Source organism: Arvicanthis niloticus, chromosome 12, assembly GCF_011762505.2.
Source record: "Arvicanthis niloticus isolate mArvNil1 chromosome 12, mArvNil1.pat.X, whole genome shotgun sequence".
Taxonomy (NCBI): Eukaryota; Metazoa; Chordata; class Mammalia; order Rodentia; family Muridae; genus Arvicanthis; species Arvicanthis niloticus.
In genome coordinates, this window is record NC_047669.1 from 41506860 (window position 1) to 41578948 (window position 72089).

Sequence of the window (72089 nt, forward strand, 5' to 3'; positions counted from 1 at the left end):
CCATTCTAATGAATGTAAGGTAAAATCTCAGGGAGAGAGAAGGGAGATCAGCTTGAGGGGTGGAAATCTTTAGGATGTACCAAAGACCTGGGATGGGGAAAGTTCCCAAAGGGTCTAAGGAGGTAACTCTAGCTGAGATTCCTATCAGTGGGGTATATGGATCCTGAAGTGACCACTTCCTGTAGCCAACCAGGACTCCCAGTAGAAGGACAAGGACAGCAAGCCACTCACAAAGTCTTTGACCCAAAATATGTTCTGCTTACAAAATGTGCAGGGACAGAGATAGAGCAGAGACTGAGGGAATGGCCAACAAATGACTGCTCTAAATTGAGACCCATCTCATGGGCAAGAACCAATCCCTGAGTAAGGATATTTGGTTATGATTGCAGACAGGAACATAGCATAACTGTCCTCTGAGAGGCTTCACCCAGCAGCCAATGGAAAGAGATGCAGAGACTCACAACCAGACATTATGTGGAGCTTGAGGAATCTTACAGAAGAGTTGGAAGAGAGATTAAAGGACAAGAGCATGACAGGAACTCCACAGAAAGACCTACAGAGTCAACTAACCTGGACCCTTGGGAGTTCCCAGAGACTGAATCATCAACCAACAAGTGATCGCAGGCTGGACCTAGGCTCCCTGCACACATGTAGCAGCTGAGCAGCATGGTCTTCATGTGGGTCCCCCAAACAACTGGAGCAGGGGCTGTCCCTGAGCCTGCCTGCCTGCCTGCCTGCCTGCCTGCCTGCCTGCCTGCCTATCTGTTGATCCTGCACTCCTAAATGGGCAGCCTTGTCTACCCCCAGTGGGAGAGGATGTGTCTAGTTTCACAGTGACTAATGTGTGGGTGTGTGGGTGTGTGTGTGGGGGGGTGTGATGACACCCAAAGGGGAGCTCCCCCTTCTCAAAATAGAAGGGGAAGGGGAAATAGGTAAGACTTGCATGAGGGAGTACTAGGAGGAGAAGGGCTGTTATTGGGTAGTAAAGGGAATACATAAATAAATTTAATAAAAAGAAATAAAGAATGTCTTTGAAGAGCATATTCTGCCTTTTCCACTCCTGTCTTACTCTGCTTCCTGGTCTCCATGGTGTGTACTCCTCCTCTCCATCATTCCCTGTGTGCCATGAAGTGATGACACCTATTAAACTATGATGCTGAAGTTGCTCATGCCAGGAATTCTGCCACACCAAGAGAGCTAAATAAATAAATGCTGTGTCCTTTTAGATCTGAGTTTCAGAGAGCCAACACAAGGCCTCCCTTCAGTGTGTTAAGGATTGCTTTAGATCATGTGTTTGTGTTAAGTCATTCAGGGTAATACTTGTCATGTTAATTAGTAGTTTTCATTAAGTGAATGGCTATTATACAGCTTACTTACCAGGAATAAGGAAATAAGGTCAGAGACAAGGAAGTTTGTTTAGGATGAGGTGGGAGGTTAATAAGGAAACGGAAATAATAATGACATATGGGTGGCTCATTAGAAACCAAATTTTATGTCAGGAATTCCTTAATTTTATTCAAAAACCTTTTCCTCTTACCACAGAAGGACATAAACATTTGCACACTCAAGATGCCAGAGGCAGTTGGAGTGTAACACGACTCATCTTGAGAAGCAGCCATTCCAACTGCCCACTTTACTCTCAACATCTGCAGACACCCTTTCCAGATGTCATCCTGCAGAAAGCTCTGGGTCTCCAAACAACCAGTGACATCTGCCACGGCAATGTGGAAACAAAGCATTACTCCGGCCCCTTTTCAATCAGAGGAGCCATGGGTCCGGCTCCATGTTCTTCCTTCATTGAGCTCCTTCTGTCCTCCACTTTCTTGTAGGATCTCACGTTAGTCTCTAGGTAAGGTCTTTCATTTCTCTCCTTTCTCCCCTTGGGTCCCTGGAAGAGCATCAGAAAAGGGTAAAATGCACCAGACGCTGACCAGGTCTGGTCACATTTGTCCCAACAACGAGTCAGGAAAAAAGCTCTGATTTTGTAGCATGCATCCATGTCACATCTTGGTAAAGGTTTTAACCATAAAGAAGAGATTTTGCTGTAGTGTAATGTAGGAGCTACACAAGCAACGCAGTGTTTAGGAAGGACATTCAACCAGATCATCATTCTCTGGTAGGTTGGCTCATATGGGAGCAGTGGGACTGTTTACAGAACTTCACTGATTTATTGAACACACACTGTTGTTCTAGAATCAAAATATACAGCATTAAATAGAGTCTACCTTCTAGAGACTCCACCTATATGGAGTGAGACAAAGCATCAGTACATAAGTCTAAAAGGAAATGAAAAAGGATGGCTGGTGATGCAATGACAACTCCAATAGGGTTAAATGGCAATAGGGGACTGTTGGGAAGGGTTCTTTAATTTTGATATACAGGTAGTGCTTGCCTTTAGAGGAACTTTTGGAGCAAAACAATGACATTGATAACTGCCATATCTATGTATATTGATGTATTTGTGTAACAAACAGAAGAATTCCTCCCCCTCCCTTATTTGAACTAGAAAATGAAAAATCGTTGAGTGTCTGTGGAACTCATGCTTCACATGCTACGAGGGGCAGTCATGTGACTCCTCAGCCCTACTGGGACAAAGCTATGGAGGTGTCTGGTTCAACTGGTTGTCATCTTGGCTACTCTAGAGCATAAACCAATGAATTTGCTGTATTTCTATCCAACATGGCTCCTTCATTAAGATCAGAAAGACAAATAATGAAGCTGAGATAATAATTAAGAGAAAATTAAAAATCACACCAGCTGTGGGAATGTCCTGACAAATGGTTTTCATTAGACCCAGCACTTATATTCACATAATCAAAATGCATATTTAATAGTCATCAATGTCTCTGGTACTTACCAGATCGATATAAAAAGAAAAATTACCGTGATGATCTCTCCCAGATTAGCTTTTCTCCTACTGAGATTATCTGAAAAACACTCATCAATAATGATCTCACAGAGGCTGACATCTAGTGGGCCAATGGATGGAGGAGGGCTTCATAAAGATCCAAGCTAGGGGAGGAGCTATTGTTGGGTGATGGTTGCTAGAGAAGGAAGAGTTAGTTTTCTTCAGGGATGTGGTTGCTAAAGGAACTGCTGCTGATGTTCCAGAAGTAAATGGTCACACACACATGCACACACACATGCACACACACACCTACACACCCAACACCGAGATACACACACACACACACACACACACACAAACACATACCTCAGAGATGCACACACACCCACACCCACATGGAGACACACATACACACACCACACAGAGATGCATACACTCCCCCACATGGAGGCACACATACACACATACATACCCCACATAAATATACACACACATACCACAGAGATGCACACACACGTACACACACACACACACACACACACACACACACCTCAAGTAGCACTAAGTAGATTCGGTGAGTTTAACATAAAAGATGGAGAGAAAGAGCACAGAAAACTGAGAGCAAAAACTGATTGGGGATAGAAAAGGAGTTGGAAGTGAGCAAATGGGGGGGATTAATTTGATCAAATCACATTCTATGGATGTATGAAATTCTCAAACAATAAAAATGCTTTCAAAGTAAATCTAATGTGTAATGCAACTAATACCAGCCGATGACAATACAGCTTTATGGATCGGTCATAACCATTGAGCATATCCTTTACTTAAATAGATTTTAGGGTGTGTGCATGAGATGCCAATCAATATAGTTCAACTGAGTTTTAATACCAAAATAGAAGAATTTAACCAGGTATTTTGGCATATGCCTGAAATTTCAGCACTCTGGAGGCTGAGGAAGGAGAATCAAGTGTTTGAGTCCAGTCTGGGCTATGTAACACCCTCCAGGATAGCTGGACCATCACAGTAAGATACTATCTCAAAATAGAAAGGAAAAAGTGGTAGGACAAACAAAAGGAGGAGGAGCAGAAGAATGAGGAGGGGGAAGGAGAGGAGACAGAAGGGAAGGTGAGGGAAGGGGGGAAAGAAAGAAATCAATTATAATCTAACATCATTGGTGAAGAATAGGCCAAAAATGAAGGTTTTGGCTCTTTTCATGCTCAGATTTATAAAAATATTGAGTCTACATGTTATCACAATTTAGTCTTTAAGCAGAAGATACCAGAAGGCCTTTCCCAACCCTGAGCTCCACATCTGTGAATTCAACCAAAGAATTATCAAAAATATACAGGGAATTTTTTTCAGGAAAAATAGTTGTTACATTGTATTGTAACAACTTGATCTATAGCTTGTACATTGTGTTTAGCATTAAAAGTAATCTTGAAATAGATTACATGGAAATGTCTGTATTCCAATGTTTAATATATGTATTTAAATATTATTGGCAAATGCCACTACTTAATGTTGTTATCTTAAAACTGCTCCATGGATTATGAAGCAGAAAGATGTTTAAAAATATATGCATTCTAAAATTTTTCAATTTTAAGTGACAGTTTTCAATTTACTCTATAAAGAGTTAATATGACGATAGACATTTAATATTAAGTTATCACAAAAACACTGAGTAGTCTGTTCCAGTCACTTATCACATGCTATGAATGAAGAAGTAAGACTTTCCCTCCTCAAACCCAAAGAAGCTTAAATAATAACAGTCTGTCTGCCACATACCTTGGAAGGAGAGCGCTTGGTTTGAAGGCACAAGTGTTGTTCAAAGGATTCTGAAAACTCCTGCATTTTGGAATGTGCTCTTCTTTGTGATTCTGTTGGCTCCCTAAGTGATCCATCCGCTGAGCATTTTCTGTGATACCGCATGGGAAGATGGCTTCGAGATCCCTGGTCCTCGTGAGAATGTCTTCTGGGGTGGCAGTCAGATGATGTAACACTGGGAAACGCAGGAAACTAGGAATACAAAATTTTTTAAAGTTTACCTCATAAAGGATATATATATACTAACACAGAGACAGGACACATAAATTAACAACTAAAGGAATCATGTGTTTCAGGAAAATTTTATCTTCTTTGTCAGTTAGGGCTTCCTCCTGCCAAGAGGCAGCAGAATCAGTTGTTAAAATATCTTGCATCTCCAGATAACCATCACTGTGAAGGCCTCCAAGCCCTGAGTTGAATAAGTTTCTAAATCCTTTAAAAATTTTAGTGACACTACCATGATATATATATATATATATATATATATATATATATATATATATATATATATATATATATATCACTAGCATCAAAAGCAACGTAAACTTAGACAAAAACTTTAAAAACCTGCACATTCTCAATGTCTAACAAATACCGAGAACATATACAACCTTATCATGAGGGCTTCCAGACATGGAAATTATATAATGACATTAACGCTGAAGTCACAAAATAAACACAATTGGAAAATAAACAAAGGTCAGAGGTCAGAGAAGCCAGACTTCCTGGAAGAACCACGATGCTCTCTGGATCTTTCTCACACCCCAGCCCACTTTAGTGTAGGCCTTGTGCTGAAGGCACTTATCTCTGTGTTGCCAAATTCTTCACACTCTAGTCTATCTCGGTCACTGGGTCTTATCCAAGTTAGTTTCCCATGGGGCCTTCTGGAAACATTCCTTCTCCTCCCTTCCATCACCGTACATCTTTAGCATTCTTTGATCTTTCTGCCACAGCAACACAGACATTTTTGCTCACTATCCCTGGGTGAATGTGAGAGGTCCCGAAAGTTCTAGATTAGACCCTTTCTTTTCTTTCCCTTTTCATTTTATACTATCTCCCTACACATGTCTGGACATCAATTTCTAGCTATAATCCTGATTAATACCATTAACCATGATATTAGTCATTAATATCATTAACCACCTTCCATAAGGTGCCTACTCAATTCCTGTAGTGTTCCACAGACTCTCAAACTAATTCACATATATATAAATTGCTAATAATTACATCATTTATACAATTAATATATATTATATAATAATAAAAATATAATGTATAACAATACAATTATAATTAATAATCAATTAATATATATGACTGTATATTAACTGATATATATATATATATATATATATATATATGTATATATATGTTTATATTGTTCTACAAAACTGTGGAAGACTGTTATTTTGGACCAGGATTTCATATTGGCTCCCAACAGGTCAGGCAAAAATAAAAATGCACTCACCCATGCTAAATCTCCAAGTCACTGAACTAACAAGCCAGGTGAAATGAGACAGCTAGATTCCCTAAGCAGACTAGTTTCAAAGACCATGCTGATGATATAAGCTCTGGTGTGATTCTTACATAAAGATCGAGACCTAAAGCATCTTTTCATTAACCAAAAAGTCATTGTCCTACCATTTTGTCACTTTATCCCACCTTTTAAGAAAAGAAACTTGGGAATGATCCATCTGATTTGCTTTCCTTTGTTTCTGCTGGTTTTTTGTTCTCTCTCTGTCTTTAAAAACCAATGTCAGCCCACCAGAAAACACGTTACATTCTGTAGAATGCAGACATGGAACACAATGATAGATCCACTACCAATCTCTTTGTAATAGACGCATCAATCTAGATAATATTCATGCACCAGACTGCAGGAGCTAAGGGAGCCAGGAAAGACTACATTAGCGCCTGGTGTCAGAAGGTAAGAGGGAAGGACACATTGAAGAAGACAAGAAGAGTTGTCTGTACCTGTCCTCTTCCAGCTCGGAGCAATGTGAAGCCTGTAGTTAGGAGACAGAGGAGCTAAATCAAGGCCTTTAGACTCCAAACCAGGTATTAGGGCCACTACAGTGAAATCCAGTGCCTGAAGGCCCATAGCCCCTGTGCCCTAGACAATGCCTAGATTAAACCTCTGGAACCACATTAGACAGGCAGCCAAGACAGCACCACCTCTCCCTTAACCTTGAGCAACAGAGGAAGAAGACTGAACATTGTGGAGCAGGACATAAAAGTTTCCTCAAGATTTTGTAGTTCAGGACCAGGGCTTGCTACAGTGAAGCTCACACCAGATAGAAATCAAGGTTCTAGATTCAAGCCCAACCTTATATATTAAGCATCTATGTATCCCCTAGCATCTGATGGAGATCTGTCTACAGGACAGTCTGTACACAGACTTCAGATCTCTGTGGCTGTAGGACCCAGACTAAGCTACCCAGCTTAGCCTTTGTCTGGAAAGCCAAGGGACTCTATCAACAAAACTACTCACAACTTCCGACAGCACAACAGGGAACAAGAATGTATTTGCCAGGAGCATGAATGGCTTGAAGACAGGACTGCCCTAGAAGTCACTGTCAGACTAGTGACCCCCACAATCAGAAGCTCTGCAACAGTCCCAGTGCCATAGAGATGTCACCCAGCCATTACTATCTGTAGCTGGTTATAGCAATCTGAATCCATGTACCTAGCTCAGCAACTGGCAGTATATAGACAGCAGTGTGTATTGTGGACAGCCCTGGTCTTGTATTTTGATGCTAATTCTGCTTTCCCCGGGATAGGCTACAGATAAGGAGTGAATCAGTACACAGGTGACTTCTTGTGAACCTACTGCCCACCTTAATTTGTAAATAAAGGCTAGAGCCAGTGACTGGGTAGTAGAAGGGGAGGTGGAGTGGAAAAGTTTGGAGGATGAGGAGGAGAGGCAAGATGGCTGCAGATGTCCACCTGTCTCTAACAGTCTCAGGTAGTTATTCATATCAAGGTTAGGTAATTGGGATTAGGTAATTGGGATAACAGTTCTGATTGTGTGAGCATCTTGTGGATTGAATATTTGCTGATATATTAATCTATTTGGATAATCTTTAAACATCTAGAGTTTTGATTTACTGGAAGGCGGGTCCACCGGCAACTGAGTGGTTATGGCTGTGAAGGAACTAGCGGCTCCAGGGACGAGGAATGGCTGAGGAAGCACAACGGGTCGCTATCGGAGCAAACTAGAGAACAGCATGGAGGAAGCAGCTCCGAGCTCAGGTCCTGATGGAGAGCTTGCCAAGACAAATGGGTTGAGTAGGAACATGGCAACCAGGCCAGGAGCTAGCTGGACGCTCCTTTTTTCTAATACTCCCCGCAACAAGTGTGGCTCTTTGTCTTGCATGAGTGCTGCATGGTCTCAGTAGGCTTTGAGCCCGTGCTGAGGGTGTTAGCCAACATACTAGTTTCGGTGATCACACAACTGCTTTTTCCACTTCTTCTGAAAATCCAAACTGCATTAACATGGAGAGAATACTTCCCACTTAGGGAATATGAAGGCAGGCAAGTGCCAAGCTGTGGAATGAGAGCCTGAAGCTTGTTCTTTCATAATTGGGAACTGAGCAGATTCCCACAGTCAACTGCAGACAAGGATTATGGACAAACTCTCTGGATCTACCTCAGGCAAGGGAGAGGCCGTGGGAACAGAGCACCTTTTCTCCCCATTAAATTATTTGTTTATTAACTTTACATCCCAATTGCAGCACTCCATCTTCCCAGTCTCCCTGCCCCCACAAACACACACACAGATTCTTCCCTTATGCCCACTGCTTCCCTTCTCTGAGAAAGAGGAAGTTCATCCTGAGTACCAACCCACTCTGGTACCTCATTGTAGGCTCAAGTCACTATAGCACCAGGTACATCTTCTCCCACTGAGGCCAGACAAGACAGCCCGGTGAGGGGAATAGGACCAACCCACAGGCAGGCAACAGAGTCAGGGTAAGCCCCCTCTCCAGTTGTTGAGGGACCAGCATGAAGACTAAGTTGCACATCTGCTACATATGTACATAGCACCTTTTTAAAGTCCTGCTTCATCCGTGTTAAGCAGCATTCCAATTTAAGGTCTGGAACAAAATTGAGCATAGATTTCCCTCTAGTGTTGAAATATAGTATGACACCAACAGAGGGGCTTTAAAGAATTCACTAGTGTCACCTAGTGATGAAATTGCAGAAGGAACTCTAAGTTGTAGGAAAATATGCAGGCACAAACAAATGCCCAACTCTTCAATGTGCAGACAGCATAACACATCCATAGGCTCTGCCAGAGATCCATGGTCTCACCTAGCATTCAAAATATGGTGCCAGAAAATGATGGCATTAGACTATGTAGTAACTCTTAGTGGAAACCTCAAAGCAGCTGTTTCAGGAAACCCTTGAAACAACCTCAAGAAAACACAGGGAAATGAATTATCTAACAAAGACATTTCACAGAAACATGGGGGCAATCTTTAAAAATCAAACTAAAATCTTTGGGGTGGATAATACATCAAGCAAATCTTAAAACTCGACGACAGGATTCAAGAGCAGAATAGGGCCAAGGGAAGAAAGAATAAATGAAGCGAAGACAGACAACTTGAAAAATGCAGAGAAATTAAGAAGGAGTAACAGGGAGAGTGTAGGATCTGCTGTTTACCATGGACAGAGAAGTTATTTAGCTTGCCAGGGTTTGGTGAGAACCTGGGAGGATCAGAGGGAAAGCTTATCGGAGTTATAAAAGAAAATCCCTTAAACAAATCCCCCAAATCAGATACCAGGTCAAGATTCAACTCAAACCAGTGTGCTGTAACTTATAGTCAGTTCCCCCAAGCACACCACAGGAGTTAAAAATGAGTTTTTTCAAAGGTTAGAGATAAAACAGAAGACTCCAAAGTCAGAGCAAGTAAAGAAACAAATAACACATGACGTGTGCACCTCACTCCGTATTTCTCAACAGAAATGTTATATGGCTGGACAGAGTGGCATGGGATTTTCATGGTACTGAGGAAAAATCAAACCTGCCAACCAAAAACATCGGGCCTAGCACAGAACTTCTTTAGAAGTGATGGGGAGATAGAGACCTTCCTATAGGTATGGAACCTGGTTAGGTTCCTTAAGCTGAGCAAAACAGACACTAATGGGCAAGATGAAAGCACTAGAAGGCATAAAAATTACTCATAACATACACAATTCAGACCAGTGCTATAATACTGTAAACATGGTGTGAAACTCATGAGGATGTTTAGTGTGAAGGTTAAGGGACAAAGAAACTAAGGTAGTAAGCACACCAGTAAGCTAATGAGAACACCAATGTGCTAATAAGTACAGCAATATGCTAATACTTACACCAATCTGCTATACATATAGGTATAGGGAGACAGCATACAGATGTGAAAAGGGGCATCACAAGTGAAACTCTGGGAAAAGAGAGTGAATATGCAGAGGTCTTGCATTAGAACATATTTCTATTTTTGTCTCTTATCTTTACAATAATGGCAATTGCTACCTTTCATCATAATTTACTATAACTAACATTTTTTTGCTTTATGGATTGAGTTGCTGCTAAATTCTAGAACTAGAAATGAAGTCAAAATCTTCACCTGATTATGTCACCTTATTGCTCTTAAACAGGTCCATCATGGTTTATCTCCAGTGTCCCCACATTCAGTGAATGGCAGGACATTCACTTGGTTTCAGGACACTGACGAACTGCCTCAATACCCAGATGTGTGGTCAGTAGATTCCCCTTCTCACGTGTCTCTGAAGACCAACCAAGTCATCATTATCATCCTTCCTTAGCTCCCAGTATTGATCCCAGAGTGTCCCTAATGCACACTCCTGGGAGTGCACACCTTGGGTGTGCTCCCACGTTCTTCGATTTTCTTTTCCCAAAGCAAGCAGGATAGTGAAAGCAACAATGAACTCAGGGCTGTCATCTTCTCATTTGGCACCATCTCAGCTGAGTGACCTACATGTTCCTTAAGGAGAGTTCCAGCTCTCCTCTCTTGCCCAGGGCTATGCTATGGAGGGAGTCAGTCTTCCCTACAGTAATCTCATCCACAACCCTCCCTCTCCTCTTCCCTAAGGGCTGTAGAAATCACTGAGAAAAGCAAAGTGTGACGGCTCACACCGTTAATCCCAGCAGTTCGGAGGCACAGATGTGTGGATCTTTGGGAATTCTAGGCCAGCCAGGCCAAGGCCTTAACTTAATAAATAAAATAAAATAAAATAGAAGAATTACTAACATAAAGAAGCTCTCTATCATGCCAAACCCAGACAAAATTCAGCAAGTGAACCAGGAGAGAGATGTGTTCATACACTGCCTGCCTGACCAACTGTCTCAGGACATTCCTCACAAAACAACCAAACATACAAAAAAGCCACCAGAAAGTCCTGTAGAAAGGATGCCTTTCACACCTCATACACAAATCCATATTTGTGTAAAAGAATTTATATCTGCACAGCTGCAGCAACACCAATGAAATGTTTTCCAACAATGACACTTCCACCAAGTAGATAGTGACTGCTCCTTTGTGTTTTCAAGAATAAAGACCTTTGTAAGTAACCCGGCCATGTGAATTCCTCCCTTTTTGATAATAAAGCCTTACTCATCCTTGCCCTTGTTACCTGTGGCTTGCCACCATGTAGATTCCAGACTGCAATTAGTTTACTCACTGCTGACTGTAAAATTCCTTTGTTGTTGCAGTTTGCTTCCCACCCATTCTTTCAACTTTGACCTGGGTCATCATTTTCACTCTCAGAAGAACCAGCAATCTCCCATAAATTCTCAGCCACAGTGATTGGGTCAGATCTCAAACAGATGCTGTCGTAGGATCCCCCATGGCTCCTTTTCTATACTACACATCTCTCACCAGTGATCTGGCTAAGTGTGCTCAGTGTGTGTTTCTCCATTAGACCACTGGCTCTATAATATCAAGGGCTATGTTGACCTGGCCCCCTGACTTGTTCATTACGTGGGTTAGATGTATACTGAATGGGGATCCATCCCATCTGAAGACACCAAACCCAGACATTACTGCAGATGCCAAGAAGTACTTACTGACAGGAACCTGGTATAGCTGTCTCCTGAGAGGCTCTGGCATCCAATATAGATGTGGATGCTAGTAACCAACCACTGGGCTGAGCATGGGACCCCAATGGAGGAGTTAGGGGAACGACTGAAGGAGCTGAGGGGATTACAATCCCATAGGAAGAAAAACAGTATCAACAAACCAGAACCCACAAAGCTCCCAGGGACTAAACCACCAACCAAAGAGTACACATGGGGGGACCCATGGCTCCAGCTGGATATATAGCAGACGATTGCCTTAGCGGGCATCACTGGGAGGGGAGCCACTTAGTCCTGTGGAGGCTTGATGTAGGGGAATGCTAGGCAGAAGTGAGTAGACGGGTAGGGGAACATCCTCATAGAGGCAGGGGAAGGCGAGGGGATTGGGGACTTGTGGAGGGGAAACTGGGAAAGGGGATAACATTTGAAATGTAAGTAAATAAAATAACCAATAAAGATATATACTAAATGAGTGGATGAATGAAAAAATGAGAGAGCCAGAAGGCCAAGGAGTTTACTGTGAGATTGTGTTTTCTAAGAAAGCCAGAAGCCACCCAAATAAAGTTTCACCGATATAGAACATGAGCTGAACAAGGACAACAATAGATGCCTAAGAAATCTCAACCCTCCACAAAGAACTTCAGGCAACTAAAGAATGCTGAGAACAGGAGAGATGGCCTTTTCTAGAGATGAGCACACCAATTTATTATCCAATATCAAACAGTCATTCCTAAAAATATAAGTAACATTATAACATCTGAGAAAGTTGGCAAGTTTATATATATACATAATTAATGACAAAGAGGCCAAGATTTTGAAGAGAATTAGAAGGGGTATGTGGGAGGATTTGAAGGAAGGAAAGGAAAGCAATAAATGAGATATTATAACCTCAAAAAATAAAAAATAATAATTTTAAAATAAAAGAAAATGAAACTCCTAATGGCAAATATATTTATGTTACTCATAAAGATTGTATAAAATTATCAAAACATATATAAAATGGCAATAGTATCTTTTAGGTGAGTCTTGAAAAACACATTTAAACAACACAATCCTGATAAGAATAGAGGAACCAGCACCTTATACATAGGCCTGTCGATGCGTAGAACACTTCTTGAAAGCTTTGGAATATACAAATCTACAAACTTGAAGTACAGTTTGCTTAGCTCTAGCCAGTGGGCATTGTGCAGTGTGTGTTGTATTGCCCTGAGGTTCACCTATTGAAACTCCTAGTCACTCAGAAAGTGACTTATTTAGCAGCAGGGCCTTTACAGAAGCAATTTACTTAATGATACCTTTAGAAGACCTCTAGGTAGCCTGTGTACAGTAAACGTGGCTCTGGCAGGCCTGCCCCTTCTCCCTCTGCCATGGTAATAAAAAAACAAAAAACCATTAAATTACATTCCTAAAGCTATCTCCCAAGGTCCATTGCCTTACTTGGCCACTTCTTCCTCCCGAGGCTCACTGTCAAGGTCCAGCTATCAAAGTATTGAAGTCCAACAAACAAATCCCTATTTGACCACCTTAATTAACAATGCCCAATCCAAATTAACCAATCAACTCAAGTTAACATGGGGTTTCCCTCTTTTCTTTTATAAACTGCCATTTGCCTATGGGCCACTTTATCCAAAGACAGTCCTTTGCCCACCTTCCCTCCCAACAAATAGCTCTTCCCCCTTTCCATTGTTATCTCCCCCTTTGCTCTCATCCATTGAGAGTGGCACTCTCAGGAGGCGTGGGTTTGTTGAAGTAGGTGTGGCCTTATTAGAGGAAGTATGTCACTGTGGGGGCAGGCTTTGAGGTCTCCCATGCTCAAGCTACACCCTTGGCACACAGTCTCATTCTGCTGATCAAGATGTAGAACTGTAAAAAAAATCAAGTTTTTTTTTCCAGTCACGTAATTCCCAGAAATAATGACTCTGAGACTAATTATCTATTAATAAATGTGTAGGTCATACAGTTTCTGCTTCTTCTCTGACCTGCTCTTAACTTATTATCCCTTTCATTCCAAACCAAGTTCAGCTCTGTGGCTGGTTTTCTTCATCATTCAGGGACAAATCTCTCCATTTATTCTAACCTGAGTTCAGCTACCTGCTGGTTTATATCTGTCTTCCCAGCATTCCAGAGAGAAGCTCCCATGCTTCTTACTATTGCCCAGAATTCTCTCTATTCCTGCTGGATGTCCTACTTCCTATTGTCTGCCTCAGCTCATTGGCTATAAGCTTTTCTATTGACAGGTGATGTTTATAAGAAATTTTTTCTACATAGAACTCTGAGCTCCTTCTCCAACACCATGCCTGCCTTCATTCTCCATGCATCTTGCAATGATGATAATGGACTGAACCTCTGAAAGTGTAAGCCAGCCCCAGTTAAATGTTTTCTTTCATAAGAGTTGTTGTGGTCATGGTGTCTCTTCTCAGCAATGGAAACCAAACAATACACTCTTAATTTAGGGGAACAAAACAGTTTTAAAGCTGCTAAAATCCCTGAGGTAACTCTGTTAGTCTGTTTGCTGTGGTGTCAGATACAGTACCCCTTGCTGGGGAAAAGGTGGAGATCAGACAGTCTCAGTATTCTTTCATCAGGGTTTGATTAAGAGACAGACATAGTACAAACAGGGCATATCACTGTAGTCTGGCTGAATGTTATAAAATTTGACATTGCAATACAATGTCATCTTCAAATCTCATGCTTGCAATCTCATGATCAAATTACCAAAACAAAGAATTGGGGAAAAATGCCTCAATGTTTTAGGTAAGTTTAGAGTTTTGTCTTGGGTGTCATGATTGTTCTCAGCTGCATTCTCAGAACAGAACATGCAATGGAAAGAACAAGATATAAATATGACTCCATGAAGGTCAACTATTTATATTTACACAGTGCTGGGGACGTGGATGGAGTCACGGAAGATTTCTGTGAATGTGTGATGACTTGATTTACCTGAAGAGGCTCTGTCAGGAACACTTTATACCTGAACTTATACCAGACTGCTTTATACCTGGGGATGAGCCCCACACTTGAGTAGGAGCACTGTCACAAAAGGAGCTTCTTGCTGTGCTAAATAAGAAAGAGGTCTAAGGAGGGAAGAAAAACTAAAGTGTGGATATATAATGGGATTCCAGCAGGGTCATGGGACAGATGGGCAATAGCAATGCAACCTAGAGCATCTAAGGTTTGCTCTGTGCTGTGGGGTGTTTTCTTCCTTTTCCTTTCAGCATTCAGCAGGGTTTGTTTTACAATCTCAGATAATAGTTAAGTATTTATTTGGTACCTGGTGCTGTATCAAGTATTTCTGTTCATCAGTCACTGTACCATGTATGTGCCTTTGTGAGGAACAAACAACTACCACCAGTCCCATTTATGGGAATCTGAACAAAAAAATATTAAGGACCTTGTTCAGAGCCATGCTGCCAGTGGAAGCAGAAGGCATCACCAAGAGCACCTTCCAAACCCATCACCTTCTTCCCTGCATAGCATCTCCCCCACCATAGCGTCCCAGAAAGGACACTAAAAGCACTATTGTAAAAGCTTCACTATAGCCCTTCACTCCCTTGAATTACAGAATGGTTATTTATTAAAACTGAACATGAATATATTGTAAAATATGAGAAGCCATTCACTGCCAATCATAAAATATTATAGTAGCTTTTCTTTCTAGCTTTTTGAGATATACTTTTGGGGTCCAGTTCCAATCCACCCCTTTAGTGAACAACTACAGGAGAACCTCTACAGAAGTGAGTATGTAACCACCCTAGGATCATCATGGACAAAGATTAAAATTTTGAGAATTTACTACTTTAATTTGAAAATATGTCAAAAGAATATAAAAATAAAGAAATGTGATCTGAAGAAGTAAAAAGAGAACATGCTGGCTGTGGATGGGTAGAAACTGGTTTCTTCTCATCAAATAACTTCACCAGGACAGTCATACATGGTGTCTACCCTGGAGCATGAAGGAGCTTAAGATTCTTCAGTGATCAGGACACTCAGTCTGTTTTCCAGTGATATTCCGTGTAGTGCAAGTGCCCTTGCACAGGGCTCAGATGACAAAGAACAAAGTTTCAAGAATTGTAGTAAGCTGTGAAGATAAGTGGCCAATGGAATCCACTAAGCTATTAGAAATACAGTCACACAACGAGCAGAATAAGTGGTCTGCTTCTGTCTGTATCCCTGTGATGATAGACAGAGAAGGCAGAATGTTTAATAACAGGCTTCATCTTACCTTTTTTTCCCCCCACCTAAGATAATTGGTTAAAGCCAGACTTCTCCAAGTAGTTAACTGAGCAACCACAGACTGAATCTGAACAAAGAACTGTCTTCTATGAGAAGGACTGACATTCACTCTTGAATGTACATCATTTTTTTTCTGCCAGTTTATACTTCTACTAGACTAAAAGTTTCAAAAGCAGGACCACGCATGCCTGTTTTTATTTCACAATCTCCATGTTTGGCACAATACCTGGGACAAAATATGTGCTCAAGGAACATGTTGAATGAATGAATGAATGAATGAATGAATGTTCTATTACTGTGTTGTTGAGTCATAAGATGTAGTAATAAAGACATACTAGAAATAACATTCAAAACAGGAAGAAGGAGGAATCTCTTCCTATTCATTTACTAATACCAAGTCTAGATTATTTAGATTTAGAGAAGGAAGAAGCTAAAATTAAGAGCAGCAGAAAAGAAGAAAAAAGATGAGAACAAGAGAATTGCATTTCCTTATTAATAATGTCCCATGAAATTAAAACTGAAAACTGATGGTGTCCAGAACTTGACAGTAAGGCCCTATTACTGAAGACATCACATACTTGAGGCATAGAATATGAAGATATCAAAGCTGGTATTCACCTGGAAGCTATATCCCTACTAGCTAGCTTTCACAGTGTTGAAGTTTTCACACTACTAAAGAAGAAACACAATCATTAATCTTACCCAGGTGTGGACCCTTGAGCTGATGTTGCACCAGACATGTCCAGTGATGCAATAGTGGGGTAAATGTCATAGCATAGCCAGTCACTTTCTGATTGGACTTAAGACCCACTCAACAAGATGAAATTATACCTGACACTATTACTGAGACAAAAACCTATTGCTAGTCTGACCATACACCCTAGAAGAGAACCCACTATTACTCACTAACTCCTATCTGTATATCCATTTATTAATGAGTCTCTCAACCGTCATCAAAGAAGCTTTGTATTTCAGTAGATGATGATCAACACAGAGACCCACAACCAGCCATGTTGTAGAAAATAATTCACTTAAGAATGTCCATCCCTAAATGGAAAATATACACCACAGCTCCTCCAAAAGCTCAGGGCTCATAGTGAAAGAGGGGGTAGAAATAAAAGATGAGCTTGAGGAGGCTAGAGAGATGACTCAGCAGTTAAGAGCACTGACTGTTCTTCCAGACATCCTGAGTTCACTTCCCAACAACAATCTGTAATGGGATCTGATGCCCTCTTCTGGTGTGTCTGAGGACAATGACATTGTACTCACATAAATAATCTACTCACAGCAGGGAAACTGCACATATGTACACACTGGTTATGACAATATGCAGAAACCTAGGAAAGCTCAAGCTAAACCAAGCCCCAGTAGAAAGAGGGGAGGGAGTTGAACATAACCTTTCACCCCTACTCAAGTAGCTACTGGCAGCTCTTAGCTGCTGGAGGAGGAAAGGTTATTTTCTCTAAAAGTTTACCCTCTAAGAGGCTGACCAATCTGCAGTGGAAAGCTACATATCCAAGGACATCAGAGCAGCATAAACTGCATCTTGGTTTTGATGGGGAGGATGGGAGAATTGAGAGACATGAAGTTGAGTGGGAAGGGAAGTGTAGGCCAAGCTGGAAGGAAGAACGAGAAGAAAGGCAACTATGATCAAAACACGTTTTGAGAAATTCTCCAGGAACTAATTTTCCAAGAAAACAGAAAACAACATTGCTCAAAACTAAGAAAACTACTAGCCCATTTTGATAATAAAACACAGGTTTGACTCACAAACATACAGCATTATTTAAACAAGGGCGAATCGGAGTGCTTGTTTTCTATGATCATGGCCATATCAACTGTGTCCTTTCAGACCATGGCCATGTCACTTGTGTCCTCTAGGACCATGGCTGTGTCAATTGTGTCCATCCTCTGACTTGTCTTCTATTCCTGCATCCTCTTCTCTATCACTCACTTTTTAAATTTTACTCCACGTTTTGTCTCTTAAAGTAAATACATTATGCTGATCTGTTAATTATAAAATGGATTATTTGCTTGGAGACTCAAACCACGTTCAATTAAGAAAATGATCAAACGAGCAGAAAATACACTGTATATCTACCATTGAGAAATGCTGTTCACAATAGATCCGTGGTTCCCCCATAGTTGAAGGGAAGAAAAAATATGGTAAGCTCAATATGAATTTTCTAAACACAGTAGATTATACTGTAGTTTATTCAGGAAACTATATTTTGTAAAACATGTTGCTTCCTTTATTGTCAGATTCCCTGTGACACTAGGAAGCCATTGCAAAGACCAATAAGTCACAAATTTTCTTTTATCTTTGCTTGGTTTCCATACCTGGAAGCTTCAAGCTAATTGTACTCCTGGTTCACAGATTCTGAAAATCTCATTAGATCTGGAACATTTCATTGTGTTGAAATTAAATGAGAGCACACCATGCAGGCTTATTTTTAAAGAGAGGGAAATGGAAAGATAGAGCTGGATCTCACAGACAGCATCTCCTCCAACTTCATTCTTTACCTAAGGCAATGGAAGTGAGGACGCACCCATTCATGTACTAAAGAGCTTATTTTGAAACGTTTGTGTCTCAGATACAAGGTGTTGAACAATGACAGTAAAAGTAATTTTCTCACACACTTTATCGTCACTGTGCTTCTGAGACCCTGGAACTGGCCTTAAATAGGTTTGCTCACAAGCTTACTTGGTTCTGAGGTTTGCAAAGAAGGGGTTTGGGTAAGTATTCTCTACTAGCTTGGAACTCTAAGTGACTAGTGAAAAAGAAATGTCATCATTATTTCTCTGTACATGGGAAGCAGATAACGTGTGTGGAGCCTTCTAGCACTGCAGCTGAAGAAGGGACTGTGCTGGCCATCTACAGAACAGTCCTTACCTGGTCCAGGCTGCCCATCTGCTGCTAGGTGCTTTCCTCTGGCATTGTACTCCCTGTCCCTCACTGCAATTGGAAAGGATTGAGGGCTCTTCCCTCTCTAATGATTAAAAACAATGGCAACCAAAGGAAAAGGTGTGTCATATGTATCAAAGGCAGTGATTTGCTATGTGGAATCACCAGTTTCTTAAAGGCTATCATATACATGAGGTAATTTCACTGTTTTAAAGAGACAACTGGAAATCACACATTGACCCACAGCCCCTCCACAGAACAACTACAAATCCCTCTCCTTTGACCTAAATGCCATTGCTCAGTGGAATGATTTCTGACTCATTGGGGACTGTGAACTACGTAGTTCAAGATATCTTAGGTTACTGAAAATGAAGAAACCACTACTTAAAAACATTAAAAACCAGATGTCTTAGAGGGCAACTCAAATAGGTAAGATTTTTTATAAGAATGGATTAAAGATTTGGAAATATTTATTTAAGACAAAGAACCCCTCAAATATTTTTTTAGAGAACCCCCTGTCCCTGCCATTCCAGCCTCCCTTGACTTTATGGTAACTCACTGGGCAGGGCAGCGAAGCCTTCCTGTAGCTTGCCTCTTGTAGTCGGTGGTGGTCCCGGAGTCCTCGCTCATCCTTGTCTCTCCAGCTGTGACCCCAAAAGCTGCTCATCCACTTGGCAAAAGACACATCATCATTATCATCATCATCATCTCTGTGCTCCATGGAAATTCGACCCTAAGTATCAAAGGCCTGCCCTTAAAACTCCAGAAATATAACCCAAGATGTGATGAAGCCCACCAAGAACACTAAACGAAAGTGGTATTTGAAACGGTCTCTGATAATGGCATCCTTAAAAAAGAAAAATTTACCAAACAACCACTTCATCATCAGGCAGCCTGAAGCACTGTCTATTTATAAACTGTGCAGCCCACACTCCCCTCCCCCTTGTCTCTTTAAATTGAGAGGCTTTTTAATCCTCCTGTTTCCAGGGCTGTGCCTTCGCAGCCTAAGGGTAGGCAGCACAGTCCACTGCCTGGTTTTCCTGAGCCTTTCTGCCAAAGACATGTGGTGGCATCTCCAGCTGTCAATGTTGATGAAGCATGACCCTCACAATATGCTTGTCAGCTTCAGGCTGGCTCTGAAATGAGGCCACATCCAAAAGATAGACAACTGCAGCTCTCAAGGTGGTGAGCTATTGGCATGCCAGATCTAAAGCTAGTTGCTTTTCTAGTAAATAAAAATAATATAGAAAACAATCTGTCTCCAGGTCAAGCTGGGTACCTTTTATCATTTAAGCATTATCTGTACGTACACATGAGTGACATACATATAAATATACAAATCTTAGGTGTTCAATGTCTGTACACCTACTTATGTCTGTATGCTCCTATGCTGCCAGTCACTGTAATTGGCTAATCACTGAACATTTTTCAGAAGCCAAGAAAGCTCCTTTTAACTCCTTCAAATCCATATTTCTTTGAAAAGGTTACTACATCTAACTTCTGTTCATAAAGCTTCTACAAATCTATAATCCCAGAGACTTCCTATTCTTTCTAACGTAATAAAAAAGGTTACAATTACAGAACTTTTACTTTGTAATATATATGAAGATAAATATTTTACAAATGTGATTTTCATTATAGCAATGCTATAATTGAGAACCTTACATCATATTTTGTAGATGAAGAACCTGAGAATCAAACTGATCATCATTTGTCCAAATTCAAACTACTGCTAAGCACTAGGGCCAAGTTTAAACCATGAGCCTTTTTATCATCCTGCTGATATTCTAAGAGATTTGAGGAAATGTAGCTTCAAAGAAAGAGATTCCTAATTAGTTGTCATATGAAAATCCATCCTGAAGCTGGAAAAGAAGGTAGGCTTGAAAGATACGCTAATAATCCTAGAACTTTTTAAAATGTGACTCTGGGGTGAACCTTTCTTTGATTCTTCCTAAAGTAAATGTTATATAGCCATTACCTGAAAATGAAATGTTGCTCCCTACCCCTAGAAGATGAGGGAGGCTCATAAGTCTTAGGAAGTAAACAAAACTTAAAAGCCTTAGGAAGGCCATGAAACTTAGAAGCTTCAGGAAATACATGGAACTTACAAGGCTCAGGAAGCGCATGAAACTTACAAAACCCAGGAAGCTCCTCAAAGTTACAAGATTTTCAAAGTCCTTGCAGACAGGGTGATAAATCTATAAATTACAGTTACTAGCCAGTTACTCTTGCTGGAAAGCTGCCTGTAAACTATTCAGGGAACTCATGGATGAAGCCATGGATGAATTGTCCTCCATGCTGGGCTTTTTAGTGGTCTATTGACAGTTGTCTTGGAATCACCAAGACTTCTAGTAATTCACCCTCACTTAAGCTCCTGTAAGTAACTCTGATAAACTCACTGTTTCCTTAAGCCATACTTGGTATCATCATTTCATTGGACTTATATCAATGCCCTATCTGAGTTAACTAGATGTTTACATTTCTTCAGGTAAAGTTAAGACAGAAAAACCAGTACCCAAATGGGGCCTAATTGAACCAAAGATGATTTGAGAAAAATGGTTGCATGGCCCCTATAATGTATTCTAAGACATTCATGTGAGGGTATAACATCTGTGATTACCTTTCCTTATGTGGTATTGGAGGATGTACTAGCTAGTTTTATGTCAACTTGACATGAGCTAAAGTCATCAGGGAACAAGGATGCTCAATTGAGAAAAATGCTTCCATAAGACCAGGCTGTAGGCAAGACTGTAGCATATTTTCTTTTTCTTTTCTTTCTTTGTTTTAAAAGAATTTATTTATTTATTTATTTATTTATTTATTTATTTATTTATTTATTTAATGTAGGAGTGTTCTACATAGACAACAGAAAGTGACTTGGGAAGGAAAGGGTTTATTTCATCTTACAACTCTTAGGCCATACTCCATCACTGAGGGAAGTCAGGGCAGGAATCTGGAGCCAGGAATTGATGCAGAAGCCAGGAAATAAGGCTGTTTGAGAGACTGATCCCTGTGGCTTGCTCAGTGTGCTTTCTTCCAGACTCAGGACCACCTGCTAAAGGGTAAAACCACTCACAATGGGCTACAGCCTCCTATATTAGCTATCAATCCTTGAGATCCATGCTTCCCAAATGACTCTAGCTTGTGTCAGGTTGACATAAAACTAGCTGGCCTAGGAGCTTTGGTGTAAAAAAAACAAAACAAAGCAAAACAAAAACAACAACAACAAAAAAACCAAAACACAAACAAAACTCTGCTATCCAGGATATATTTAAACAGTTTCTGAACTGTTTTAATTGGGAAAAACTTAAACAATGAAAGAAAGAGCCTCTCAAGGCCAAACTCTTAAGACTATGAGATAGGAAGTCAGATGAAATCAGTCTGAGTATCACAGAAACAGAGAAACTGGGCAATATACTTAGCCCTCCTTGAAATAGAAAATGGTGCAATCTAAAGAACTGTAAAATAAGTCTCTGATGAACTGGCTGTCATATGAGCCATTAGGAATTCTTGGTGACCTCAGGATGAGGTCCCCAGAAATATCAGGGGCTAGAAAAAAATAAAGGGAACTGGACACAAGGATATGACACCTGATGCCTGTTTCACTGGGACAATTGAGGCAGTATTAGAGGACATCTATGAGAGAAGGCTTCATGGCTTTGCTGAACCCCATCCTGGGATGTTACCTTTAAGAAACAGGAGAGATTTTGCATCACTGATGAATTGACATCATAAAATTGTGTTTGTACGGCAATAAAGCAATCAAGCACAAATGAAAAAAGCAACACAAGTATGTCCGTCAGGATCACTCAAAGGTGAATGTGACAATATTTGTGTTGAGTCGTGTGTCCTGGAGGAGAAAACATAGCACCAAGGTTCTAAAAAGCTTTAAAGCCTGTCCAACAGTTCAGAGAAGACACAAATAATCAAATAATGTAGGTCACCTTGGAGCATATGGTATATGTTTTTTTCCCTTCAAGAAGGTATGCTTGGGGTAAAGATTATTTGTTCAGGATGGGGGTACATTGTCCAGTGAAGGCGACTGTTAGTGTCATGGAATTCAAGACCCTCAGGGAAAAACCAGCAAACAGAACTTTTCTCAATTTAAAAGGTAAAAAGCAATGTTATTTTATTTATAGCAACATTGTGACAAACAGCCTCCTTTACCAAGCTGAGAGATGCTGCAGAACTGAAAGGCAAGGTTTTTAGAAGCACAAATAACAACCGTCTCAACTCTGAGGGTTTTTCTACTGCAAGAGGCATCCTCATGTTTTTGTTTTCTGAGCAAGCAGCAGATAAGTAAGATTACAGAGACAGAATGGGTATTTGGTTAATATTTTAGGATAATGCTTATGTAACAAGAAAAAGATGGAACAATTTGGGGGAATGATCCACTACCATGGCTCTATAAGTCTCCTCTTTAGATTGCTGTCAAGACTCAACTGTTGAAGGGAACTGACCTTAGAGTCATGGTCTAGACATCCTGTGGTTAGCAATCCTTAAGGTAAGAATAAAGTCCTGCTGAACCCGGCAGGGCGGGGGGGGGGGGAAGCTTGTTTTAAAAGACACAATTACTTAATAACTCAAGTTGAAACTCAGGTTGAAATGGAGCTACTTTTTAAGCATTACATTAGAATTGTAATTCTAATGAAGAATGTTCTACCTTGATCCTGAAACAAACCACACTGTGCAAAATGACCTTGTAGAAACTATTAGGGGATGAATCTGATGTGTGCTTGCTCTATGGAAGCAGCAGCAGACCAGGGAAACAAGGCAGACTAACTCCTGGAGAATGACCATGGATTGTAATGGGCTAGCAGTGTGTGTGTGGGGGGGGGGGTGGGGGGGTGGGTGCTCATTCTATTCTCCTCCTGGCTACCCTATTACATAACCCTGATATCAGCATGCTTAACCCTCCTTCAGCACAGGATTTTCTCATAACTCCTGTTTGGCATATTCATCCTCATCCCCTGCCCCAACCCCCTGTTCTCTCAAGATGACCTGTTTCCCACTGCCAACCATTCCCAATCAAATAAATTTAACTTCTCTCTTTACACTCCCTCTGTCCAAATGACTGTCAAACATCCACTACCAACTGACACCCACTAAACTCATTAACTGTCCAGACGAGTTCTCAGACATCAAACACTCTAAACAAATCCAACACTCTCAATTACAACACATAACAAAACTCAAGCCATCTCCTCTCCAACAAACACTTTCATGATCTCTCTCTCTCTCTCTCTCTCTCTCTCTCACACACACACACACACACACACACACACACACACACACACACACGGCCAAAGCCTCACATGGGTCAAAGTCATCCAAAAAGCTTTGTTTCTCTCCTGAACTTCACTGATCCCTCCTTCAATGCCCCCTACTGTTTTCTTTACACTCTTCTTCAAAACCCTCCATTGGTCACAGTCCCTCTTGCCACTGGTACCCCAAATGCCAATGTCCAACCCCCACTACTGATCACTTGTCCCCTTGACCATCCAAGCCTCTTTTTGGGATCCAAAGGCAAGTTCTCTCAACCTTTTCATACCAACCCCCCAAACCTGTTTCCTATCATCCTTTCATTGCTTGACAAGAGCCTCCCCAGTCATCTATGTTCTTAAAATATTTCAATTTCAGAACCCACCTGAATAACCCTGGGAAAGTCTATTCTGATGGAACAGAAGCCTCTCAAATCGTATTATCCCCAAAATAACAAAACCCTGCTTTCAGATAACAGTTGTTCCCTCCAATTAACCTTATGTAGCCAATCTAAATTTTCCTGGCTCCTTTCCAGAACTCTCAAACAGACTCTAGATAAATGTTCTTGTCAATCAACAGCCCAAGTTTTTCTGCATATTGCCTATTAGTAAGGGTGGGATCTCTCCCCCTTTTATTGATCTTGGGACTCCTTTTCTCAACTTCCAGGGTCATGAGCCTAAAAGTTTCAAATGTGCATCCAAGGAAAATGTTCTCCTACTCTACTTGACTCTACACTGGTCTCTAAGCAGATTTCAAATCAACTACAGATTGCTCCAGCAACTCCAGCACTAGCCCAACTGGTCCCTCAACATTTACATTCTGGTCCAGCCTCAAGACTACTCTGCAATTCCTAGCCTTGACCAGCAACCTAGCTTCCCTGGGTATCCTAACAAGAGAGCCCAGTGTCAGCATTCTGCCCCTAACAAAACTCCTCCCCTATCCCTATCCTTAGGTACAAAACGCCCAGCTTAAAGTGTGTAATCTGCATTCCCTGGAACTCTGGTCATTGTGGTTTGGGGTCCTATATCCTGATCAATATGTGAACAGTTCTAAAGATGCCACATCTCAGGTAAGATAAGGCTCTGACAGCTGTTCACATCTTTTAAACTCTCTTCCTTTATTATTCCTATAAACTTGATTCTTACATTTGATTCTTCCATAAACTCTGATCCACCCCACCCCATCTATCAATGCAAATGCTAATTTTATTGATAGTTTCACAGACATACTTAGAAACAAAGTTTAATCCAGATATCCACTGATTTACCAAATTGACACTCAAAAGTAACTATTTCAGGTGCTAAGTCAGTTCCTGAGAACTCTTTGTGTGTCCTTGAAAACTGTGAGATAAGAGAGAAAAGGTTGTGAGGAATGTGGCTTCTCCATCTATTCCTGAGAGATTAGACTGTAAAATCCTTCTCTGAGATGTCTTATGACTATTAATGCTCAATTTTCATATTATTTGAAGTTTGCAGAAGCAAAGGGATAACCCGAATAATTTTCTCACCTATCTACTTAAGTACTCTGATTATTAAATCTTGTTGTCCCAGATACAATCTGGTCTCCCCCAGGCTGCTTTCTAAAGAAGTGACCAACCTAGAGTTTATCTTACCACATTCTGAACAGTTTTGAAAATTCCTGATCATAAGGTCTTTTTCACTTAAACTATAAAAACGTGTTTTTCTGTGGAAATTTTTGTTCTTGTGCCCTAACTTTCTTGACCCCTTCTGACCCACCCAAAAATCCAAATAAAAAAAAAACAAAACACAATTGGGAAGCAAAGCATTGGTTTGTAAATGAAACTCATTGATTTTATAATGTGAAAAATGAAACTAAAGCACTTGGGGACAGAGGAAGGCGGGCGCACACATTGGACCTAGTCCTCTGCTTTCACTAACCGGGAGGAATGGTTTGCATCTGCTTCTCCAGCAGAATGTCTCTCAGAAAGGTATTTCTGAATTACTCAGTTTTTTTCTGTGTCACCTGAGAATGTGCTAGAGCTCAATGAAGAAAACCAAGACTTGAGGTTTCTAGATTCACTCATTTTCATTGCTCCACTTTTAATGGATTACAAGATGCAGCAAGGTCAGGAGTCTAGAGACTATGTGGCTAATTAAAAGAAATATTTCTATATATGATTCTGATGGTAATATCATGTGTGTGAAAAAAAAAAAAAAACTTGTCATCCAAAGTACTTTCAAAGATAAAAACAAAATTGAGTTACATTTAAGTACTTTCACAAACTTGGACTCATAAACAGTATAGTTCCATTGTATATAATGAATGCCAATCAAAAGCAAAATGAAAGCAAGGATAATTACAATAAAGAAATAGTTTATGTAGAGAGAATGGCTCCCATCACCCTCACACCTCTCCTGATTCCTGTTCTTGTTCAGTACTTTTGCAGGAATGTAACTGTTGTGAAGGAGATCTTCCTAAGTCTCCATTTAGCCAACCTGGATGGGGAAGATAAAGTCTTAATCTTGGTTACCTGAACTCTAAAATAGAAACTGAGGGTGATATATTGCTAACGCTGTCTTATTTCTGTATTTAGAGGAGGCTACTCAAAAAAACAGAATATAAAACATACAGATTAAAGCAGAGTATAAGTAGACAGATATGGCTTTTAAATGAATTGCATAATTGTTTAACTATGCATCAGAACCTTTTGATTGTTTCTAAAACCAATAAAAGAATCTATGGGCTGTGGTAAGGCAGGATGAAACAGAGACCAGAGGAGCTTTGGCATCAAAAACATACCTACCTACCCAAGGGTTGCAAAAGATTTCATTTCCTATAAAGGAAGTACATGAATACTCTCCCTATGGTAACACCCCAAGTGGAACCCTATGGCAATTCTGGGTTGATTTGTAATCCCTCCTTGCCTCTTTAGAGATGTGTTTTTGGGCAGGGCAGGAGACATTCAGTATTGGGCGATTGCCCTGTTCCAGATGAGTTAGTAAGTTTGGGGGACTATTTTCTCCTTTGTGACCACTTTCACTTCAAGAGAAACTAAGAAGGAAGTGCTGATAATTTTTGACACTGGAAGCTACTTAGTGGCTCATGTTCGGCAGGGTTTCTGAGTCTCTGATGAGAAAGGGTAGTAAGGCTATGAAAATCTCTTCATGTGTGTGATTTCACAAGGACACTGTGAGTTTGACCACATGAATAAGATGTGATTTACACAAACACAGAAGACTATGAAAAGAGGGTTGACAAAGCAAGTCCTCCAGACTGTAAGGCCCCCACGAATGGAGGACCTCACCCAAGCCTCGGGAATTCATGGCCACCCATTAACTGCAAGACACCAAACTTGATGTAGTCAGCAAGAGGTATATTTTAATCAGTATACTGAGGTCAAGACCTGTAGCCCACACAGGGGCAATGGGGTCTGACCCCCGGGCTTTGGAGACAGAGAGAATTTAAAGCCCAAAACCATAACTTATGGGGGAACCACAACCCAGGGGGAGTAAGGGAGGGCTATTGGAGAGCACCTGTGGAAAGTCCCACCCCATTATTCAGTTTGTGACAGGGTACAAGGAACAGGCTATTCTCTAAGAGCCTATACGTAATCAGCCAAGTTCCTGGTATCCAGGATGTACGGGCACGCTGAGAATTCCCAACTCAAACTCTCCTGGTATCCAGGGTGCACGGGCACGTTGAGAACTCTCAACTCAAACTTTCCTGGTATCCAGGGTGCACAGGCACGCTAACTTGAATTCCCAGCTCAAACCCTATTCAATCTATCTTATGGTCAGTTTTTAGTTCCTGGTACGCATAGCGCTTGATCACGCTGTCCTGAACTCCCAGCTCTGAACTCTTATCTTACTTATTTTGTCTTGTGGATAGCTAGTTTCCTAGGACCCAGAGCGCAGAACAAGCTGATCTGCACTCTTGACTCCATCTGTGGAAGGTTTAAAAATTTTTAACTCTTTCAAGACCATTCTTATAAGAGAACGTTCACCAGGCCACCCACACTTGGTCTTTACTTTCTGCCTTCGTCTAATGGAGTTCTGCCTCCCTCTGTCAATGCTTCATGCTTTTCCTTAAGCTCTCGGTCCTACTAAAGCTTCACCTGAGCAGAGATGTCATCTGGCACCCTAACCCAGCCAGTCTGAACTAATCCTGGCAAGTAACATTTTGGACTCTTTGACAGGAGGTCACATTACTCATCTGTGAATAGAAGCTAATTCTTCAACCTCTGCCAACTAACACAACTAACTCCAATAAATAATGATTTATTAGTGTCTGAAGCATCTGTTGACTCAGAGCCAACGACAACTGCTCAGAATAATTTACCTATTATTCTGAATATTATTGAATATTCATATCATCCCCGCTGACCTCAAACTTCAAACCACTTCTTCATGAAAGGCTGATACTGTGTAACAAGTGACAGCCTGAGAACATACTTTTGTCATTTTTTTTTTAAAAAAAAAATCATACACTCCTTCATTGAACAACTTTCAGCACACATGGAATGTAAGGGATTGGCTTGTTGGTTGACTAGTTTCATTATTGAAATTTCTTGTTGATTTAAAGTATATGTAGTTGCTTACAGCAAATTATTTAAATGTTCTCTCCCTCATTCCCTCTCCCTCTCCCCTCTCTCTCCCTCTCTTCCCTGTGTGTGTGTGTGTGTTTGTGTGTGTGTGTCTGCATGTGCCACATGAGGGTACCTTGAAGGGTACAAAAAGACATCAGATATCCTAGAACAAGAGTAACAGTGGTTCGAAGCCAGAGATTTTGGTGCTGGGAACCAAAGTGGAGTCCTCTAGAAAAGCAGTAAGTGCTCTTAACCACTGAGACATTTCTCTAGCCCATGAATTAATTATTAACATAGCCCATAGTGACTTCATCTTCACCTTCTCTGGCTTATGTGTGCTCTGATCACAAGCCACCAAACTAAGTCACATTCAGAAATCTTTACCAGGTTCTATTTGCCTCTAGTAGTGCTAAGGTTTAGAGATGCAGAAATGGCCTCCAGGGGTGGGGGGTAAGGGAAAGCTAACAAATAAGAATGGAAAATAACCACTAGAATGGGGCAAATTTTTAGAGCTAGGATCAGAATAGATATATTCTTTTGATCCCATATATTCCCTTCACATATATGAGTTAACTGTCTTGCCAGTTAATGTCATAAGTCTATTATTTGGTGAGTCTACACTTTTGCTCATCAAAGTGACTCATATAAGTCATCTCTTGGAAAACTTGTTTTTAATTGGTTGTTATTTTCTGTACACAGGAGACTTTCTGAAATAGTTTTGTGCAACAGGAGACATTAAACATAAGCTATATTAAGCACATAACAAGATTTCTGAGCAGATAACTCCCAGATATAAGTAATCTAATTGAACCTGCAGAGTGAGATAGGATGAGACTTTGAACTGTCACTTTAGGAAATTGGTGAAGATAATCTCATTTTTTAGTGATTCTGGTAGTGACAACTCCATATCCTATTTAGACTGCATGACAATCGTTGTGCTATGCCAAACCAAGTACATAATGTTCGGTACTCCTATTACCTTGAATTTCAGGGTTAAATTAGCCAGCCATTTAATCACAGAAAGGTAGTGCCGAATCTTGATAGTATCTTTCCAATATCAATATAAGAGCAAAACTAAAAAGCATAGAAGATTTTTTTTCAAAACAAATGAAAGTTGTATGCTGTATTCAGTTTTATCTGGAGCACCGATCTTTTATGAGCAAACAAGCAATGTCTGCGTATCTGCTGTAAAATTAGCAGTGTGCCCTTATGACATCTGGAGATAACAGGTAGAACTATCGTGAATGAACTAGTAGTCAGTACTATTGTTGTTAAAGTATCTGGTAGATGAAGAAGGTTGAAGGAGTCACAGGAACTGTGAAAGAAGAGACAGCCGCTTAATGTGACTATGCCAGGTAGCAGAGAGTGCCTGATTGGAAAGAGCAGAATTAAATATGTTAGGGGTAGGAAGAGACTGGCAATGAAGACACAATAGAAGAAAATGTTAAATTTAAAAACTCTTGGCACAAAACATTGATGAAATCTGGGACAATGTGAAAAGACAAAATCTAAGAGTGATAAGAATAGAGGAAGGAGAAGAAACCCAAGTCAGTGGCACATGAAGTATTGCAATAAAATTATAAAAGTTCCCTAACCTAAGGAAGGACAGGCCTATCAAGGCACAAGACACTTATAAACCACTGAATAGGCTGGATCAGAGAAGAAATTTCCCTTGGCATACAATAAAACACTAAACACACAGAACAAAGAAATAATATTAAAAGCTCTAAGGAAAAACAACTAAGCAACATATAGGGGCAGACGTATTACAATAACACCTGACTTCTCAATGGAGATTCTAAAAGCCAAAAAGGTCTAAGAAGATTTTCTACAGACTATAATAGACCACAAGTGTCATTCCAGACTACTATAGCCAGAAAACTTTCAACTGCAATAGATGAAGAAAATAAGACACTCCTTGATAAAAACCAAATTTAAGCAATATCTGTTTATAAACTCAGACCTATTGAAGGTACTAGAAGGAAAGCTCCAACTGAAGGAAGTTACCATACCCAAGAAGACACAATAAATGAATAGTTACAGACCAGCAAAAAAGAGGGAAACATACCCCCATCACCACTGCTACCACTACCACCACCACCACCACCACCATCATCATCACCATCTCTACTACCACCACCACAACAACATCATAGGAATCGAAAAAATCCTGCTCATTTATATCTCTCTCAACATCAATAATCTCAATTCTCAAAAAAAAAAAAAAAAAAAAAAAAAAAAAAAAAAAAAAAAAAGAGGCTCAGATTAACAGAATGGATGCAAAAACGGGATTCATCCTTCTGCTGTATCTAAAAAACACACCTTAGCATCATGGATAGACATCACTTCAGAGTAAAAGAACAGAAAAAGATATTTCAAGCAAATGGATCTATGAATCAAGCTGGTACGGCAATCTTAATATGTGACAATGTAGTCTTCAAACCAAAATGAATGAAAAGAGATATGGAAGAACACTACATACTCCAACAAAGAAAAAGCCACCAAAAGTTCATTTACTGTATTACAGCTCAGATACAAGGACTTGAATGGCAGGGCTGGGCTCCCTCTGAAGGCTCTAGGAGAGAATCCCTTTCCTTGATTTTTCTCTAAACCTCGAGGTCTCCTGCAAGTCTTGGCTTCTGTGTTTCCTCCAACTTGAAGTCAGCAGCACAGCATCTTCAAGTCTCCCTCACTGACCCTGACCTCCATCCTCCCCTCTTGTCTCTGCCTGCCAGATGAGGGCCTTGTGATTACATTGAACCAACTGGAGACCATTAATATCCTTCCCAAATCCTTAATTCCATCCACACAACCCATGTTAACCACACAAAGCTACATATTCCTGATTTCCAAAGGTTAGGAAACCTTTTTCTTGAGTATCATTCTTGACCTTACCAAACTCCCATTAAGAACGCCAACTGTGGTGGTTTGAATAGGCTTTGGCCCCAATCGATACATATATTTGAATGCTTGGCCCATACGAAGTGCCACTAATAAGAGGCGGGCCTCAATGGAGTAGATGTGGCCTTGCTGCAGGAAGTATGTAACTGTGGGGGTGGGCTTTGAGAGTCTCCTATGTTCAATCTCTATCCAGTATGGAAATCCATTCTCCTCCTGGCTGCCTTCAGATCAAGATGTAGAACTCTTAACTCCTCTAGCGCCATGTCTGCTTGGATGCTGCCATGCTTCCTGCCACAATAACAGTGGACTAAACCTCTGAAACTGTAAGCCAGCACCAATTAAATCTTTCCTTTTATAAGAGTTGCTGTGCTCATGCTGTTTTTTCACAGCAATAGAAACCCTAACTAAGACAGCACCTAAAGAAAGAATCTCTTACATTAATACGAACATTTTTTTTTTAAATTTTTATTACTAAGATAGGTTGGAAAAATGGGAATAAAGCAAATTCTGCAGATTTGTAAGTTTCAAATTAATGTGTGGGCAGAAGAGCTGTGTGCGCCGGATTTCAACACGAGCTCCCATTAGGATCTTCTGAGAGTTAATTAAAATGAAGCTAAACAAAAAATGGAGAGAGGAAACTTCTTCCTGGTTATCAACTTAATTTCTTCATGTCCTATGACCAAAGTGTGTGGGACTCTGAGATAACTCTGACAAATAACTCTATTGGAGGTATATCACATGTGGCCCTGGGCTTTTTATTTGAGAAGGTACCACTTCTGGAAGAAATATTATTCCCTGTATAGCATTCTTTCAATTAAATTTTTTCTATGACTATACAAACAATATATATGAAGCTTATAATATAGTAGGTCTCCATAGGGCTTCTTCAAGCATCTTTAGTATTAGTTATGATCTCTCTCTTCCCATCCTTATTTTTCCTCTTTTTCGCTTAAACCTTTGTCCATTATTTCTTTCTCCTCTTTAACATTAGACAGATGGGGGGGGGGGGGAGTCATCATCCACATTACCTAGTTGTGATACTGAAAGCTACAATAACAACCAATCTGGGAAAGCATGTCCATGAGTGAAATACTGGCATAATGATACGGAGGTAAGAAATCACTATCTTAATGGGTTCATAGCTCACTCCACAGGAGGAAACAGCCTCAAATTATAAATTTGATTAAGAACCCATGGTTTGGGGGCTCAGAGGCACCACTGGTGAGCATGCTACTATTATTTTGCTGAATGGACACAGTGTAAGACTACCCTCCCAATTCCTAAATCCATGCCTATAAATTAATGCAGCTCCAAGACTTGATCAGAGAAGTTTTTTGTGTAGTGAATAATGTTTAATACAGAAATTTGCAACTAATCAAAGTACAGATAATAAAGTGTCTTTGAGGCACTCAGCCACAGAAAGTACATTTATATTACACTGACCCTGGCCTCTATTCTCTGTGATTCTCAACATCCTTCTGAAGGAAGAGGGAACAGAAGGATTCTCAGAGCCAGAGGCTGGGGAGGAGGAGGACAACAGCAAAATAGTGTCTTCAAGAACATGGTATGACTGATACCCCGCTAAGCTTCTAGTAGCAGCCATTGCTTCACAGGATCAAGCCATTCAACATTCCAGAAAGAAGTAGGGAGGAGCTACTTTTAGCTGAGGAGACATTGACAGTTGATTCAACTCTGGAAAGATTTCATTTTCCTACGGGTGTGTCCCTTGGTGTGTCAACCATGCTCCAGTAGATGGCCCCACACCCATGAGCATAGGGATGTTCAACTTTGTTGCAGTGGAAAATTTATGGAGAGAAAACCAGAGACAGAGATACAGAGAGAACATAAAGTTTGGAGATGACAGAGGTTGAAAGCTCAACCTGGAAGAAGTTAAGGAGAGGATTACAGGAGTAAAAATGACCAATATACATTGTATACATATATGAAATTCTCAAAGAGTTAATAAAAAAATATTGCAGTTCCCAGTGGACTCTCTATCCTACCACAAGGACACTTACACAATTATGTTCACAGCACCTCCTTTATCCATAATAGTACCAAACTGGGAACAACTTTAGGTGTCTTTAACTGACTAATGGATAAAGAAAATGAAGTACATTTATACAATGGATTGTTACACAGGCATTTAAAAATGACATGTGAAATTTACAGGCAAATTAGTAGAACTAGAAAAAAATATCCTGATATAACACAGATCCAGAAAGACAAACATGTCATGTACTCACTTATAAGAGGATATTAGCTATAAAGTAAAGGGTATCATCCTATAATCCACAGGCCTTGGGAGGGCTAAGCTGGAAGGACAAATGGATATCCTTTGGAAGGGGAAATAGAATAGACTTTACTGTTGGACTGGGGGCAATTGAGGATGGAAACAGGGTGATTAGTTGGGGGATGTTAAAGAATACTGAGAGAACTGGGAGTATTTGGGGGGCAAGGTAGAAACCTAGTCCAGTGGGAACTTCTTGGAATCTACAAGGGTGACCTAGTGAACACTCCTAGTAATAAGGGATATGGAGCCCAAACTGGGCATCTTCTGTAACCAGGCAAGACTTCCATTGGAGGGACTAGGACACCAAGCCAACCACAAAACTTTCAACCTACAATTTGTCCTGCCTGCAAGTGCTGGGGTAAAGGAGGCTCAGAGCCAATGACTGGTCCAACTTGAGACCCATGCCACAAGAGGGAGCCCAAGCTTGATACTGCCTAGAGGGCCAGGAACCAGAATTCCTGGTTAGCCCAGAGATTTATCCTCAGAGAGAAGAGCCTAGCATAGTAGTCATTAGAAAACTTTATCCAGCCATTGTTGAGAGCAGATGCAGAGACCCATAGTCAAACATTAGGCAGAGCTCAGGGAATCCCACAAAAGAGGGAAGAGAAGGATTGGAGGAACCAAAGGGGTTAAGTAAATTACACAAACACTGAATCACTTAACAGGGTTCATTGGGTGTAGGGAGCCGCAATATAATCTGCCACCCCAAGTTGGCGCTAACAATTATCTGCGCAGATGCTAGGCAGAGAGCCTGCCAAAGTCACTGAATTTTGGGTGGTGAGCGAACAGCCAATCAGAAGTGAATACGTCACTCTAGACTGTATTTAAGCCAGGCCCCTTCCACAGCTCAGCCCTTCCGCGTTTTCCACGTGTGTGATACAAAGTAAAAGTCCTCGTTTTGCAGTAACTACCCGATCTCTGCGTCTTGTGTTTTATCTTCCACAGATGCAAGGCTCGGGGGTGCGCTTTAGAATTGGGGTACACAGAAACTGAACCAACAACAGGTAACCTGAATGGGCCTGGCATAGGTCCTCTATGTTATGGTTGTACAGCTTGGTTGTCATTGTCATCTTCCTCCTCCTCCTCCTCTTCCTCCTCCTCTTTCTCCTTCTGCTCCTCCTCCTCCTACTTCTGCTGCTTCTGCTTCTGTGTCTCCATCTCTGGCTCTGTCTCCAACTTCTTTACATTTTTTATTGATTATTTTATTTATTTACATTTCAAATGTTGTCCTCCTTCCCAGTCTTCCCTCCACAAACCCCCATCCCATCTCTACTTTTTCCTCTAAGAGGGTACTCCCCCATCCACCCACCTACTCTCACCTCACCCCTCTATTATCCCTCTTTGCTGGAGCAACAAGCTTCCAAAGGACCAAGGCCTTCCATTCCCTTTGATGCCAGATAATGCATCTGCTACATAGGTAGCAGGAACCATGGACCCAACCATGTAAACTCTTTGGTTGGTAGTTTAGTCCCTGGGAGCTCTGAGGGGGTCAGGTTAGTTGAAATTGTTGTTCTTCCTATGGTAGTTTAGTCCCTGGGAGCTCTGAGGGGTCAGGGTAGTTGAAATTGTTGTTCTTCCTATGGTAGTTTAGTCCCTGGGAGCTCTGAGGGGTCAGGGTAGTTGAAATTGTTGTTCTTCCTATGGGGTTGCAGTCCCTATATCTCCCTCAGTAATTCCCTAACTCTTCCATTGGGGTCCCCAGGCTTAGCTCAATAGTTGGCTGTGAATATCTGCATCTGTCTTAATCAGGTGCTGGCAGAGCCTCTCAGAGGACAGCCATACTAGGCTCCTGTCTGCAAACACTTTCTTGACATCAGGAATACTGTTGGGGTTTGGTGTCTGCCGATGGAATGGATCCTAAGGTGGAGCAGTCTCTGGATGGCCTTCAATCTCTGCTCCATTTTTTTTTTTGTCCATGTATTTCCTTTAGACAGGAACAATTTTGAGTTAAAAATTTTTAGAAAGGTAGGTGGCCCCATCCCTCAACCGGTGGCCATGCCTATCTAGTGGAGGTGGTCTCTTCAGGTTCTATCTTCCCTCTGTTGAGTATTTCAGCTAATGTCATCCCCATTGGGTGCTGGAGCTTCTCACATCCTTAGTGTCTTGGACTTTCTAGTGGTTACCCTCGTTCCCCATTCCCCACAGCTACAGATTTCTATTCATTCTCCTGGCCCTCTGGACTTCTCTCTGGTTTCTTCCCGTACTTGAACCTGCTACTCCTTTTTTTCTTCCCTACCCTCTCCCACCCAAGACCCTCCCTCCCTCTATATCCCATGATTATTTTGTTCCTCCTTTTAAATGGGATTGAAGCATCCATACTTTGGCCTTCCTTCTTGCTAAGTTTCATATGGTCTGTGAGTTGTACTGTGGGTATTCTGAGCATTGGGACTAGTATCTACTTTTTTTTTATTTTTTATTTTTATTTTTTTTATTTTATATTTTATTTATATTTAAGATGCCATCCCCTTTCCACATTTCCCCTCCCTAGAACACCCCTGTCCCATGCCCCCCCTTTCCTTTTTACTTTTATACGATTTTTTAAAAATGTTAATCAAAGGATTTATAAGTTTGGTAATGCTCAATCAGAAGCATAACCCAATACCCAACCTAGATATAAAAACTGTCTTTGACTGGTGGAGACATGTGAACATCTGCCTCCATGCCCCCCCTCTCTTTCTCTCTCTCATCACCTAGCTTCTCCTCTTCTTCATCTTCTCTCCTTGCTCCATCTCTTCCTCTCAGTACTCCTTCCCACTTAGCTCATCCTACATATCACTCTTCCTGTTAAAGTAAAACTTTTCTCTCAAAATACAATTAGAGCATACTTATTCCTAATTGTACCAGTGAGGTACAAGATAGTCCTAATACCCAGTCCATCATTTTGTTGACTAACTAGAACCTCTGTCATCTCTTCTAACTAAAACACTTACTTTTGATCCTGGCTTTTTTGGCTTTAGAATGAATGTCAGCTGAAGACCATCTACTCAGATCTTTTCTCTCAAAGTAAATAGTCAGGATTGGCTATGAGACTATAGGTCTTCAACCCCATCAGAAATCCAGAATGACTGATTTAACTGAAGTTATGGGAAGCACTAAACATAACTTCTAAAACTTAGCCAATTTATAGAGACCTCTGAACACCTGAAAAACCCCTATACTACCGAACGTTGGAGCATCAAATCTTCAGCCTTCTGGCCCAGAATCATTTGACAGACCTTAGTGATGCAGGATTATTAAGGGCTGATTACTCTGTCTAGGCAGATATAATCAGTCGACTATTCTGCATGTGTGTCCTTTTCTGGACAGTAATTTGTCTGTAGATGGAGAGAGGCAATTCTTGCCTAGTGGCTGTCACCTCACAACTGGAGTAACTCCAAGGATGCTCAATTTCTTCTTAGAATCCACAACAGGAAGCTGTCAGGAGCAGACAGGTCTCTAATCAAAATGAACATTAATATAGAAATATTTGTAGCGTCAGTTCTATGGAATTCTGATGTTTTGAAAACCAACTATCCATGTAAGGTAACCTGGACTGTTATCTGTTCACTCCTCTCAGCTATTTCTAAATAAAATATGGAAAGCACCCTAACAATAAACTCAAAAATATGAATTTGCTATAGTCCCTTAACTCATAGGTTAACCATCCCAAATCAGTTAAAAAAGTTAAAAAAGTGCTGGGTCTAGGTCTTGTATTCCTAAATGTGTTATACAGGCACAATGCCCATGAGAGTATCAATATTCATTTCATTTTTATATTAATAAGAGGCTCGTACCAATGAAACCCTTAAATTTGAAATCAAAGTAAATTTTGTACCATTTAAGAAATTATAACTTCATCTTGATAATAATTATACAGATTTCTACCAATAGGTTATGGCTATGCAATAAGTCCTAGCTAATCCTCCCTGTTCCAACAAAACCACTACTTTTCCCTAGAAAGACAGACCATTATTAACCACATTAGTTCCCAAGCTCAGGAAATAGGGGCACTGACTCTTCTTTAACTTCTTCAAGCTGATTAAGGGCGTTGAGATTTTACAAGAGGGGTTGGGGGTAGAGTAAGTTGATAAGCCTCTGATGCTGTGTCTTCACTGAATCCAGATGGAATTCCAGGACATCGGAGGTTTGGGCAGGTCTGCTCAGTATGCTTGATGAGTAGATACACCAAGGCTGTGTATTCTGCAATATACAATTCTCAGAACAAGTTTTAGTATCAAGAAAAAAAAATTCCCCCCCCCCCAGGGGGCTGGCATTTTTTTTTTTTAAAGATGTTGGTTCTCACAACTTTTTTTTTTCGGTTGTTAAAATTGGTTGTAGTATTTACGTTTCAGATTTTATCCCTTTACCCTACTTCCTCCCACCACCCAGACACCTCCTATCCCATCCCCCTCCTCATGCTTCTATGAGGCAGTGAGTGCACCTATCCCCCCTCATTATCCCCTCCCCGCCCTCACATCCCCCCCCCCACTCTGTGTTCATTTTTTTTTATGGGACCAAGAAACTCCTCTCCCACCTATGTCCGACAAGGCCATCCTCCCCTACATATACCTCTGGAGTCTTGGGTCCCTCCCTATGTGTTCCCAGGCTGGTGGTTTAGACCCTGGGGGGCTCTGGTTGTTTGGTATTGTTGCTTTCCACCTGGGGTCACTAACCCTTTCTGCTCCTTCAGTCCTCTCACTAAGTTCTCCATTGGGAAACCCCTGATCAGATCAGTGGTTAACTGTGAGCATCGTCCTCTGAGTGTGTTAGTCTTTGGCAGACCTCTAAGGAGACAGCTATATCATGTTCCTCACATTATGCACTTCCAGCCATCCACAACAGTGTTTAGATTAGGTGGCTGTACATGGGATGAATACCCAGGTGGAATGGTCTCCTGATGGCCCCTCCTTCAGTTTCTGTTCCATGTTTTGTTTCCCTATTTGCTCCCTTGAGCATTTTTATTTCTCGTTCTAAGTAGAACTGAGGCATCCCCTCTTGGTCGTCCTTCTTCATGAGCTTCATGTGGTCTGCGGGTTGAGTTTTCCGCTAATCCAAGCTTTTGGGCTATCATCCGTGGAGATATGTTTGTGTAGCTACCTTCTTTTACGGTTTTTGTAAGATTACTTTCTTGCTTTTTCTAGGTTGTAGTTTCCCTCCTTGTGTTGGAGTTTTCCACCAATTATTCTTTGAAGTGCTGGATTTGTGTTGAGATACTGTGTGAATTTGGATTTGTCATGGAATATTTTGGTTTCTCCATCAATAATGATTGAGAGTTTTGCTGGGTATAGTAGTCTGGGCTGGCATTTGTGTTCTCTTAGGGTCTGTATGATATCGGTCCAGGATCTTCTGGCTTTTATGGTCTCTGGTGAGAAGTCTGGTGTAATTCTTATAGGTCTGCCTTTATATGTTACTTTGCCTTTTTCCCTTACTGCTTTTAGTATTTTTTCTTTGTTTTGTACATTTGATGTTTTGACTATTATATGGCGGGAAGTATCTCTTTTCTGGTCTAAACTATTTGGAGTTCTGTAGGCTTCTTGTATATTTATGGATATCTCTTTCTTTAGGTTAGGGAAGTTTTCCTCTATAATTTTGTTGAGGATATTTACTGGTCCTTTAAGTTGGGTGTCTTCCCCCTCATCTATACCTATTATCCTTAGGTTTGGCCTTCTCATTGTGTCTTGGATTTCTTGTGTATTTTGGGTTAGTAGCTTTTAGTATTTTGCATTTTCTTTGACAGTTGTGTCAATGTTTTCCATGGTATCTTCTGCACATGAGATTCTTTCTTCCATCTCTTGTATTCTGTTGGTGATACTTGTGTCTATGACTCCTGATCTTCTTTTTAGGTTTTCTATCTCCAGGGTAGTCTCCCTTTGTGATTTCTTTATTGTTTCTACTTCCATTTTTAGATCCTGCATGGTTTTGTTTAATTCCTTCTCCCGTTTGGTTGCATTTTCTTGCAATTCCTTAAGGAATTTTTGTGTTTCCTCTTTAAGGGTTTCTATCTGTCTACCAGTGCTCTCCTTAAGTTCTTTGAGAGTGTTATTTATGTCTTTCTTAAAGTCCTCTATCATCATCATGAGAAATGATTTTAATTCTGAATCCTGCTTTTCTGGTGTGATGGGGTGTTCAGGGCTTGCTCTGATGGGGGAGCTGGGTTTTGATGATGCCATGTAACTTTGGTTTCTGTTGCTTACGTTCTTGCACTTGCTTTTTGCCATCTGGTTAACTCTAGTGCTGCCTGTACTTGCTGTCTCTGACTGAAGCCTGCCTTTCCAGTTATCTAGCTTGTGTCTGATCTCCTAGGGGTCCAGATGTCTCTGTGATCTTTTCCAGCTGCACTGATTACAGTAGTACCTCTAGGATGCCTCAGGATATGGTGCCTCCAAGGTAGCAGTCCAGCTAGGTATCTGCTGTTCTGGGTGCAGTGTCTCCTCTAGAATATCTCAGGATATGTTGTCTGATGCTCTGAGTTCATTTGTTCCTCTGTGGCGCTGGGTTGAGTGGACCTTCCAGTATGTCTCAGGTGGAATCCGCGGTCCACACAACAGCAGACTTTGCAGAGGTCTGGTCCAGGCCTCAGATCCGAGAACTAGTTTCTAAGACACTGTCCAAGTTAGAGCGCCTGGGATCCCTGCTTCCTCTGGGTTCTTGGAGGTTGGGGGTAGAGCTGCCTCCCAAGATCTGCTCAGTGCTCTGGCCAAGACCGGAAGGAACCAGTGTTCCGGGCCAGGAGTGACTTCCTGGGTCCTCGTGGGTTCCGGTTACTCCCTGTTTAGGGCGGGCCCTGCTGTTTGCTTACCTAAGATACTGCCCGAGTTAGAGCGACTGGGATCCCCACTTCCTCTGGGTTCTTGGAGGTTGGGGGCAGAGCTGCCACCCAAATCTGCTCAGTGCTCTGGCCCAGACTGGAAAGAACCAGTGTTCCGGGCCGGGAGTCTAGTATCTACTTATTAGTGAATGTCCTTTTGGGTCTGGATTGCCTTACTCAGGATGGAATTTTATAGTTCCACCCAGTTGCCTGCAAAATTCATATAGTCATTGTTTTTAACATTCCACTGTGTAAATGAACCACATATTCTGTATCTATTCTTCCATTGAAGGTTTTTTCCAGCTTCTGGCTATTATAAATAAGGCTGCTATGAACATAGTGGAGCACATGTTCTTGTTATATGTTGGAGCATCTTTTGGTTACATGCCCAGCAGTGGTAAAACTGAGTCTTTAGGTAGAACTATTTCCAATTTTCGGAGGAACCGCCAGACTGATTTCCTGAGTGGTTGCACCATCTTGCAATCCCACCAACAATAGAGGAGTGTTCCTCTTTCTCCGAATCCTTGCCAGCATCTACTATCACCTGAGTTTTTTTTTTTTTATCTTAGCCATTCTGACTGATGTGAGGTGGAATTTCAGACTTGTTTTGATTTGCATTTCCCCAATGACTAAGAATGTTGAACATTTTTAAGTGCTTCTCAGTCATTTGAGATTTCTCAGTTGAGAAGTCTCTGTTTTAGTTGCATCTTCTTGAGGGACTCCTAACAATGGAAGAAAATGCTGTCTCTGACTCTTTTGCCTGCTTTTGGGGCACTTTTCCTCCTACTGGGTTGCCTCATTAAGCCTTGATATGAGGGTTTATGCCGAGTCTTATTGTAACTTCTTATGCCATGTTCAGTTTGTATCTATGGCGGACCACTCTTTTCTGAAGGGAAAGAGGAGAAATAGATCTGGGGGAGTGAGGAGGTAGGCAGGAGAGACTGGCGAGAGGAGAGAGCTGAAACTGTAGTCATGTCAGGATATAATACATGAGAGAAGAAATATCTATATCTATATGTATATATATGTATAGATAGATAGATAGATAGATAGATAGATACACACACACACACACACACACACACACACGTGTAAGTATGTATTCCAAAGAATCCTGCCAGTACTTGAGCCACAGTCAGAGATTTTGACTCAGTAATCAGGGTGGAACCAGGAGTCATCATATGCAAATCCCTCCTAGAAAATATTTAAGAGCCAAGGATGGATCTGGAATCCATTATTTGCATTCAATGGCAGCTTCCGGATTGTGCATTTGGTCTAGAACACATATTTAAGCTACCTTACTTCATTCTAAAATATATGAACAATGATATTAATAAAACTCTCCTGTACAGCTGTGGATAAGAAGGCATACACACATATCCCTACCATAAAGAAGTCACTGCCTAAAGTCAAACGTTGTTTCTATCTAAAAACCACATAGCCTTCCAGTAGTCTTATACTACCTGAGGCAGGAACCAGAAGATTTCTGTGTGGCGCTGTTACAAAGCAGAGTATTGGAGATACTGAACGGATTTTCCTATGCCCAGTGTCGTTAAGATGTGCTTTAGAAGTGCTCACCACAGTGTGCCAAGGGAATGGTAGCATTAGGACAACAGCTGCAATTCTCCTCCTGGCAGAATGCATAAATCAGAAGACTAAAATTGAGAAAGGCTGGAGCTCCTGATGGGAAAGATTTGATAAGTTGTGTGATCAAGTGGCCAAGGCTTTGCTCTCTGCTAGAGTAGTGCTTCTCTGCCTGGTCACAGAAAGAAAATATATGAAAATCCATACGCCAACTTCTGAAGAGTCATAAAACATGAATGATGTCTAATCCCCACCCCAGATTTGTTAACTCATAATGTTCATGGGTGAGGCCTGGGAATGACTTATCTGTCTTTTGTCCTTTTGTTATAGGATATTTGAGCCTGTTTCTAGTTAGGATCTGGTTCATCCCTTAGCACACGCCTCTAATGCCTCTGGCTGAAATACACACCCTTAGTGGTTACTTTTAATCCCAAACAATGAAGGTAAATGTAGCTTGTAGAAGGAAGCACCTGTGTTTGAAAGTGATGTTTGATTGAGTGGCAGAAAAAGTGACAAATCAGAGAAAGATTTGACAGAAACCAGGTAGGATATGCTCAACTCTCACAAGAAGAGAGAGGAAACAGAAGCTACTTAAGGGAGAGCCAGACAGTACAGGAGGAAGAGCGTACAGTACAGGAATACAGTAGAGTTCGTGGAGAGCAGTAGACTTGAGAGGGAGAGTAGACCAGCACAGAGAGGGAAGAGGCAGTTTTGCCTGAAGAATTTTACAGAGACAGATTGAAGAGAACAAGCTAGACACAGGTGAAGACGGAATGAGCCAGAGAATGAGAAGGAACCAGATTAGAACATATTGTCAAAGTTAGCATGAGGCCGACTTTGTTATTCAGAAGAAGCTGGGAGAAGCCTGATTGAATCAGCTAGTGTGGAGAAGAGTTTTGAACCAGAACAGTAGAGTTGAAGCAGCCGGCTAGAGTTCAGAAAGAACTAGAAAGGGTGATCTTATTCAGCAGTAAGTTTTAGCAGCATGTTTTCAGCGGCCGATAATAGGTCTAGATAATAGGTCTAGATAATAAGATTGTACAGAAGCTAGAAGTTTCCAGGACTAGGCCTAGGTTAGCAAACAGAGAGAACAGGAAGCCTCCAGGACAACAATTATTATAAGAGAATAAACGTTTCTTTTACGTTCTTTCTTTATTTATTTATTTCATTTTTCCTTTTTTTGGTAATCTCTCAGATGCCAATTCTTTTACGCCTCCTTTGTAAGGTTGATTGGCCATACCAACTTTATTGCTAAATGAAGGAAAAAAGAATAGAGGTTGGTGGATAGCAACCAGATTCTCAGCATTTACCAAGACATCTTACACAGACTAATTAATTTAATGATCCTACTCACCATCAGTCATCCAAAGATAATAATAAAGAGCGTAACGTCATGGAGATTATAACATACTTTGCAACTGTGTTATCATAAAGCCAAGCGTCAAAATATAAATCTGTCTAAAATGAATAGGGCAAACAATTTACGTTTATTGGACACCACCTATCCACCGGTTACACAATGCTCTCAATTTCAAGAAATTGACCTCTCCCACCTCTGTTTTTATATTTGGCATGACCATGTCAGGCTAAGTATCTTTCTCAAGTCACGTAGCTCTATGAGGCAAGACTGGGATCTTAACCTTCTACCTCCATCTCTCAACCCGCATTGGATTTCTCTCTTCACGTTTCCTATTCTCCATGCCTTAAAAGCCAATAGTAACAGCCACAGTGAGAGCAATGAATATTTATCAGATGCCATGTCACTTCACTCAGATCTGTACATGTATTATCCAAAGGAAACATGATTATACCCTAAAGACAGAAGCTGGGATTTTTAAAAAGTTTTTTGTCCATCCATCAGTATTAAATGCTGTGGGAATGTCACATGGGGGGAGGGGGCTAGAAATGAACACTTTAAGAGTCCCAAATGACTCAAACGCATATTAAAGTTGCAGAAATAGTTCTAGGTTATTTATTTATTTATTTATTTATTTATTTATTTATTTATTTGAGGGGACAATTTTTTTGTGCTTTCTTTTCACCTTTTGAGAGACTTTCCTTTATTATTACTTTCAGGGCGAGAGAGGTTATCACTAATATGTACATAGAGTCTCTGTTTACTGGGCCACACAAAGCACCAGAAAAAAATACACAGACTTTTCCTATTATGTGGTTTGCAGAAATGTTAGAGTGAGTAGGGACACCAGTTTTTTACAACGCCATGTCTCAAGGTTCTAGTGTCCAAGGTGTGGGCCACTAATCCCAAATATCCTGACAAGAAGTCACAAGACAAACGGCGATGGGTTTAGCCACTTCTGCACAGGAACTAATATCTTGTGACTAATAGATAAAAGGCTTTGGGAAGTTAACAGTAACTTAGCAGACCCACCTCCCCAAAAGCTATGGACATCATCAGATATTATCTTAGGCCTACGAAAAAGCTCCTCCCATCTTGCTAAACCTCTTCTCTGATGTACCCACCAATGTATTTTAAACTTGCCTTGATTTGTGACCTCTTTGATCTAAAAAAAACTATAAAAATCCTCATGATACTGCTTTCAAGTTGGAAAATGGAAGTTTGAATAGCCTATATCTGTGATCTGGCCCATGGTCACTCATATACACTCCAGGATAAACTCTGTCTTTTTTTTCTTTGAGGTATGAACTATTTCTTTCAATAATACTAGTTGGAAGCCAGGAATGAATGGCTACTTAGTTTGGAGCCAGGAAGGGCCAGCTGGTTACATTTGCTGCCATCAGCCTGTGGAGCTCTGGCACTCACTAAAAGGCAAGTACTGGCTTATTCTTTATGTAACATATGAACAAACCTTGAAGGTAAATTACTAGCAGCTTGAAGATTTGCCACCATTGAACTTGAACTCTGCTTCTTTCCTTTAATATTATGACTTCATGCCTGCACTGGCAGACTCAGCAGGAAAAGCCTTTATCCAACTGCCTGTAGGAGTAGAGCTCTGGGGACATATAAGGTCCCTATCACATTAAAAGGACTCTTAATGTTTCCAATTTTCTTACCTCCTCCTCTGGTATGTCACCAATCTCTTTGTCTTTTGACTTTAGGCTGGCCTCCTGTAAAACAGGGTTTGTTCTTGAACACAGAAGGAATCGTGCCTCCGAAGATTCCCTCTTACCTGATCTTCATACAAGAAGTACCCACTCTCACTTTCGGAAGAGGACTTACTGACTGCTCTTTATTTCATTTGTAAAGGGTGTAATCGACATTACCCACGAATTTGCTTCAGCAGAAGCGGGCATATGGCTATTCATATCTCTCTGGTACAGGGCAAGAGACTGGTACCCACGGAACTCTCCTTTCTTTCTGCCTAGTATCCACTGTCATTAAAATGCTTGTAAAAAGAGAAATGACAACCCTCATTGTCTGTATTCTTTGCTATTGTAGCATAATAAAAGCACAGGGAATAAACAAGAGGGGAAAGGAAAAGAAAATGGAAAGTGAAGGGGAGGAGGAAAAGGAATAGGAAAAGGAAAGGGAAAAGAAAAAAAGGAAAGGAAAGGGGAAATGAAAAAATTTGGCCCTGATGTGGTGACTAGGCCCTGAATTCCCACTACTCTGGCAGATGTGGCACTAACAAGAAAAGCTGCCAATGACTCTGGCCCAGATTCCCCTTATTTTGAATAACTATTGAAACAATGGGCCATGCACATTCAAGCCTATTACGATTAGTATAATCTCCTTAAGGGAGTGCTCGACCATGCTGTGTTTTTAAATAAAAGGTCTACATATAATGACTTGGCTGAGAATCAGGCTAGGATTAATTTGGAATATAACCTTAACATTACCTTTGGTATGCTAACTGGCCATGAGGCATACATTAACCCTTTCACTCAGGCTACTATCTGACTGCATACTTACTTTAACCAGGTTCTGATCTTGCCTTAAAAGCCCTTAAGGTCTGCACCCCTCGAGACCCTTCTGCTTACTTTCACAATCATGTTCAGCAGTCGGGGGAGTCCCTCATAGACTTCCTGTCCTGTGTGACTGAGGCAGTGGAAAGTCAGGTGAATGCTGGTCCAACCACAAACATGCTCATCAAATAGCTTGCATGGGAAAACCTTAATGCCCCCACTTGCAATGCTGTGGTAGCCCCAAGGAATAATGATACACATAAATGGGTTGTTGCCACTAGTGATTTGGACCCTGGTGTGGGGTCCACTGCAGTCCTGCCTGCCTGCCTCCATTAATGCCTTGGCCATGGAGCATGTACAGAGGACACGCCTTTCCCTTGCAGAGCCTTCTGATTGCACCTGTTGGAGCTGTGGCAAGCCTGGTCACCTCAGATGGAACTGTTCCTCACTAGGCCCAAGACCAACAAAGGTTTCCATTGGACTGGGGAGTGTCATCCTCAAAAGGAGGAAGACAATTTAAACTCCAAAAGAGGCACCCCTCAGCCTTGCCAGTAAGAGGGACCCCTGCACAGTCAGAAGTCTTTTGGACCGTGCCTGTATTTCCTCATTCCTTGATAATGACTGTACATTTAGATGGTATACCCATTAAAGGGTTGGTTGAAACAGGGACAGATGTCACTACAATAACAAAAAATGAATCATAGAGGTTCTCACATTGGGATTCTAGTCTGGTCCCTCTATTACGGAAGTTGGAGACCAACAGGCCACCAAAATGACTACCCGACCTGTCCGTTGATGGGACTTGGGTAGCAATTAAGGATCTTTTACACCATTTGTGAATGATGTTCCCTGAAACCTTTGGGGAAGAGATTCTGGAAGACATGGGTGCTGTCCTTACTATGGATGGGCACACCTTCTTTGAAGACATTATGCAACATAACCAACTGGACTGTACAAAGTCACAAAGTCAGGGATGACCCCCAATTCTAATGGCCACTGCCCACCCAAGCACCAATTGACATCAAGTTACCTGACCCTATACCGCTGGCCTGGCTGTCTGAAGCTGATATCTGGGTGGACCAGTGGCCCACGTTGGAACCTAAGCTGTCTGTTCTCAAGGAATTGGTCTTGTAACAATTAGCTCTCGGTCATTTGGAACACTCAAACAGCAGACATAATACTCCCATTTTTGTCATTATAAAGAAGTCAGGGACATGTAGGCGTCTACAGGATCTGAGAGTCATTAATATACATATGGAAAAAATGGGGGCCACTCAAGCAGGACTGCCTCATCCTAGTGCTATCCTACCCAAGTACCATGTGATGATCCTACTAGATATTAAGGATTGCTTTTTCCAGGTCCCTCTGGCTCCCCGGGATACATGCCATTTTGCCTCCACAATATGGGAGCGTAATATGAATAAACCAGCTAAATGGTATCAGTGAACAGTCCTGCCTCAGAGCGTGAAACATAGCCCAACCATTTGTCAGCTATATGAGGTGAAGCAATCCAGTGAGTCACCAGGGATGACCTTATAGCCCATTGCATGGATACTATCCTTCCACACCCTAGCCTGCCTGATCTTGAAAGGGTATTCTCTTAATTGTTGATTAACAGGGGAAAATTCCACTTTAAGGTTGCTTCCAAATAGATTCAGAGAGTTCCCCCATATACCTTCCTTAGCTTTTCTATTTCTGGCAAGATAAAGCCACTGGCCTTCTCCTTCATGGCAAAAGAATCCTTCTCCCTTGTGGAACTACAATTGTGTGGAACTGTTAACTGGCTCAAACCTTTCCTGTGTATTCCAGATAAGGAGATGAGGCACCTCTTTTCTCTCCTGAAGGGGTCTATCAGCCCCTCTGCCAGGGTTAAACTAACATCTGATGCTAGCATACTACTATAGAAAGCTATGATGCTCCTATCTGTATCAACTCTGGAAAGGCACAATCCAGGGAAACCTCTCCTGGCCATAATTCTGTGGTCCCTTGAGGGGGTCCTAGGAGTGTTATGGCAGAATGGGCCCCTCATGTGGTTACACCAGGCCCACTCTGATTTACTTAAGGTTACCTCATAGTTTGAGATTGCTTTCTGCCTTGCCCTTAAGGTGAGAAGCTTGGCAAGAACTTATAACAGGGAACCAGACAAAATAACTCTACCATTCTCCTTATGACATTCTCAACCATTTTGGGCAGATTCTATCTGCTTTCAAGAAATGGTGGTGGGGTTCACAGACTCTGGGTAATCACATGTCACCAGACAAGCGTCTTACTGCTTTGTCCTAGCTGCTAATTGTAGTTAAAACCTATAGTACACCTAATTATCACCCCATTCTCAAGGCAACTGTGGCTTTTTTTATTGCTAATAAAGTCAGATATGAGGTTCTTATCCACAGACATGGGGAAAAGGATACAACTAACATGCTCCCTAATTCTGGCTCAATGCAAATGGGTGAAGTATTTAGACTTCTAAAAAATTTTTCAGTGTTGCAAACAGTAGCCAGTTAATATTTTCTCAGAGAGCCAATATGCAGCACAAGCTGTCCACACCCCATCCTCTTATGTTTAAGAGCAAAACAGCCCTATACATGTCTGCATGAGTTCTATCCAGAAGGCTCAAGAACAGGTCCTGTGCTACATGTGCACCTCTTGCACCATTGATGCCCCTTGACAGATCAGCAGTTAACCTAGAGGTCTACTCCCCAATGCAATCCAGCAAATGGACGTCGCCCATTGCTTATCTAACCTTTGGTAATCTTAGGAATGTACATGTTCTGGTAGATACTCGCTCAGCCTTCATATCCTTGCTTCAGCACCTTCTTATCCTCATGGAGGATCAGTCAGTCCTTTGGGAAACTCTATAATCCTCAAGGCCAAGAATCTTAGAAAGAGCCAATTGCTCCTTGAAGGCAGCACTTGCTCAGGTCACCTCCCCAGAATCCAAAAGAGATCCACATCTAGCATTGGTGGAGGTCCTGTTTCATGGAAACTCCCTCTCCTTCGATAAGAAAGGGCTGAGCCCTGCTTAACAAACATTGGGCATTTTTGCTGAAGGACACTCCTTTCTCATTGGTGAGATGGAGAGACCCAATAACTTCTCAATAGCATGTGGCTTCTCTGCTTCTGACAAGGGGATGAGGTTTTGTTTGTGTTTTCCCACAAGACACAACTGCACCAATATAGGTGCCCTTGAGAGATGTTTGCCTGGCCATGGACCAGGGGACAATGAAGGAGCCAGAAAAAGACCAGGACCAAGAGACATAATGTACATACTGTTTTTATTTATTCTTCTTCAGCCTGGGAGGGCTATTGAGCTCTAGGCTTTGGTGCCTCTGGCCCCCATTCTTTTGCCTGTGGCAGTTAACTCCTTGGACTACCCTGTTCTTTTCTCTTCCAGTGTGAATTTGGGTTTACCCTTCATGGACTTATTCAGTACTACAGAACAATTAGAAGGCACTTGTCTCACGGAGGAAAATTTCTCCTTTCCCACCAATGTCTCCTCTATCAGCCCTTGTTTCTAACTACATACTATGACCATGGGGGACTTTCATGGTAATCTAACCTATGGCACCATGATAGGCAAGGAACTTCACATTCCCCTTACTGATAACAAATCCTCAAAGGATCCCACAAGCATATCAGGTCCACCCATGCCTTCCTGTCCAAGGGTCCCTCAAATGCTCACTATCTGAGACTTTCTATACCTTAGGAGCACTGCCAGCATGCACTAGGTATAAAATTTGCCAGAGGCCACCTGATATTGTCATCTAAACTCACACTTAGCATGTGGAGGTTTAACTCACACGATACTTCCAATATTACTCCCTATGTTAGATTTTGATATGACCTCATTATGAGCAATATGTGGCCCCTCTAACTGTATTAATTTATGCCCCCTTACTCTCCTAAGTGGTGGCCATCTCCTTAATGGGATATATTTCCATATCAATCCATCAGTGACAATGTAGACTGGGGGTGACCCCCATGAATATGACCATTGCTAGCCAGGTTGGCTGGAAAGCCACCCCAGTCTGAGTCTGACCTCCATTTTCTTTCTGGTTACCAATACCTCCATTGTCAGAGACAGCTTTAACTGTTTTAATGAAAAATGTCGCCTGACCATCTGCTGGATGGAGTGTTCAACAAAGGCTATCCTGAGAATGGAACCAGCTGCCATTTGGATGCCTGTGGTAAATATCACTTGCTTTCATGCCATCACTCTGATGGCCCAGACTCACAACCCCTACACTGGGGAACAGGGATTTTGGTATTACAGATGCCATTATTGCAGACATTGCCAGGGGCAACAACAGCTTCTGTTGCCTTGACCCAGACAGCCACTATGGTGGAGACTGTCAATGAAGTAGTCTCTAAGTCAGCTGAGGCACTACATGCACAGGGGGTACTAAATCAACATCTTTATCAAGCCATCCACATTTTACAATAACAGACTGACTTACTGGCAGAAAAGTTGGCCCTTGTTAAGGACATGTCTCTATTGGCGTGTGACCCCAGGTTTCACTCAATCTACCTAACCCAGGTATATAACACCTCTGAAGCCCAACAACAGTTGGCTCAGTATCTTGAAGGTGCCTGGTCAGACAAATTTCTTGATTATTTTGTGCTGTTAAGGAAAAACATAGCTAACCTCAATGCCATCTCTAGATGCTGGATTCTTGGGAAAAGTGTGGGACAATATTAAGAGTAAGTTTGACCCTTCATGAATAGCCACTGATGCTATGATGGGAGGAATTGTCATACTAATAATTATTTTGTTTAAGTGTCTCACACAGCATGTTTTCAGGCAGCACTCCATAAATAAGGTGACCCTCCAGGGGCTGATGGCTCTCAAAAATCCAGATTGCAGCCACCCTAGGTAAGTGATCAAAGCCTCGGTGACAGAGATCCATGAAAACACTAAGCAGGCTGTTCCGTATTTTCCCTTTATGCCTCCAGAGTGATCTCTTTCATGGCTAAAAGTCAATGACTTCTAAGATCCTAGAAAACAGGACAATAGGCACAGTCCAGTATGCTGGGAATACTCTGAGGTGGGGTCAACAATGTGGAGGCAATGGTACCCTGTCTCCCACCAGGCTTCCAAAATCTAAAAAACGACTGGGTGGAAATGTAGGAAGGATGATGCTTCTGCCTCTGCATGCTGGGGTCCATGCAGCCTCAAAGACGTCTCCTGCAGGAGGACCTAATTGAGGACTGCCTGAGAGACCAAGGACTGCTGATGCAGACAACCCCATACAATCAGGAACTGCTGTTGAGAAGAAATGCTTTCTTGGGACCAATGGGGTGTGGGTGGATGGTATTAAAGGAGCTTACAGCAGCATTCAGGTGAGCTTGCTGCTTGTCTCACCTGCTCCCAGATTCTGTGCTGTTCATTCCATGCCATCTCATCTCCAACCCCCAAGGGCAATTAGGGTTGGGCAGTGGGTGGTCCAGGGCACAGGCAGCATCTGTGTGAATGACTCTTGCCCACTTTTTCTCACTGGCCCCAGAGATTTTCTTGTGGTCTCCAGGGAGTATTTTGCTGGCCCTAGAGAATCAAGCTTTGTTCCCTCAGAGAAATGTCTTCTGATTGATCAATCATTGACTCTATGCCTAACCTCAGGTTACCCTGGATGTCAAAGATGGCTTTTGAGAGGTATGAGAAACCTAGTGTTGGGCTGGAGAGAAGGCTCAGCCATTAAAGGCTAGGCTCACAATCAAAAATATAAAAGAAACCTGGTTGTACCAGCTTGCAACCCCACCAACAATGAAGGAGTGTTCCTCTTTCTTCACATCCTCACCAGCATCTACTATCACCTGAGTTTTTGATCTTAGCCATTCTGACTGTTGTGAGGTGATATCTCAGTGTTGTTTTGATTTGCATTTCCCTGATGACTAAGGATGTTGAGCATTTCTTAAGGTGCTTCTCGGCCATTCGAGTTTCCTCAGTTGAGAATTCTTTGCTTAGCTCTGTACCCCATTTTTAATGGGGTTATTTTGTTGTTTGGAGTCTAATTTCTGAAGTCAGTCTGGCGGTTCCTCAGAAAATTGGACATAGCACTACATGAGGACCCAGCTATACCATTCCTGGGCATATACCCAGAAAATGCCCCAACAAATAACAAAGACATATGCTCCACTATGTTCATAGCAGCCTTATTTATAATAGCCAGAAGCTGGAAAGAACCCAGATGCCCTTCAACAGAGGAATGGATACAAAAAATGTGGGACATTTACACAATGGAATATTACTCAGCTATTAAAAATAATGAATTCAAGAAATTCTTAGGTAAATGGATGTAACTAGAAAATATCATCCTGAGTGAGGTAACCCAATCACAAAAGAACACACATGATATTTACTCACTGATAAGCGGATATTAGCCCAAAATTTGAAACAACAAAGATTCAACTACCAGACGACATGAAGCTCATGAAGAAGAAAGAACAAGTGAGGATGCCTAGGTCTTTCTTAGAAGGAGTAACTAAATACTCAAGGGAGCAAATATGGAGACAAAGTGTGGAACAGAATCTGAAGGGAGGGGTTGTATGGAGACCATTCCACCTGGGTATTCATTCCATGGGCAGTCACCAAAAATAGACGCTGATATGGATGTCAGGATGGGAAAGCTGACAGCAGCCTGATAAGGCTGTCTCCTTAGAGGTCCCCCAGAGTCTGACATACCCAGAGACAGATACTCGCAGCTATCCATTAATCTGATCAAAGGTTCCCAATGGAGGAGTTAGAGAGTAAACTGAAGGAGCCTTAAGGGCTGGTGGCCCCATGAGGAGAGCAACAATACCAACCAGCCAGAGCTCCCCAGGGTCTAAACCACCAGCCTAGGAGCACATATGGAGAGACACATGACTCCAGCTGTATATGTAGGGGAGGATGGCCTTGTTGGGCATAGGTGGGAGACAAGGTCATTGGTATCTTGAAGGCTGAGCACTGAGGGGGGGGATCTAAGGGTGGGGAGGGGGAGTGGGGGGTAGGTGGGGGCACACCCTCATAGAAGCAGGAGGAGGGGGGATGGGATACGGGGTTCCTGGGTGGTGGGGGAAATGCGGTAAGGGGATAAAATTTGAAATGTAAATATTATATCCAATAAAAGAGAGGGGAAAAAAAGAAAAGCGGTTAGAACCAACATCCTTAATAAAATGTCAGCCCTCTTAAAAACAAAAGACTATCTTGATACTAAAATTTATTTTGAGAATTGTTTATTGCAGAATGATCAGCCTTGGTTTATCTACTCAACAAGAAAGCTGGGCAGACCTGCTCAAACCTCTGAGGTCCGGGAATTCCATCTGGAGGCAGTGAAGACATAGCATCAGAGGCTTATCAATTTGCTCTTCCCCCCACTCCTCTTCTAATATCTCAACGCCCATAATCAGCTTGAAGAAGCTAATGAAGAGTCAGCGCCCCTATTCCCTGGGCTTGGGGACTAAGGTGGTAAATGTTGGGCTGTCTTTGTAGGGAAAAGTAGTGGTTTTGTGGGAATAGAGAGGATTAGCTAGGGGTTAATTGCATAGCCATACCTATTAGAAGAAATCTGTATAATTAGTATCAAGATGAAGATATAAATTCTTAAATGGCACCAATTTACTTTGATTGCAAATTTTAAGGTTTTCATTGGCATGAGCTTCTTAGTGATATAAGAGTGAGATAAATATTGTTACTCTCATAGGCATTGTACCAGTATAACACATTTAGGAATACAAAGCTTAGACCCAGTCCGTCTTTAACTTTTTTTAACTGATTTGAGAAGGTCGGCCTGTAAGTTAAGGGACTATAGCAAATTCATGGCATGGAGTTTATTATAAGGGTGTACTCTATGTTTTATTTAGAAATAGCTGAGTGGAGTTAACAGGCAACAGTCCAGATTACCTTACATGGATAGTTGGTTTTCAAAACATCAGAAATCCTTAGAATTGACGTCACAAACATTTCTGTATTAATCTTCATTATCAACAGAGACCTGTCTGCTCCAGACAGCTTCCTATATTGAATTCTAAGAAGAAATTGGGCATCCTTGGAGTTACTCCAGTTGTGGTGAGACAGCCACTAGGCAAGAATTGCCTCTTTCCTTCTACAGACAAATTACTGTCCAGAAAAGGACACACTTGCAGAATAGTCGACTGATTATATCTGCCTAGACAGAGTAATCAGCCCTTAATAATTCTGCAGCACTAAGGTCTGTCAGATGATCCTGGGCCAGAAGGCAGAAGAACAGATGCTCCAACGTTTTGAAGTAGAGTGAGTGTCCAGGTGTTCAGAGGTCTCTATAAATTGGCTAAGTTTTAGAAGCTATGCTTTGTGCTTCCCACAATTATAGTTAACTCAGTCATTCTGGATTTCTGATGGGGTTGAAAACTTATAGCTACTTACCTTGAGAGAAAAGAGTTGAGTGGATGGTTTTCAGCTGACATTCATTCTAAAGCCAAGGAAAAAGCCAGGTTCAGAACTAAGTGTTTTAGTTAGGAGAGATGACAGGGATTCTGGTTAGTCAACAAAATGTTGGACTGGGTATTAGGACTATCTTGTACCTCACTGGTACAAATTGGCATGATTATGCTCTAATTGTATTTTGAGAGAAAAGTTTCATTTTAACAGGAAGGGTGATATGTAGGAGGAGCTAAAGTGGGAGGAGTACTGAGAGGAAGAGAAGGAGTAAGGAGAGGAGGAGAAGAAGGAGAGGAGAAGCTAGGTGATGAGAGAGAGAAAGAGGGGGGAGACAGGGAGGCAGATGTTCATCTATCTCCACCAGTCAAAGATAGTTGTTATATCTAGGTTGGGTATTGGGTTACACTTCTGATTGAGCATTACCAAACTTATAAAGCCATTGATTAACATTTTTTAAAATTGTATAAATGCAAAAAGAAAAAGGGGGCATGGGGTAGGGGTTTTCTAGGAGGAGATGGGGAAAGGGGATGGCATCTGAAATGTAAATAAAATATCCAACAAAAAAGAATGGAGAGTAAGACAGGCACATTTAGCATATTTGGGTCTCAGTCAAATGTGAGGACTCTAGTGTTCCTGATAGAGACTAGTTCTGTGGTTCAGCAGAGAGTCACAAAGAAATGGAGATGGATTAGAAGGAATGTCTAAAGGGGAGGCCCTGTGTTTTCCTAAATATTCAGTTTAATAATAGGCACAGGACCCTGAGACATGAAATATAGGATGTGAGCTGAGCACTGACATGTGTGCATCATTCTCCACTGCAGAGCTCCTGCCAGGAGGAACTGTACCTTTTCTCTCTTATGTTGCCCTTGTCAGGGTATCTTATCTGTGCTCTCTTTTATTCTATGAATGTAAAAAAAATCAAATTGTAATTTTGGAAATAAAAGGCTCAATCAAATAAAAAAAAAAGACGCTCAGGGTAAAGTCTATGAATGGAATTGATCAGATGGAAAACAGAATATAAAGGCTTGAGGACAAAGCAGATGAGTTAAGACAACCAAACAGTAGAAGGTTACAATAATAGGACACTAGAAGCTGGGCATACAAGATTTATTTAACATTGTTTAAAGATAAAATTTAGGTATTGTGGGCATAGAAGAAGTACAAGTTAAAAGTGTATGAAGTACATTCTAGAAAATCACTGCAGAAAATCTTTCAAATCTAGAAAGGAGATGGTCATCCAAACACAAGTGGCCCTAAGAAAACCTCACTCTGTCACATTATAGTTAAAATACTAAGTATTCAGGACAAAGAAGTAATATTGAAAGTCATGTGAGAGAACTACCAAAGCACACATTTTTAAAAATCAGATATACAATAGGTATTTCCACAGAACTCTAAGATCCAGAAATAAGAGTACTTGGGGTAATGGCAGACTCCTCGGAGTGTATATACATAACATCACAGACTTATATTCATATTCTTACTATTCATTCTATATGTTATACTACAGTACAGAATGGCTTTTTAAAGTCATTTTCCCCATTGATGTTGATACCAGAATTGCTCTAAATAGCTGCTGCTTTAGGGACTAAATATTTTGTTAAAGAAGATACAGTAAATTATGATAAAAGTTTCTCAGTAAGGGAATAGGTGAACTTAGACTTTACTCCAACTTATTGATTGTCAAGTCACACCATTAGTGTTGGAAAAGGAAAACTGGTAGTTTTTATGGATGTGTCATATTTTGTGTAATAAGAAGAGAGTCTTTTTACAAAATGGTCCATGTTGTAATCTTTATACCTTGACTTTAAGGTTTCCTTGTTTGTAGTATAATAAAAAGATAATTTTGCGAAGAAAACAGATATAAAAAACAAGGGTAGCCAGGCTTAGACCGGACAAACTGAACTTCTGTGGTGATTGGAGTGAGAAATATTCCCTACAGGCTCCTGTATTTGAAAACGGGGTCTCTAGGTGCTAGCACTATTTGGGAAGATTATAGAAGTTTCAGGAGGTAAGGGCTTATTGCAGGAAGTCACTGAAGGTGGCCTTGCCCCTTGGCCCTTACTTTGCTTCGTCTTTCCTTTTTTCTTTTTCATGCCTTTAAAAAAAATATTTCAGATGGTCTATGACAGAAAAATGCCTTGTGTGGTGTAACCAACTCTGCTGCTGTTCAGGCCCAGATTCAGTGCATTGAGTCTGTCCAACCCAATGTCTACTCCATCTACAAGCTACTGGAGCACAGGAAGGAGCCAGTCCTGCAGAACCAGATGTCACTGAATTGGACCTATGTCTGCTGGCCAGCTTCCAGCTTGGAGCTATAGTACCTGCAGCTTGAATTGCTTGTTCTGCTGGTAGACAGGGGTGGGGAGGCAGTAGTGCTGCCTGCAGGCTATAAGTCAGCCTGCCTGAGGGAGGCCAGCCTTGAGGGTGGGAAGGTTTGAGGCAGCCTGGAACTTGCACAGAACCTGCTACTAGACATCATGCCTAGCTGCAAGATCATCCCGACTCTGGGCAACAGCAGGATATCCATGGTAAGTCCAGTATTTATGGTGCATCAGTAACAAGAAATCTGGAACCAGACAAAGATCTCATTGCAATGAGTATTTGCATGTAAAGCTGTTTGGGCAGAAGTGTGTGTGTGTGTGTGTGTGTGTGTGTGTGTGTGTGTGTGACACACTGCAGTTTCCAATGCCACTATAAAGAATGAATGTGTGATGGAGAGGTGGAAAAGATGGAGGGATGGGAAGGTGCCTGTGCAGTGGGGAAAGGTGAACTAGAGACTCAACAGTGATGACAGGGTGTGAGAGAAGACTGTGTGTTACCGCTGAGGACCATGTGCATGTTTGTGCTTTGTGATGCTGCCTGAATCCATGTTGATGGTCATAGGCATGCTGCTGCAAGAGGAGGAGGGCACGGGGAGGGGCATGTTGATGTCCTTAGATTGTGCTACCACCAAGAGCTATAATGGTATCTGGCCTGTGCTGTAGCAGAGGGCCAGGTTGATGACCATGCTTTATGAGGACATTGGTGACCATGCTGAGGTCCATGACGTGTGATGTCACCAGAAACTATGTGGAAGTCCAATGATTCGTGTTCCCTTTAACTGTAAGGGGAAAGGAAGTTACTTTTACAGTAGCATCCATGACTGCAGACTCAGAGTTGAGAAACAGGAACTTTAAAAGGCTTGGTGAAAACCCTACCTGCACTCTGCACCATTACCCAGCCCCAAAAGTAGAGACCTAGACAGAAAACCATATAAGAGAACTCTTAGAAATTGTGATAAGGGGCTGGAGAAATGGCTCAGTAAATAAGAGCACTGGTTGCTCTTTAAAAGGACCAGCACTCACATAGCAGGTCACATCTGTCTGTAACTCTAGTTCCAGGAGATTCAATACCCTCATAAGGACACACATGCAGGTAAAACACAAATGTATATAAAATAAAATAAATAAATTACAAAACAAAAAATGTGATAAGGAAGCTAAGTATTTGTTTCTACAATTGAGGGCTTCTGATGGAGGTGCTCACAGAGAAAGACTTGGGTTTCTTTAAGGGGCTAGCTACTGGGAGTTTGACCATGCTCCAGTGAACATACAGGCAATATAAACTGGACTTGAGTGGTTGTGGTTGTTGTCTTCATTGTTGTCTCCTTCCTTCTCTTCTTCCTCTTCCTCTTTCTTCCTCTGAGGATGAAGTTCACAAGGGTGTTGGCAGACCTAGAAGACTTCGAAGTAAATGTGATCAGGGTGCATGATGTGGAATTCACAAATAATAAAAGTATTATGGGAAAATATCTCAGTATTGTTTATTTTATGATACAAGTCCTTTACTGATTGTTATTTCTAGTTCTGTGAAGAATTACATTAGAAATTTGATAGTCCATAAAATACAAAGGTTATTTTTGTAATACAGCTGTTTTCACAATGTTAATTCTCCCAGTCAAAAATCATGAATGTCTTTCCATCACCTAGTATCTTCTGTGATTACTTTTCTCAGTGTCTTGGTGTCATGGTGGTCTTTGATGTATTTGGTTGATTTCTAGGTTCTCTCTCTCTCTCTCTCTCTCTCTCTCTCTCGGCTATATTTCCTACTTCCTTTCTCAGCAGGCTTGTTATTTGTATATATGAAAACATATATATTGATTTTTTGTTTCCTGAAACTATACTGAATGTTTTTGTTAGATCTGAGAATTTTCTGGGGGATGACTTAGGGCCTTTTAAGTATCAAATTAGGTCATCTGTAAAAGGATAATTTCTCTTCCTTTCTTGTTTGCACACTCTTTTTATGTCTTTTTCTTGTCTTTTAAAGAATATTTTAGTAGTTATCTGAGAATTTTATTCAACATGTTTTGATTACAGCCTCCCCTTTCCCCTAGTTCTTCCCAGATAGACAATCTCTTCCATACCCACCCAACTTTGTATCCCTTAACAAAATCATCTGGATAAATTTGTGCTGCCCAGATATTCTTAGACAGGTAGCCTTTCAATGGAGATTGATTCAATTACCAGGGGCTACACTCTTAGTGAAAACTGTCTTCCTCTTCTAGCTGCTAACAATTGTTAGTCTCCTCAGCTAGGGTGAGATTTTATAATCAATTCCTCTACCCATGCTGGGATTTTGTCTGACTTCCGCTGGCACAGGTCTTGTGGATGCTGTCACAACCACTTTGAGTTCAGATGTGCACTATCCTGCTATATTCAGAGACACTGTTCCCTGAATCATTCACTGCCTCTGGCTCTGGTTACACAGGGATCTTTTATCTTTGGGAGGAGTAGTTGTTCTGTATGTTTCATTTCTGGTTGCATGTTCCATAGTCTCTTATTCCTTGCACTTTAGCCAGTGTGCACTACTGTGTTAACCACCTTCTATTTCAAATACTCTGTCCATTTAGCAGAGTAATAATACTGGGTTCTCCCCTAGTACTTATGACCAACCTAGTTACAGATTCTTGGTTTCTCTAACACCGCCAGACATGGGATATATTGTTTGAAGCAGGCCTCGGATCTTATCAGTTACACCCACAACAGCCATACCACTACTGTTTAGTGGGTATAATTTGTCTGGCTAGTTACTGTAGTTAGTTTGCAGGGCTCTCAGATGAGTAAGATTGATGAATACTTTTATCCTCCTGTAGTATGCATAGCTTCTTGCAGTACCATAAAAGCTAGACCATAGGAATGAAGCTTCCAAGTGAATACCAGTTTGACTTCTCCATGGTCTATGAGTCAGTATGTAGTTTCTTTAGCAATAGGGTCTTACTGTCAAGTTCTGGGTGGTAGTCAAAATCAATTCTTTTTAAAGCAACCATTTCCCCCTCCCTGATAAGGTACTGGATGGAAATGCCTTTTTGTCTTTAGGCTTGTTGCTCTGTAATTACAACAGTGGAGCTTTCAATAATTTCCTCTCTGAAGTCCAATCCAGTGAGACTAGAAAGAGCTGTTCACAGGTTAAGCCCTGCCATGCCTTTCCATCTTGGGTTCCTGTACTTTGACTGGTGCTAGACTAAATGCTTGCCAGTGTTTTTCATAGTCAGGTCATTAATGTAGGTAGAGTGAAAACAGCCTCAAACTGCTCCACCCAGGTGAGCAACAGGCCTAAGTGCTTTGATGCTCCCTTGTTCTCAAATTACCTTGCTAGCATAGGTGTGGACACAGTGGATCATGACTAATAACATTTTCCTCTGGTATAAAAGGCAGTCAGATCAAAGCACTCTGTACTGGTAAGGCAGTTAGGCAAAGCATAGGAACTGAGTAATCCTACATGCTCTGCTGATGCTGGTACTTGTTCCAGTCACCCTATATTTCCCCTAGTGTGCTTGTACTCACACAGAACTGGTACTCCTCTTCACAGAAGTTGCAGCTCTCTGATATTAACACCCTCCAATTCCCTCTGTGATGTATCCCACATCTTCCACTACATAGAGACCTATCTCAGCAATTCGGAATCAACACATTTCTTGGGCTCACTTAGTTCTACATGATGGTCACTTGATGAGCTGATGGAAATGGAAAAGACTTTAGAGCTTTGAAGACATAAAAATCATACTGTCTCACTCTGGCTGAAAACAGTGACTGGGTGATTCTGCTAAGATTATGACTCACCACCACCAGTAAAGATCCAGGGGCCACTTTGCTGTTATCTGTTTGATGCTTGGATTGTAGCTACTTTCATAAACTGTATTTTTAGAATGTTGTACTGTGTTCTTATATAGTTCACTAATGCTCTTTTTTAGTTAAAGCCTTCCTGGGGGCTCAGAACCAACCCACACTTTAGTTGGGATCTCAAAGAAACAAATCACTGCCATTCTTCTCCCCCCCCCCACACACACTGCCACAACCAATAACAGCAAACTAATAGGAATTAACAATCATTGGTCATTAATATCAGTGTCAATGGACTCAATTCCCCAATAAAAAGATACAGCCAAAAAAAAAATGGATGGAAAAACAGTATGTATCCTTTTGCTCCATACAAGAAACACACTTCAACATAAAAAAAAAAAAAAAAAAAAAAAAAAAAAAAAAAAAAAAAAAAAAAAAACCATTACTTCAGAGTAAAGGGTTGGAAAAAGGGTTTCCAAGCAAATAAACTCAAGAAATATGGAGGTATAGCTATTCTAATATCTAATAAAATAGATTTCCAACCAAAATTAATCAAAAGAAATAGGGAAGGACCCTTAATCCTCAACATTGGAAAAATCCACCAAAATGATGTTTCAATTCTTAGCATCTATGTCCCAAATGCAAGGACACCTACATTTGTAAAAGAAACAATACTAAAGTTTAAACCACCCATCAAACCTTACATGTTTGTAGTGGGAGACTTCAGTATTCTTTACTCACCAATGGATAAGTCATCCAGACAAAAACTAAACACAGAAATGATGGAGCCAACAGACACTATGATCCAAATGACCTAACATTTCTACATAACATTTCACCCAAACACAAAATATCTTCTTCTTACACCTCACAGAATAGTCTCCAAAACTAACAACATACTCATTCACAAAGCAACAATAGAAACAATAGAAAACCTACAAACTTATGGAAACTGAACAACTCTCTACTCAATGACCACTGGGGAAGAAATAAAGAAATTAAAGACTTCCTATAATCCAATGAAAATAAATGCATAACATACCCAAACTTATGGGACACAATGAAAACACTGCTAAGAGGAAAGTTTATGCACTAAATACTTTCATAAAAAATTGTAGAGATCTCATTCCGTGAATTTAACAACATACCTAGAATCTCAAAAACAAAAGTAGGAAACATACCAAAGAGGAACAGATGACAGAAAATAATTAAACTTAGGTATGAAATCAATAAAATATAAACAAAGAGAAAAATTCAAAGAATCAATAAAATGAAAAGTTGGTTCCTTGAGAAAATCAATATAGACAATTGTTTATCCAAACTACCTAAAAGACTGAGAAAGAATATCCAAATTAACAAAATAAGAAGTAAAAAGGAAGACATAACAACAGATACCAAAAAATCCAAACAATACTTCAAAAGCCTGTGCTCCACAAAGTTGGTAAATATAAAAAACAAACAAATAGACAAACAAAAACACCGAACAATTTTCTCGATGGAAACCAATTGCCAAAGTTTAAATAAACCATTTAAATAGATCTATAGACCTAAGGAAATAGAAGCAGTCATTTAAGTTCTAGAGCAATAAAACAACTAAGGAGATCAAGGGAATGCAAATTAGAAAGGACAAAATCAAAGTATCACTATCCACAGATGAAATTATAGTTTGTATAAGCTATCCCAAAATTTTTACCAGGAAACTTCACAGTTGATAAACACCTCCAGAGAATTGGCTGGATATAAGATTAACTCAAAAAAAAAATCAATAACCCTCCTATAAACAAACAAAAACGTGGCTGAGAAAGAAATCAGGAAAACAACATCCTTTACAAGAGTCATGAAAAATATAAAATGTTTTGGTGTAACTCTAACCAAGCACGTAAAACACATAGAACACAAATAAGTAGTCATGTACCAAGATAAAAAAAAAAAAAAAACAGAGAAATTATGATGACCTGGAAAGAAAACTTGGGAGATGTGTGGAGAGGTGATACATGCCAGTATTGGATCAGTCTGTTCCACTGGAAGGGACAGGAAACTTTAGATGCCACTGAGAAAACGTAAATGTCCCATGGAGACACTATATATGTTCCAGAAAGCATCTTAGCAAAGACAATAAGTAAACTGTATTTCCCTGTGGCCACATTACTAAAGAAAGACATCTCAAAGATGTCAAGTATAGCAAATAACTATGCTTACTTAAAGCCAAATGTAAAACCTTGCATTTCTAGCACTCCCTTTGCCTAAAGATAAATGGTAATCTTTGTAATTTACAGCCTTGTTTACAAGAGAAGATAACTTCAGTGTTAAAAAAAAGATTCTGAGAGAAGTTGGGTGAGAGAAAACCATAATCAGAATATATTGTATGAAAAATCTATTTTTAATAAAAAAAAAGAATATGTAAGGATGAGATATTTCTTAGTAACCTTTACAGATATAATTTGATGAGTCACCAAAATTCAATATTGTAAAGGTATATTATAAAACTGATTCTCCCTTTGAGAAGCTCATACTCACACTTGGGTATGTAGTATTATTGCTCTAGTATATCTCTTGCCTTTAATTTCTTTAATCATGTGAAAAACATGCCTTAATAAACCTCTGTTTCATATTGAATCATCCTGAAGTTAATTTTCTCACCAAAACCATAAATTCCAGTTTCACCTGGGTGTGGCATTGGATCCCCATCCTGCCTACTGCTGACATCTTAAGACCTCCTCAGGATCCATCTGAAGCATTGTTGGTGAGTTTGTGCGCCTGTTTCTTAGCTAATCTGTTCTGCTAGGCATGGTTTGCATATTATCTTGTTTGGTTTTGTTTTTCCTTCTGTTTTCTGGTAAAAATACCACATAGTGTTTAATGAATGTCACTAGTACCAAGGATAGAAATCCTCTAAAGTCATTCATATCCCACTCCTGGGTCAGATGGAACAGTAGGAAGCTTGGTTATTGGGGTATAATCTATTTGGTTTGATCCACTTGTGTCTTAAGGCATTTTGATACCCCCAACCCCAAAGCAGCCTGAGACCCAAAAATGGTGAAGAAGATACTCTTGAAAATAGGTGGGTTGGTACATGGGAGGAGGGTCCCCATTCTCAGAGAGGGAAAGGACGGAATGTGGGAAGAGGCTGTGTGAAGGGTGACAGGGAGAAGAAGGAAGGGTATGATCAGGATGTAAAGTGAATAAGTAAATAACTTAATGGAAAAAATAGCACATTTTAGATCCAAAAACACATTAGGAATTGTATGTATGTAGAGGCTAGAAGTCAAGTCTGGATATCTTTCTCGACTGGATTTTAACAATTTAGCTAGACTAGCTGGTCAGCAAGACACAGGGATCGTCTTATCTCTGCTTCCTCAGTGCTTGGGTTATAGCATGATTTGCCACATCCAGCTTTTTATGTTTAGAGATCCAAATGCAGGGCTTCATCCTGGCAAGTGTTCAAACACATGGTCCTGTGGGAGACATTTCACATTTGAATCACAACATTGGTCTTTACAGTTCTAGACTTAATCCAGTGGTGGTGATTCCCAACGTTCCCAATTAGACCTTGGCACCAATAAGAGCAGCACCAAGTACCCAGGGTTGACTGCACATACATTTCTTGGAAATTCAAATTTGACAGACTCAAGATTTACAGAATTGTGTTATAGCTGTAAGACATAGGACACACATGGGATAGAGCTCATGATCCTCAGAAGACTATGACACATTGAGATTTCATATGCCAGAATAGAGTTTACTGTGTTACTCAAGATAAATCTTCAGAGACACATATATGTATTTTAACTTCATGTAGCAAAAGCCATGTATTCAGGCCATGAGACTGAAAATCCATTTACCTCCATCTTCAAAGCCATTGTGATATACAGGTGATGGGGATTTGTTGCTATGTTGGAATGATCGAGAACCTTCAGGGCTCCATTGCCCACACTTCAGTTCCATTGGCACACAAAACAAAGCCCTTTCATCCACATTTAGATAATATGTCCAGATCCTTTTTGTGTTTCTTCTTTGCCCTGCTATAGAAGAGGCTAGTCTTTACTAAGTTAGCTTTCTATGTATCTCTGTATGAGAATTACAAGATCTCACAGCCAGAAAGGCTCCCCAATTCAATTCAGTTCTCATACTTTAGTGAAAATGACACAAGGATTCAGAGAAAGCTAAAGTTGGAACAAAGATTCTTGGCTTGACACTGGGCACAGCATAACATGGCAGACTGGACAAAGTCTCTAACTTCTTACTTAGACATTCTATAAAAGGATGTATGTTGAACTTTAACAGAAGACCTAGCATGGTGGATATGATGTAATCCCTTTTTGTTTAAAGCTAACATAACTCCTCTCTCTAGATCTGATGATTTTAGTCTTTTAGTTTTATCTTAGAAAGTTTATATACCTCATGACTTCCACTCTGCATTTCCCAAAAGATAATTCAGCTTTTCAATAGAGAGATGTCATAGAAAGGAATTTATGTACCTTGAAGCTTTTCTTTACTTTCTGTCTCATTCTTTCTTTTATTTAGTTTTTTTTAATGGTATTGCATAAAGGTCAGGTATATTTCAATAATGAAAACAATTATTTAAGGTTTTCTATTTTCTAAAGACTTATTTATTTATGTGTATAGGTGTTTTACATTTGCCTACCAGAAAAGAGTAGATTCCATGGAATGATAGTTACAGAGAATACTGAACTGCTATATGAGTGCTGGGAATTGAACTCAAGACTCTGGAAGAACATTCATTGTTCTTAACTGCTGAGCCTTCCAGTTCCTAATACAGAGTCAAACATCCATCATTGATGAATCACAGAAGGCAGAGAGGTGAAGAATTTAGAGCATAACTCTGAGGCAAATAAAACAAGTATGTTTTATAATATATGACATAAATTAAAATACCATATTGTCAAAATTAACCTACCATTCAAACTACTCTTGAAGCTAAAATTAAAACATATTTAAAATAAATAAAATAAAATTTGAAATCTAAATAGTACAGAGTCATGATCAAATAGTTGTTAATAAATGGTTCAAAAAAGAACAAAACAAAACAGGCACAAAAATGAATCCTACCAGAAAAGAAGGAAAGCCTTATTTAAATGGTCTGAAGGATCACCAAGATCCTACACCATTTCTTCTGATTCTTGTTCTTATTCAGCATCTTTCGGGAGCACAGTTTCTCAAAAACAGAACTTCCTCAGTTTTCATTGAACCAAACTAAAGCAAATGAAAGTCATCTTTTGTTAGACAACATCCAACATAAAACCTGAGAGCAATATGCATCTGTAATACAACAAAGTCCAGATTATGTGTAACAGAAAAGGGGAAATCATGGCTGTTAGTTGTGGAGGTACATGAAAATATGTGTATTTTAAATCATGTTATAAGAAATCAAAAGGTGCTGGGCAGTTGTGGCGCACGCCTTTAATCCCAGCACTTGGGAGACAGAGGCAGGCAGATTTCTGAGTTCAAGGCCAGCCTAGTCTACAGAGTGAGTTCCAGGACAGCCAGGACTACACAGAGAAACCCTGTCTTGAAAGACAAGACAAGACAAGAAAAGGTAAGATGAGAAGGTAAGATGTGGCTTTCAAATGTATCTTAGTCTGGTGACTAATTAAAGCCTCAGGAGATAATTATGATAATATCTATACTGAGCAGGGGAATTTAAGGCAGTTGCAAACTTAAATAAAATTGAGGTCAGTGGAACTTTACCACCAAAAGCACATTAGCCTATATGTTGCTAAAGGATGCCTTTTACTGAATCCACTACCTTTCTAAGGGATGAATCTCAACTGGAGTTCTACATGTAAAGTTTGGGTTGAATTTCAGTTCTTTCAGAAACAAGCTTCTGTGCAGTTCCCATCATCAGGTGCTGGTGATGGCTTCAGAGAATGCCAGATGCAGTGGCACATGTCCCAACACTCAAGAGACTGAGGCAAGAGGATCTCTGTGAGTTCAGGCCTAGCCTCGTCTACAAGGTGGGTTCTAGGACAGCCACATATAAAAAAGACCCTGTCTTTAAAAGTTTTGTTTTAATTCAGAAGTACCCTCTACCCTTTGATTGTCTTCATAATTTAAAAGAAAACTTGGAAGTTTGAAGGAAGTGGTGATTTTAATTTTTGACGTTGGAAGACCTTCAGTTTTTTCTTGCTTAACGATCACATGACTCTCCACTTCTCTCTTAAGAGAAAGGGTGCTAATAAGAATTATATAAGGCTTTTCCTGTGCATTGTTATCACAAAGACATGAAACTAGGAGCATAAATATGGTTTGAGTTCCAGAAATACACAGCACTATGGAACCAGATTAGATAAAGCAAATCATCAAAAATCATTTTTCTTTAAAGAGAACGTTGGACAGATCACTTGCATCTGCACTTTCTGTCTCCCTTCTGAAGTTCATCCCATCCCTGCCAAAACATTATGACCTCACTGTTCTCTGAATCCCACTAAAATTTCCACAGAGACTTTATCCAATCTGTTGTCCTAGCTCTGGCCAGAATGTGAACTAATTCTAGTGCATAATAGTGTCTCAGAACACATTTAATCAATGGCATTTGAAGAAGTCTGTGAGTTTGTTTCATCCATGAATAGAGGCTAAGTCTTCAGTCACTTCCAATTAGCACCAATTTGTCCAAAAAACAAACACAATGAAATAATATCAGTAACATCTGTTGGTGCAAACCTGCTCAAAATCATTTACCTTGATTAAAACTATCACTGTTGTTTTCAATATCTTCAACACTTCTAGCCATTATCTTCATGAAAGGTCAATTAATACTATACAACAAGTGAAATTCTGGGGAGCATATTTAAAGACCACTTACAATTTTTACATTGCACAACTTCAATAAATTGATATGTAAAAGATTGATTGATTCATTTTATTCCTAAAGACAGATGCAGAGCTTTTTTTTTTAATCCAAAAAATGATTGTTGCAAATTAACTGTTATTGTAGATGTTACTGATTTCCTGTTCCATGTCTCTGGGATGTATTTGCTGCTGCTTTAGCCCACCAAGTTCAGGCACATACAAATATGTTTACTATGTTTTATATGGCTCGTCTAGCTCTAGATTGTACACATGCATAAATGGACTCCTTTATAAAGTCTATGCTAATGAGAAAGAACTGGAAATGACTGCTAGTTCCTAGCAAATTCCCTGAACTGAGATTAGATTGTATATGTGTTTTTCATTCCCATATGTTTTCATCAATTAATAGGTGAAAATATAGAGCTGATACAGTAGGTAAAAATCTAATATAAGTTCCATATGCTTGGAATTTGCATATCCCTATTGTGCTCTTTGAAAATGCGAGACAAGAAGCACTGCTTGAAACACCTAGATATAAGTGGTGTTTCTTTAACAATAAAGAGATTGTTTAGAAATAAATTATGAGAAAAAGTATACTGAAATGTGAGATACGCTAAGTATATAATAATATTTCTAAACAGATACATCTGAGATGCCATAGTCAAAATTGAAGCATGAGTCTAGGGAGTAATATTTAAACCATTGCTCTGGAAATCTGTGAAGTGAAGCTTCATTTTTCAGAGACACTAGAAGTTATTCCATATCAGAGGCTTCCCAGCAAAGAAAATGAAAAGATAGCTCATGTGGACATTTTATTTGTGATCAAATAAAATGACAACTTCAAAAAATCTGGTGTATTGTCAAGGACGAGAAGAATCACAGCTCACAAAGATGATATAAACATACCAGGTAGAAGAAGCTGTCTGATTGAAATCTAGAAAGACATAATATATGGTGGTGTGGATTGTGCAGGGAAAGATTAAAAAGTGAAAGTGGGGTCTCTGGTTTATAAAAGTGGAAGTACACAGGGGGTTCACCAGTAATCTGGACATTTTTGAAACAAGAAGATACAGTCTTTGTGGGAAAACTCTGCTAATTAATGTTGAACTGCATCATGACTAGATAGCCTCTGGGGTTGGCAATATGGGAGACTCCATTATACTTCTCTGATCTTGTCTGAGGAATTCAAAGCCTCCACAGATATGCCTCTACCTAAGGAATGTCACGTAGTCTCAATTAGATTTCCTTTATCCTCATATAACCAGTTCTGCAATATTTAGACCCATCCCAGAGGAATTGCTGCACTCAGAGCAGTTTTTAAGAACCCTCCCCCACAACCCAAAGTCCCAGAGCTGCAGCTGGGAGACCAGATGTGGCATACTAGGGACCCATCACCCACCAAAACCCTGACCTCCCAAATACCACTCCCCTTCCACCTCCTCTCCCACCCCACCATCCTTCCTGCTTAAGAAAACTTATAGCTGGTCTGCTCCTGGGAAGACACCATATTCAGACCCATCCCAGAGGATCTCCTGCACTCAGAGCAGTTGACTCGTAGCTGGCTTGTTCTCATTCAGACACCATACCCTGACCCATTGGCATGGATTCCTTGTGATCTGAGCCACTACACTGAGAACACCTTGGGCACTACTTCTGCAACCAATCCTACAACATCCAGAGAAAGCTGGACTCCCAAGAGGTCTATCATGCCCAAGGTCATAGAGAAAGCTGGACTCCCAGGAGATCTAAAACCCCCAGGATCATAGAAGAAGCTGGACTCCCAGAAGCTTTAATATATAAGGATCATTGGATTACAGGATCCCAGAGGCAGCCTGACTCCAAGGATCTCTGACACACAGGATCATAGGATCACAGAGAGCTGGACTCTGAGGAGTTCTGACACAAGCAAGAAAACAGGAGAGATAGGCTCTAGCCAAAGACAGTGAGTGCAGGGAATACTAGAGATAACCAGATGGCAAAGGCAAGCACAAGAATGTAAGCAACAGAAACCAAGGTTATTTGGCATCATCAGAACCCACTTCACCCAAGATAGCAAGTCTTGGATACCACATCACACTGTAAGGCAAGATTCAGACTTAAAATCACTTCATATGATGATGATGATAGAGGAGTTTAATAAGGACATAAATAACTCCCTTAAAGAAATATAGGAGAACACAGGTAAACAGGTAGAAGTCCTTAAAAAGGTAACACAAAAATCCCTTAAAGAATTACAGGAAAACACAACCAAATAGGAGAAGGAATTGAACAAAACCATACAGAATCTAAAAATGGAAATAGACACAATAAAGAAATCACAACAGGAGTCTAGCCTGGAGATAGAAAACCTAGGAAAGAGATTAGGAGTCATAGATGCAAATATCACCAACAGAACACAAGAGATAGAAGAGAGAATCTCAGGTGCAAAAGATGCCATAGAAGACATTGACACAACAATCAAAGAAAATGCAAAATGCAAAAAGCTACTAACTCAAGATATCCAGGAAATCCAGGACACAATGAGAAGACCAAACCTAAGGATAATAGGTATAGAAGAGAGTGAAGATTCCCAACTTAAAGGGCCAGTAAATATACTTAACAAAATTATAGAAGAAAACTTCCCTAACCTAAAGAATGAGATGCCCATGAACATACAAGAAGCCTTCAGAACTCCAAATAGACTGGACCAGAAAAGAAATTCCTACGGTCACATAATAATCAAAACACCAAATGCACAAACCAAAGAGAAAATATTCAAAGCAGTAAGGGGAAAAGGTCAAGTAAAGTAATATATGAAGGCAGACCTATAAGAATTACACCAGACTTCTCACCAGCAACTATAAAAGCAAGAAGATCCTGGATAGATGTCATACAGACTCTAAGAGATCACAAATGCCAGCTCAGGCTACTATACCCAGCAAAACTCTCAGTTACCATAGATGGAGAAACCAAGATATTCCAAGATGAAACCAAATTTACACAATATCTCTCTACAAATCCAGAACTATGAAGGATAATAGATGGAAAAATTCAACACAAAGAGAAAAACTACACCCTAGAAAAGGCAAGAAAGTAATCTTTCAACAGACCCAAAAGAAGATAACCACACAAACATAACTTCAACTCTAATAACAAAAATAACAGGAAGCAAAAATCACTATTCCTTAATATCTCTTAACATCAATGGACTCAATCCCCAATAAAAAAGACATAGACTATAGATACATAAACAGGACCCAGCATTTTCCTGCATACTGGAAACATACCTCAGTGATAAAGACAGATACTACCTCAGAATAAAAGGCTAGAAAACAGTTTTCCAAGCAAATGCTGCCAAGAAAAAAGCTGGAGTTGCCATGCTAATATCAACTAAAATTGACCTTCAGACAAAAGTTATCAAAAAGGATAAGGAAGAACACTTCATACTCATCAAAGAAAAAATCTACCAAGAACTCTCAATTCTGAACATCTACGCTCCAAATGCAAGGGCACCTATATTCATAAAAGAAACTTTAATAAAGCTCAAAGCACACATTGGACCTCACACAATAATAGTGGGAGACTTCAACATCCCACTTGCAGCAATGGAAAGATCATGGAAACAGACATTAAACAGGAACACAGTGAAACTAAGAAAAATTATGGCTCTGCCCGGTCTGCTGTTGTGTGGACCCCAGATTCAGCCCAAGACATCCTGGAGGCTCCACGGATCCCACAGCCAGCCTAGGTAGGAAGACCCACACACTGCCCTGAGCCCATAGCTGGGTGCTGTGAGAGCTCAGATTCCAGCAGATACTCCCCCCCCCACCAGACCCAGGGACTAGCATTCCCCTTCCGCCCCTCCCTGGATCTGAGGCCTGGACCAGACCTCTGCCCAGTCTGCTGTTGTGTGGACCCCGGATTCTGCCTGAGACATTCTAGAAGGTCCACTAAACCCAGATCCACAGAGGAACAACTGAATTCAGAGCGTCAGACAACATATCCTGAGATATCCTAGAGGAAACACTGCACCCAGAACAGCAGACTCCGAGCTGGACTGCTACCTTGGAAGCACCATATCCTGAGGCATCCTAGAGGTACCACTGTACTCAGTGCAGCTGGAAAAGATCACAGAGACATCTGGACCCCTAGGAAATCAGACACAAGCGAGATAACTGGAAAGGCAGGCTTCAGTCAGAGACAGCAAGTACAGGCAGCACTAGAGTTAACCAGATGGTAAAAGGCAAGCACAAGAACGTAAGCAACAGAAACCAAAGTTACATGGCATCATCAGAACCCAGTTCCCCCATCATAGAAAGCCCTGAACACCCCATCACACCAGAAAAGCATGATTCAGAATTAAAATCACTTCTCATGACGATGATAGAGGACTTTAAGAAAGACATAAATAGCAATCTCAAAGAACTTAAGGAGAACACTGATAGACAGATAGAAACTCTTAAAGAGGGAACACAAAAATTCCTTAAGGAATTGCAAGAAAACACAACCAAATGGGAGAAGGAATTAAACAAAACCATGCAGGATCTAAAAATGGAAGTAGAAACAATAAAGAAATCACAAAGGGAGACTACCCTGGAGATAGAAAACCTAAAAAAGAGATCAGGAGTCATAGACACAAGTATCACCAACAGAATACAAGA

The 72089-nt window shown here is 40.7% G+C and overlaps 1 protein-coding gene and 1 long non-coding RNA gene across 2 annotated transcripts; one reads left to right on the forward strand and one right to left on the reverse strand.

Annotated features, from left to right (window-relative positions):
* Positions 1-1473: 1473 nt before the first annotated feature.
* Positions 1474-19868, reverse strand: Lnp1 (leukemia NUP98 fusion partner 1). Its single transcript, XM_034515316.2, has 3 exons — positions 19445-19868; positions 4634-4864; positions 1474-1888 (listed from the first exon to the last, which is right to left on the reverse strand). Exons 1-3 carry the CDS (start codon positions 19604-19606, stop codon positions 1739-1741), a joined length of 543 nt encoding a protein of 180 aa, XP_034371207.1. The 5' UTR covers positions 19607-19868; the 3' UTR covers positions 1474-1738.
* A 14856-nt stretch (positions 19869-34724) lies between these two features.
* Positions 34725-45628, forward strand: LOC143444071 (uncharacterized). Its single transcript, XR_013113608.1, has 3 exons — positions 34725-34891; positions 44917-45046; positions 45337-45628. It is a non-coding gene; the product is annotated as an uncharacterized LOC143444071 (long non-coding RNA).
* Positions 45629-72089: the final 26461 nt, after the last annotated feature.

Bases quoted from the DNA above. Each gene is read 5' to 3' on its own strand.
- Lnp1 (XM_034515316.2), bottom strand. From the start codon at position 19,606: ATGGAGCACAGAGATGATGATGATGATAATGATGATGTGTCTTTTGCC. The intron at 4,865-19,444 runs GTGAGTTACCAT...TTGTATTCCTAG, and splicing joins AGGCTTCGCTGCCCTGCCCA to TTTCCTGCGTTTCCCAGTGT. The intron at 1,889-4,633 runs GTATGTGGCAGA...ATGCTCTTCCAG, and splicing joins CCAAGCGCTCTCCTTCCAAG to GGACCCAAGGGGAGAAAGGA.